General features: G+C 50.6%; 1 protein-coding gene across 1 annotated transcript; it reads right to left on the bottom strand.

Moving 5' to 3' along the window:
• Positions 1-2,352: 2,352 nt before the first annotated feature.
• ccdc115 (coiled-coil domain containing 115) lies at positions 2,353-21,358 on the bottom strand. Its single transcript, XM_038782231.1, has 5 exons — positions 21,183-21,358; positions 15,219-15,322; positions 6,641-6,762; positions 5,979-6,197; positions 2,353-3,313 (listed from the first exon to the last, which is right to left on the bottom strand). Exons 1-5 carry the CDS (start codon positions 21,303-21,305, stop codon positions 3,102-3,104), a joined length of 780 nt encoding a protein of 259 aa, XP_038638159.1. The 5' UTR covers positions 21,306-21,358; the 3' UTR covers positions 2,353-3,101.
• Between the last annotated feature and the right edge of the window lie 50,731 nt (positions 21,359-72,089).

Below are 72,089 nucleotides of genomic sequence, written 5' to 3' on the forward strand. Positions count from 1 at the left end.
AATCTGAACATTTAGAAGATACAAAGGAGAAAAAGCAAAGATCACCTCTTCCACTCTGCACCGAATTTCCACTGTTTCAAATTCTTCAAGTTTAAAACTCACTGTGCCCCGGAGTGGTTGTGGCCTCTCCCACTGCTCATGCTCAAAGCCCAATGCTTCACTGTAACACTGATATATCCCACGCCACTAACTGTAACACTGACATATCCACACCCCTGACTGTAACATTGATACATCCCACCCTTCTCAATCAAATACCTCACACCTCTCAATAACATTCTGATCCACCCCAGACCCCTCAATATAACACTGACATATCTCACACACCTCACTGTAACACTCTGATATACTCATACCACGCACTGTAACATTGAATATCCCATACCCCTGTAATGCTGATCTACCACACACCCCTCACTGCAACACTACGATATATCCCACATTGTAACACTCTGATATACCCCATATCCCTCACTGATACGGCGGCACGGTAGCACAGTGGTTAGCACTGTTGTTTCACAGAACCAGGGTTCCAAGTTCGATTCCCGGCTTGGGTCACAGTCTGTGCGGAGTCTGCACGTTCTCCCGGTGTCTGGATGGGTTTCCTCCGGGTGCTCAGGTTTCCTCCTACAAGTCCTGAAAGACGTGCTGTTAGGTAATTTAGACATTCTGAATTCTCCCTCGTGTACCCAAACAGGTGACGGAATGTGGCAACTAGGGGCTTTTCACAGTAACTTAATTGCAGTGTTAATGTAAACCTACTTGTGAGAATAAAGATTATATGATGTATCGCAGATCTATCACTGAAACACAAAGCCTATAATAGAGACTTCAAGTCTGTGTGTCATGAGTGTTCCCCTTTCTGTGCTGGGGCTATGATGACCCTCAGCCTGGGAAGCTGCCAATTAACATCAGTACTCTGCGCCCCAAATTACCTAGCTTTGTAATTGGATTGTAACCTCCGACAGGACTACAGGAATGGACCTAGGTAGGGCACTCTTTCAGAGGGTCAATGGAGACTCGATGGACTGAATGGCCTCCTTCTGCATTGTAATGATTCTGTGGATGGCAAGAATATAGCATGCTTAATTAGATACAGGATATAGCAAGTAAGCAGAGTACTGTAGATGTTGGCAAAATGAAACAACCGTGCTGCAAATATTCAGGAGGTCTGCGGCATTCGTGAAAGGAAAACAACTTTCATCTTTGAAACCAATGATTTCCGTACTCAGAAGATCAGCAATCTGAAACTTTTCCATCATTTGCCTCTCCAGAAAGACTGGCTGATAGAAAACCCCCGCATCCATTGATGCACACACATTTCACCTGAAGAGTGTACTCAGCCATAACTCCCCATGCTCAGGAAGGGAAAAAACACACAGTGATAGAATGGGGTGACAGCTCCTGTATTATTAGAAATAATCCCACACAATTTGAAATTCCCTCAGCTCATCTCAATCTCCACACACGCCCCACCCCTCGCACTCTACCTCACTCACCAAGGCTATCTAGGTTGGGTTACACAGTAGCACTGTTTCTTCACAGCTGCAGGGTCCCAGGTTCAATTTCCAGCTTGGGTCACTGTGCGGAGTCTGCATGTTGTCCCCGTGTCCGAAAGACATGCTGTTAGGTAATTTGGATATTCTGAATTCTCCCGCCATTTTCCCAAACAGGCACCGGAATGTGGCAACTAGGGGATTTTCACAGTAACTTCACTGCAGTGTTAATGTAAGCCTACTTATGATAATAAAGATTATTATTATGTGTGAGGGGTGGCATTCAGTACATTTGTTACCCTCTCCATGGATCTTACTCATGGATCAATGCTTCACCTGTGGGTTTAGGTTACTAAATCTCAGCTGTTAAGTGGGAAGACTGCAGCCGAGCCCAATCCTCTGGAGATCGCAGAACACATATTAATACTGTGGCTACCAGGGCAGATCAAAGGCTAGGATTACTATGGCAGGAAACTCACCTCCTGATGCCCCCCCCCCTCCCCCCTGCCCCCCCCCCTCCCCCCTCCCCCCCTTCCCTTCCCCCCCCCCTCCCCCCCTTCCCTTCCCCCCCCCCCTCCCCCCCTTCCCTTCCCCCCCCCCCCCTCCCCCCCTTCCCTTCCCCCCCCCCCTCCCCCCCTTCCCTTCCCCCCCCCCCCTCCCCCCCTTCCCTTCCCCCCCCCCCTCCCCCCCTTCCCTTCCCCCCCCCCCTCCCCCCCCCTCCCCCCCCCCTCCCCCTTCCCCCCCCCCCCCCCCCAAAAGCCTGTCCACCATCTACAAGGCACAAATCAGAAGCAGCGAAACAACCAGGGCCATTCCTGGTCTATGATGAGGAGAAATCACACTGTGTCACACAAAACCAATCCAAACAATCAAGATTTATTTCCTCAAACAAGAATTAGAAACATCCCACACACAGAATGAAAACGGAAATAATTAAATCAAACAGTGTGGAGGGAGCTTTACTCTATATCTAACCCTGTGCTGTACATGCCCTGGGCGTGATTGATTGGACAGTGTAGAGGGAGCTTTACTCTGTATCTAACCCCGTGCTGTACCTGTCCTAGGTGTGTCTGATGGGGACAGTGTAGAGGGAGCTTTACACTACCTAACCTTGTGTTGTACCTGTCCTGGGAGTGTTTGATGGGGATAATTTAGAGAGGGCTTTATTCTGTATCTCCCTCTGCACAACCCTATGCTGAACCTGTCCTCTGCATCTCACCCATGCTGTATCTGTCGTGGGAGTGTTTGATTGGAACAGTGTAGAGGGGCTCTGGAGTGATGTTGTCAATAGCAGGAACTTGTGATCCCACACAACTAGAATTGATCGAATAGAATTACAAATCAGAACCCAAGAGCAGGCAGGAAGCACTTTCATCACGGCAATGAAGTATGCACTGAAACCCACCATCCAGAGAGAAAAGGATTGCATGCAAACCTGTGACACCAAGGTAGCAAAGAATGCTACCCATGTCCTTCATTCAAAAACACATGTCCTTAAATACCAAACTTGATTTCGATAGAATGCTTAAGAAAATTGAGATTTTCATATAATCTAAAACGTAAGTCCATGGGAGAGACATCTACCATAATGGCTGGAAGGGGGACCTATTCAACCGACCCCAGGAGTTGGGATGAAGGGGGGGACTCCCTGTGTGATGCTGACCTCTGACTATTCTGGAGTTGGAAGCAGGAAAATCCTCTGGTCACGTGCTCTTGCTCCATAACTTGACGCTTTTGTCGCAGTAGAGTCTGGTATTCTTGTTTGGTGCTCACAAGGCTGCTCTGGAGAGTAGCTACCTCAGCTGCGACCTCCATAACTAGGGAAAAATAATAAACCTAAAGTGACTACAGACACATCATGGATAGCCACAGCAGTAAAACACATGTGCGTCATACAGAGACATAATAAGCATTGTTGTGGGCCAGAGTTTTAAAAACTCCAAAATATATTATGGGGTTCACCTGACCGATAACGTTTTGTTGAATTTGGCTAGGATGAGCAGCAGAGCCCGTCTTTCAGGTGTTATTCAACAGAATTCTTAGGCGCTTTTAATAAGCAAAAAACAAGCTTTATTCTAAAATCTTAGTTATCATTTGTATAAACACACACAGCAATAATTTTTATCAATTACAAACATAATAACCCCACACAGCTACAGTAATCTATGTATAATCCTTAATGAATTCCCCCTTGACTGTTCCAATTCAATAACAAAATTCCACGTAAAACCAGAAACCCCTTTTCGAAGGGGTAGCCCAGCACACTGCATTCCCACTGGTATAGAACATAGAACAGTACAGCACAGAACAGGCCCTTCGGCCCTCGATGTTGTGCCGAGCAATGATCACCCTACTCAAACCCACGTATCCACCCTATACCCGTAACCCAACAACCCCCCCCTTTAACCTTACTTTTTAGGACACTATGGGGAATTTAGCATGGCCAATCCACCTAACCCGCACATCTTTGGACTGTGGGAGGAAACCGGAGCACCCGGAGGAAACCCACGCACACACGGGGAGGACTTGCAGACTCCGCACAGACAGTGACCCAGCCGGGAATCGAACCTGGGACCCTGGAGCTGTGAAGCATTTATGCTAACCACCATGCTACCGTACTGCCCCGTATAAGACTGTTGTTTATTGATACTGTTGTTATTGATATTCTTGTTCCCTTTTCAACAACAGATTTGAATACCTTCCAGAAAGCAATTACCTCTTTTAAGCTACCAAGTAATGTGAAACAGCTATTAAAACGAAGAGAGAGAAAAACGCTTATTTCAACCTGTGCAGTTCAACCTGTCCAAACCCAAAACAAAAGAAAAAATTCAGAGCCTCAGCCCAGCTCCATGCACGCAATGACATCACTGAAGCCATGTGATAAGACAAAACCTTTCTTAAAGGAACACTTCTATGACAGCATGAAAAAGGAGCGGTCCAGACAGAATGATGGAAATTAAATCTCTTACGATATAAAGCCCAGTCTCCTGGTAATGCGAGACACGAGAACAACAAATTTCAAAAGCAAGGGGGAAACAAACATTTAAGAAGCAGGTACAGTGCTGAGAGCAAAATCCTGAAACATTTTACAACTTGGATTTTCACTCTCCTCTCACAGTCTCTCTCCACTCGTCCCCTCTCTCACACAGCCTCTCTCTGCACATTCTCCTTGCTCTCAGTCTCTCTTCGCCCTATCAACTCTCACACAGTCTCTCTCCACTCCGTCTCCTCCCTCTCAGTTTCCTTCCGCTCCGTCGCCTCTGTCTCGATCCACTCCATCTCTTCTTCCTCACAGTCACTCTGCTTCATTGCCTCTCTCCAGTCTCTCTGTGATCCATCTCTTCTATAATACAATGTCTCAATTTACACCGTTTCCTCTCTCACACAAAGCTGCACTCCACTCCTTCTCTCTCAACACGCACACTTACTGCTCAGTCCACTCTCCCACACAGTATCTCACTGCTCCACCACCTCTCAAGCAGTCTCTCTCCGCTCCGTCCCACACACACTTGTGCCGCTCCGTCTCCTCTCTCTGACATAATATCTCAATTTACGCCGTTTTCCCTCTCAGTCTCCCTCATCTCCATCTCCTCACTCTGACACACTCTTGCCGCAACGTCACCTCTCTCACACGCAATCTCTCTCCGCTCGTCTCCTATTTCTCTCAGCCCAGTCTCCTCCCACACACAGCCCCTCTCTGCTCTCCATGTCCGTGGGAGGGGCGCGGACACACGGACAGGGAGGGGGGGCGCGGACACACGGACGGGGCGGACGCGCGGACAGGGGGGGGTGCGGACGCGCAGACGTGGGGGGGCCGGGGGGGCGGGGGAGGGAGAGCTGGTCAAGAACATCGTGTGAGTGGGAGAGGGTCGAGGGCATGCATGTTTGAGGGGGAGAGGGTCGAGCGCGTCTGTGTGTCCGCGCCACGCCCCTGCCCGCGCCCCGCCACCCAAATGTTCGCGCGCCCCCCCTTGTCCGCGCGCCCGCTGTCCGCACCCCACCCTGTCCGCGGTGGGGGTGCGGACAGGGGGGGGGCGGACAGGGGGACGCGGGCAGGGGCACGGCGCGGACACACGGACAGAGGCGCGGACACACGGACAGGGGCGCGGACACACGGACAGGGGCGCGGACACACGGACAGGGGCGCGGACACACACATGCGCTCGACCCTCTCCCCCTCAAACATGCATGCCCTCGACCCTCTCCCACTATGTTCTCGACCCGCTCTCCCTCTCACACACGTATGCCCTTGAGAATCTCCCCCTCTCACAGACATGCCCTCGAGACTCTCCCCCTCCGAGACACATTCGCCCTCGACACACCTTCTCATGGCTCGACCTGTACTCTCTACCGAACACATGTTTGTCCTGCCTCGATACACACACACGGTTGCCCTTGACCCTCTCTCACATGCTCACCCCCCAACTCACTCTCCCTCTCACACCGAAGCGCTTGTACCCGACTTTCTCTCGCTCTCTGTACCTTCTTTGAATGAAGCCTGAGCCATCTTCAAACTCTGGGGCACCAGAATTCCAAACCACCTGATGGGGTCCTGACTGAGCCGACATCCATATCTCTGCTCCAGAGGCTTGTCCTCCTCAGCAGTGCTTTCATTCAAAGCCTGTGACCTGCCGGCCATTGCATCTTCAGGGGCCAGCTTCTGCTCCTCGTCCCTTCTCAATCTGGCTTTTCTCCTCCTCACTGCAGAGAACAAGAGGCCACAATTCAAATTCACAGAGCAAAACCACATTACACCCTTTCCTCCACATTCTGTGAAATGTTTGGTAGACGAGGAGATAAACCCCTGGCCTCCTTTACTGCTGCCTCCATCTGAAGATGTTAAATCTAATGCGTTTCCACTGTTCGAGTGCAGGTGGTCTCCGAGTTTCAACAGGATAATAAACCACTCAGGGCATCATATCCTATCCTCACACCTCCTCATCCTCGGTTACATACGATCCAGGACTCACTGCATAGTCATCAAGGATAACATCTCCTGACCACTGTCACTAACACAGAAGTGAAGACATCAAGATCTTGTGCACCACTCTGCCTCCCATTGTGTTGCAAGAGGGATGGATTTCTTAAAATAACTTACAGCATATTTACTGATGGATTGGTGTCTCACTCAGCAAAATACTCACCCTGCTCTTGGACTCCAATCTCCATTACCTCCTTGTGTTCTTCTTGAACAGCTCCTGTCCCTCTGATTTCACCAGAGTCCACTCTCTCTACCTGGAAGTAACAGCGACCAGCTTCCTTCAGACTGTAACAAATAAATCAGCCACATTACAACCTCACATAGTACCACATACTTACCACAACCCACCTCTTCCACAATAGTCCTCAACACCGGGGCCCCGCAAGGATGTGTGCTCAGTCCTCTACTGTACTCCCTATACACGCACGACTGTGTGGCAAGATTTAATTCCAACTTAATCTATAAATTTGCGGATGATATGACTGTGATGGGTCGTATCTTAAACAACGACGAATCAGACTGCAAAAGGGAGATAAATCCCTTTTAAAGGTTGCATAGTGTACCGAAAACAACCTCTCTCTAAATGTTGGAAAGACCAAGGAACTGATCACCGCTTCAGGAAGCGTAGCACAACAAACCATCCACTCATTGTTAATCAAGGAAAGTATTACGGCGGTAGAAAGGACGCTTGAGGACTCGTCTACTGAGGCAGTATGGGCCGAGGTTAGGAACAGTAGAGGAGAGGTCACCCTGTTGGGAGTTGTCTATAGACCTCCGAATAGTTCCAGAGATGTAGAGGAAAGGATTGCAAAGATGATTCTTGACAGGAGCGAGAGTAACAGGGTAGTTGTTATGGGGGACTTTAACTTTCCAAATATTGACTGGAAATACTATAGTTCGAGTACTATAGATGGGTCAGTTTTTGTGCAGTGTGTGCAGGAGGGTTTTCTGACACAGTATGTAGACAGGCCAACAAGGGGCGAGGCCACATTGGATTTGGTACTGGGTAATGAATCCGGCCAGGTGTTAGATTTAGATGTAGGTGAGCACTTTGGTGATAGTGATCACAACTCGGTTATGTTTACTTTAGCAATAGGCAGGGATAGGTATTTAGAACAGTACAGCACAGAACAGGCCCTTCGGCCCTCGATGTTGTGCCGAGCAATGATCACCCTACTCAAACTCACGTATCCACCCTATACCCGTAACCCAACAACTCCCCCTTAACCTTACTTTTTGGGACACTATGGGCAATTTAGCATGGCCAATCCACCTAACCCGCACATCTTTGGACTGTGGGAGGAAACCGGAGCACCCGGAGGAAACCCACGCACACACGGGGAGGACGTGCAGACTCCACACAGACAGTGACCCAGCCGGGAATCGAACCTGGGACCCTGGAGCTGTGAAGCATTGATGCTAACCACTATGCTACCATGCTGCCCCAAGGTATATACCGCAAGGCAAGAATTATAGCTGGGGGAAAGGCAATTATGATGCTATTCGGCAAGATTTAGGATGTATAGGATGGGGAAGGAAACTGCAGGGGATGGGTACAATCGAAATGTGGAGCTTTTTCAAGGAACAGCTACTGCGTGTCCTTGATAAGTATGTACCTGTCAGGCAGGGAGGAAGTTGTCGAGCAAGGGAACCGTGGTTTACTAAGGAAGTTGAAGCACTTGTCAAGAGGAAGAAGAAGGCTAATGTTAGGATGAGACATGAAGGCTCAGTTAGGGCACTTGAGAGTTACAAGTTAGCCAGGAAGGACCTAAAGGGAGAGTTAAGAAGAGCGAGGAGAGGACACGAAAAGTCGTTGGCGGATAGGATCAAGGAAAACCCTAAGGCTTTCTATAGGTATATCAGGAACAAAAGAATGACTAGAGTAAGATTAGGGCCAATCAAGGATAGTAGTGGAAAGTTGTGTGTGGAATCAGAGGAGATAGGGGAAGCATTAAATGGATATTTTTCGTCAGTGTTTACACTGGAGAAAGACAATGTTGTCGAGGAGAACACTCAGGTTCAGTCGACCAGGCTAGATGGAATTGAGGTTCAAAAGGAGGAGGTGTTAGCAATTTTAGAAAATGTCAAAATAGATAAGTCCCCTGGGCCAGATGGGATTTATCCTAGGATTCTCTGGGAAGCCAGGGAGGAGATTGCAGAGCCTTTGTCCTTGATCTTTATGCCGTCTTTGCCGGAAGACTGGAGGATAGCAAATGTTGTCCCCTTGTTCAAGAAGGGGAGTAGAGACAACCCTGGTAATTATAGACCTGTGAGCCTTACTTCGGTTGTGTGTAAAATGTTGGAAAAGGTTATAAGAGATAGGGTTTATAATCATCTTGAAAAGAACAAGTTGATTAGCGATAGTCAACACGGTTTTGTGAAGGGTAGGTCATGCCTCACAAACCTTATTGAGTTTTTTGAGAAGGTGACCAAACAGGTGGATCAGGGTAAAGCTGTTGATGTGGTGTATATGGATTTCAGTAAGGCGTTTGATAAGGTTCCCCACGGTAGGCTATTGCAGAAAATAAGGAAGTATGGAATTGAAGGTGATTTAGCGGTTTGGATCAGTAATTGGCTAGCTGAAAGAAGACAGAGGGTGGTGGTTGATGGCAAATGTTCATCCTGGAGTTCAGTTACTAGTGGTGTACCGCTAGTTTTGGGGCCACTGCTGTTTGTCATTTTTATAAATGACCTGGAAGAGGGTGTAGAAGGATGGGTTAGTAAATTTGCAGATGACACGAAGGTCGGTGGAGTTGTGGATAGTGCTGAAGGATGTTATAGGATACAGAGGGACATAGATAAGCTGCAGAGCTGGGCTGAGAGGTGGCAGATGGAGTTTAATGCGGAAAGTGTGAGGTGGTTCATTTTGGAAGGAGTAACAGGAATGCAGAGTACTGGGCTAATGGCAATATTCTTGGTAGTGTAGATGAACAGAGAGATCTCGGCATCCAGGTACATAAATCCCTGAAAGTTGCCACCCAGGTTAATAGGGCTGTTAAGAAGGCATATGGTGTGCTAGCCTTTATAAGCAGGGGGATTGAGTTTCGGAACCACAAGGTCATGCTGCAGCTGTACATAACTCTGGTGCGGCCGCACCTGGAGTACTGCGTGCAGTTCTGGTCACCACATTATAGGAAGGATGTGGAAGCTTTGGAAAGGGTTCAGAGGAGATTTACTAGGATGTTGCCTGGTATGGAGGGAAGGTCTTATGAGGAAAGGCTCAGGGAATTGAGGTTGTTTTCGTTAGAGAGGAGAAGGCTGAGAGGTGACTTAATAGAGACATATAAGATAGTCAGAGGGTTAGATAGGGTGGACAGTGAGAGTCTTTTTCCTCGGATGGTGATGACCAACACGAGGGGACATAGCTTTAAATTGAGGGGTGATAGATATAGGACAGATGTCAGAGGCAGTTTCTTTAGAGTAGTAGGGGTGTGGAATGCCCTGCCTGCAATAGTAGTAGACTCGCCAACTTTAAGGGCATTTAAGTGGTCACTGGATAGACATATGGATGAAAATGGAATAGTGTAGGTCAGATAGGCTTCAGATAGTTTCACAGGTCGGCGCAACATCGATGGCCGAAGGGCCCGTACTGCGCTGTAGTGTTCTATGTTCTATGTTCTACTCCGCCCCCCCTCCCCCCTCCCCCCCCCCCATCCAACCGATCTGCATCATTGGCTCGATAGCTTTAAATTCCTGGGGGTCACCATCATCAACAGTTTGTCCTGGTCCTTGATGCAACAGTCAAGAAAGCCCAAAACGACTCGACATCCGACGGAAGCTAAAGAAATTCGGCATGTCTGCATCGACTCTCACAAACCTCTACAGATATGCCAGACAGCATCCTTTCCGGCTGCATCAGTCTGGTATGGCAACTGCTCGGCCCAAGATTGCAAGAAACTGCAGTGTGGTGAACTCGCACTCAGCCCAAAGCATCACACAAGCTTGCCACTTGGTCTACACCTCCTGCTGCCTCAGGAAGGCAGACAGCATTATCAGAGACCCCTGCATGCAGGCTTTTCCTTCTTCCAGACCCTTCCATCAGGCAGAAGATACAGAAGTCTGAAGACCCGCATATCCAGACACAGGAACATCTTCTTCCCCACAGCTACTAGACTCCTCAACGACTTTCCCCCGTACTGATCTGTTCCCTGCAAAAAAAACTATTCACGGCGTCCTATGCTGCTCTTGCTCATGTATTTGCTTTGTTTGGGCCCTTGTTCCGCACTATAACCAATCACTGTTTGTCGATGTGCCATTTGTCAACGTACTCTGTCGATTATTCTTTTTTTTGTCTCCTATATACGTACTGTATATGTTCCCTTGGCCGCAGAAAAATACTTTTCAAATCACAGCCCACATCCCCACGCCGTCCGACAACAATCAAACTTGTTGCGGACAGAGGCAAAGACTCCACAAGAGGCCAGGCTGACAGGGTACAACTAATTTCATTCCACACTGGTCACAATAATCACTCCTCTCCACTCCCCACAGGGTGTCCTTCCACGAACTGTTTCCAGGTTGTTTTTTATATTCTGTGGGGAGCGCCTCCAATTAGGAGGAGGCTCCGCCCCCAGTCACCCGAGTAGCTCACACTGTGAGGTGTAGGAGGGAAAGCGGGCAAGCTCTGTCCCTGTAGAGGGTCATAACAAAACTGGTGTGCATCCCAGCCCTTTGCTTTAACCCACAACATTAACAGTTTTGAGGGACACGAAGAATCCAGCACGAATTTGTAGAGTCAAAAGAAATAACTTTATTTACAATTACATACATAGAGCAGCAGTCGCAGCACGTCCCTGCTGCGTCACTCCTCAAACTAGTACCACACTGGTCAGCTCTATTTATGCAGGCGAAACTGTTGATGATTCCCCCCACCTACCTCATTGGGGGAGTTTATACTCGGGATACCCAATTGCCCCCCGCCAATAGTATTCAGACAGGTCATAACACACACCATCCAGTCACATTGAATTAACCTGCAACATCCCCTGAACTAATCGTAGCATTGTCTCTTTGAAATTAAAACTTAATAAATGACACGCAGCACAGATTTCCTGAACAAGCTGTGTCTCACTCAAATCCATTTTTCAATGAAGCAACAGAGGGGCTTAATGAGAGTGTTGAGTTTGTTGTTGTATGGACTTCCAAAAGGCATTTGATAAAGTACCACATAAGTACGTAAAATTGAAGTCCATTAAAGGGAAAGTGGCAGTGTGGATGCAACATGGACAGAGACTGAAAGCAGAGAGGACCAAAGAACAGTGACTTTTCAGACGGGCTGAAAGTGTATAATGTCTCAGCTTCAATATTTATTAATCATCAATTTCAAAGTTTGCAGATCTCACAAAAACCAGATACACATTAAACAGGAAGGTCTGCAGCAGTCTATCGGAGGACCGAGACTGGTGAATTGGACACACATAACTAGTCGCCAGTGACGGGCCAAGCACAGCTAACAAGGTTTAACAGACAGAAGTGTGAAGTGATGCATTTTAATAGGAAGAATGAAGAAAGGCCAATATAAATTGAATGAGTGTTATTCTGAGCATTTAACCTGTGGTTTAGTACTGTGATGCAATTATTCTTCAAAAGGCATTCGATAATGTCACACAAGTGGCTGTAATGCTAGATTAGCGTTCACATGATTGGGGTGATATACTGGGGATTAACAGACAGAAAACAAGACAGTAGAAACCCAAGGTCCCACATGGGAGACTGACCAAGAAGGTAAGAGCCCACGGCATCCAAGAAAATTTGGCAAGCTGGATCTAAAATTGACTTGCAGAAGGCAGAGGGTGATGGTTTTTGTGACTGGAAGCCTGTGTCCAGTGGTGTTCAGCAAGGATCAGTGCTGGGTCCGTTGTTGCTTGTAGTATACATGAATGATCTGAATATGAGGGGTATGATCAGTAAGTTTGCAGATGACACAAAAACTGGAGGTGATGGTTAATAGTGAGGCGCAAAGCCTCCATGATAATCCTCAAATCCAGCGTTCCGCAAGGCTGCTTTCTTGGCCCCACTATGCGACTGTGTGGCAAACTTTGGCTCTAACTCCATCTACAGGTTTGCTGATGATACAACCATAGTGGGTCAGATCTCAACAACGAGTCAGAGTACAGGAGGGAGAAAGAGAACCTTGTGACGTGGTACGATGACAACAATCTATCCCTCAATATCAGCAAAACTAAGGATCTGATCATCGACTTCAGGAAGTGAAGTGTCGTACACATCCCTGTCTGCATCAATGATTCGAGGTGGAGATGGTTGACAACTTCAAATTTCTAGGGTAACACATCACCAATCTGTCCTAGTCCACTCACATTGATGCTACAAATAAGAAAGCACAACAGCTTCTGTACTTCCTCTGAACACCAAGGAAAATCGGCATGTGTACATTGACTCTCACCAATTTTCACAGATGCACCTCAGAAAGCATCCGATCTGGCTGCATCACAGCCCGATAGGGTAACTGCTCGGCCCAAGACCGTAAGAAGTTACAGTCATGCACACAGCCCAGTACATCAAACGAACCCATCCTCCAATCCATTGACTCTGTCTACACCTCTTGGTGCCCTGGGAAAGCGGGAAGCATAATCAAAGACCCCTCCCCAATCGGGTTATTTTCTCTTCCATCGGGCAAAAGATTCAAAAATATGAGAATACTCACCAACAGTCCAAAGATGTGCAGGTTAGGTGGATTGGCCATGCTAAATTGCCCTTAGTGTCCAAAATTGCCCTTAGTGTTGGGTGGGGTTGCTGGGTTATGGGGATTGGGTGGAGGTGTTGACCTTGGGTAGGATGCTCTTTACAAGAGCCGGTGCAGACTCGATGGGCCAAATGGCTTCCTTCTGCACTGTAAATTCTATGTAAATTCTATGTAAACAGATTCAAAGCCAGCTTCTTCCCCGCTGTTACCAGACTGCAGAATGACCCTCTTATGAACTGAACTGATCTCTACTCATCTTCTTTACTGTATTAGCACTACACTCCGTATGCCTCACACGATGTCTATTTCTATCTACTTACATTGTGTATTTATGATATGTCCTATGTTTTTTTTCATGCATGGACCGATCTGCCTGCACTGTACGCAGAACAATACTTTTCACCGTAACTCGGTACATGCGACAACCAATCTAATTTAAACTTAGATTACAGGACAACATAGACGTGCTGGTCAGATGGACAGAATATTGGCAAATGGAATTTAACACTGAAACGTGTGAGGTGATGCATTTTGGAAGGACTAACAAGGCAAGGGAATACACAATGAATGGTAGGATGTTAGAAAGTACGAAGCACCAGAGAGACCTTGGAATGGATGTCCGCAGATCCCTGAAGACAACAGGACAGGGAGATAAAGGTGGCATGAGGGGTATTTGTATTCTATGCATCTGGTATTAAAAACAAGACCAGGGAGGTTATTATGGAGCTGTATAAAACGCTGGTTAGGCCACAGCGAACAGACGCCCAGGCCGGACTCCCCAGCCGGGGCCCGCCGGAGAGAGCGGACTCCCCAGCCGGGGCCCGCCCGAGAGAGCGGACTCCCCAGCCAGGGCCCGCCCGAGAGAGCGGACTCCCCAGCCGGGGCCCGCCCGAGAGAGCGGACTCCCCAGCCGGGGCCGCCCGAGAGAGCGGACTCCCCAGCCGGGGCCCGCCCGAGAGAGCGGACTCCCCAGCCGGGGCCCGCCCGAGAGAGCGGACTCCCCAGCCGGGGCCCGCCCGAGAGAGCGGACTCCCCAGCCGGGGCCCGCCCGAGAGAGCGGACTCCCCAGCCGGGGCCCGCCCGAGAGAGCGGACATCCCAGCCGGGGCCCGCCCGAGAGAGCGGACTCCCCAGCCGGGGCCCGTCCTAGAGAGCGGACTCCCCAGCCGGGGCCCGCCCGAGAGAGCGGACCCCCCAGCCGGGGCCCGCCCGAGAGAGCGGACTCCCCAGCCGGGGCCCGCCCGAGAGAGCGGACTCCCCAGCCGGGGCCCGCCCGAGAGAGCGGAATCCCCAGCCGGGGCCCGCCCGAGAGAGCGGAATCCCCAGCCGGGGCCCGACCGAGAGAGCGGACTCCCCAGCCGGGGCCTGCCGGAGAGAGCGGGGTCCCCAGCCGGGGCCCGCCGGAGAGAGCGGAATCCCCAGCCGGGGCCCGCCGGAGAGAGCGGAATCCCCAGCCGGGGCCTGCCCGAGAGCGCGGACTCCACAGCCGGGGCCCGCCGGAGAGAGCGGGCTCCCCAGCCGGCGCCCACCGGAGAGAGCGGGCTCCCCTGCCGGGGCCCACCGGAGAGAGCGGGCTCCCCTGCCGGGGCCCACCGGAGAGAGCGGGCTCCCCTGCCGGGGCCCACCGGAGAGAGCGGGCTCCCCTGCCGGGGCCCACCGGAGAGAGCGGGCTCCCCTGCCGGGGCCCACCGGAGAGAGCGGGCTCCCCTGCCGGGGCCCACCGGAGAGAGCAGACCCCCCAGCCGGGGCCCGCCCGAGAGAGCGGAATCCCCAGCCAGGGCCTGCCCGAGAGAGCGGAATCCCCAGCCGGGGCCCACCCGAGAGAGCGGACTCCCCAGCCGGGGCCTGCCGGAGAGAGCGGAATCCCCAGCCGGGGCCCACCGGAGAGAGCGGGCTCCCCAGCCGGGGCCCACCGGAGAGAGCGGAATCCCCAGCCGGGGCCCGTCGGAGAGAGCGGACCCCCCAGCCGGGGCCCACTGGAGAGAGAGAGAACACTCCATCTGGCGCCCCAAATCTTCCTCCTGTACCCTGGTACCTACCTCACATCAACTTGAGCCAAAGGGACCATCTCCGGTCCATACTGGAGTGATGAAACCCACTTATTTCCCATGGAGTAGCGAGACTTGGAGAGTGAGAACCAGCCCTAGAGTAGAGGGACACTGGGTTAGAACAGCACAGAATGGTAACCAAGAATCAGCTCATTCACTCCTCCTCACCCCAACCGCCGCCACCGCAAAGATTTAGGAACTGGGTGTGAGAAGCAACGGAAAGTGGTAAACAAGACACCCAACCAACAATCTAAACTCTTGAGTACAAACCCAATTACTTAATGGGTGAAGGTAGCAGCCAGTGTGGTGCTCAGCCACATAGACTGGGCTCTGTTGAGGGTGACTTCAAGCAGAGCAGGAACCACTTCAATGCCGTAGTGCTTCGGAGGATGGAGTTAACGAAACAACTGCAGCCTCCATCCAACTGCAGTGAGGTGAGCAATGAGTTCACCCCAGCTCTACCTAAGCACTTCAATCCCCTTTACTCACCCTCAAACCAGCAGATTACAGCATAAGAGACCAACTACTCCTTAATACTTTCGCCTGAAATCCCATTTCCAAGTCTCCCTCCACGCCACTTCACAGCCCCTCACTCCTCAACTCGAACCCCTTCTCCCACCCCCTCGACTCGCACAACCCCCAGCCCCCTTCCCCCACCGACTCACACAACCCCCAGCCCCCTTCCCACCCCCCCTCGACACGCAACCCAACCGACCTCTCGACACACACCCCTCCCCCCACCGGACCCTTCCCCCCACCCAACCCCTTGACACGCACCCATGCCCCCCAGCCCCTTGTCTCGCAGCATCTCCCTCCACCGGGGGGGACAGGCGGGGGGAGCCGCGTCGGGGACGGGGGGGGGGGGTGCCGCGACGGGGACGGGGGGGGGGGGTGCCGCGACGGGGACGGGGGGGGACGGGGGGGGGACGGGGGGGGACGAGGGGGGACGAGGGGGGACGAGGGGAGGAGGGGAGAGGAGGGGAGGAGGGGAGGAGGGGAGGAGGGGAGGAGGGGAGGAGGGGAGGAGGGGAGGAGGGGAGGAGGGGAGGAGGGGAGGAGGGGAGGAGGGGAGGAGGGGAGGAGGGGACGAGGGGAGGAGGGGAGGAGGGGAGGAGGGGAGGAGGGGAGGAGGGGAGGAGGGGACGAGGGGACGAGGGGACGAGGGGACGAGGGGAGGAGGGGAGGAGGGAAGGAGGGGAGGAGGGGAGGAGGGGAGGAGGGGAGGAGGGGACGAGGGGACGAGGGGACGAGGGGACGAGGGGACGAGGGGACGAGGGGACGAGCCGCAGAGGGGACGAGGGGACGAGCGGCAAAGGGGACGAGGGGACGAGCGGCAAAGGGGACGAGGGGACGAGCGGCAAAGGGGACGAGGGGACGAGCGGCAAAGGGACGAGCGGCAAAGGGGACGAGGGGACGAGCGGCAAAGGGGACGAGGGGACGAGCGGCAAAGGGGACGAGGGGACGAGCGGCAAAGGGGACGAGGGGACGAGCGGCAAAGGGGACGAGGGGACGAGCGGCAAAGGGAAGGGACGAGCGGCAAAGGGGACGAGGGGACGAGGGGACGAGCGGCAAAGGGGACGAGGGGACGAGCGGCAAAGGGGACGAGGGGACGAGCGGCAAAGGGGACGAGGGGACGAGCGGCAAAGGGGACGAGGGGACGAGCGGCAAAGGGGACGAGGGGACGAGCGGCAAAGGGGACGAGGGGACGAGCGGCAAAGGGACGAGGGGACGAGCGGCAAAGGGGACGAGGGGACGAGCGGCAAAGGGGACGAGGGGACGAGCGGCAAAGGGGACGAGGGGCACGGGGGGACGAGGGGCACGGGGGGACGAGGGGCACGGGGGGACGAGGGGCACGGGGGGACGAGGGGCACGGGGGGACGAGGGGCACGAGGGGACGAGCGGCACGAGGGGACGAGGGGACGAGCGGCACGAGGGGACGAGCGGCACGAGGGGACGAGCGGCACGAGGGGACGAGCGGCACGAGGGGACGAGCGGCACGAGGGGACGAGCGGCACGAGGGGACGAGCGGCACGAGGGGACGAGCGGCACGAGGGGACGAGCGGCACGAGGGGACGAGCGGCACGAGGGGACGAGCGGCACGAGGGGACGAGCGGCACGAGGGACGAGCGGCACGAGGGGACGAGCGGCACGAGGGGGGACGAGCGGCACGAGGGGACGAGGGGGACGAGGGGACGAGCGGCAAAGGGGACGAGGGGACGAGCGGCAAAGGGGACGAGGGGACGAGCGGCAAAGGGGACGAGGGGACGAGCGGCAAAGGGGACCGAGGGGACGAGCGGCAAAGGGGACGAGGGGGACGAGCGGCAAAGGGGACGAGGGGACGAGCGGCAAAGGGGACGAGGGGGAACGAGCGGCAAAGGGGACGACGGGGACGAGCGGGCAAAGGGGACGAGGGGACGAGCGGCAAAGGGGACGAGGGACGAGCGGCAAAAGGGACGAGGGGACGAGCGGCAAAGGGACGAGGGGGACGAGCGGCAAAGGGGACGCGAGGGACGAGCGGCAAAGGGGACGAGGGGACGAGCCGCAAAGGGGACGAGCCGCAAAGGGGACGAGGGGACGAGCCGCAAAGGGGACGAGGGGACGAGCGGCAAAGGGGACGAGGGGACGAGCCGCAAAGGGGACGAGGGGACGAGCCGCAAAGGGGACGAGGGGACGAGCCGCAAAGGGGACGAGCCGCAAAGGGGACGAGCCGCAAAGGGGACGAGCCGCAAAGGGGACGAGCCGCAAAAGGGGACGAGCCGCAAAGGGGACGAGGGGACGAGCCGCAAAGGGGACGAGGGGACGAGCCGCAAAGGGGACGAGGGGACGAGCCGCAAAGGGGACGAGGGGACGAGCCGCAAAGGGGACGAGGGGTACGAGCCGCAAAGGGGACGAGGGGACGAGCCGCAAAGGGGACGAGGGGACGAGCCGCAAAGGGGACGAGGGGACGAGCCGCAAAGGGGACGAGGGGACGAGCGGCAAAGGGGACGAGGGGACGAGCCGCAAAGGGGACGAGGGGACGAGCCGCAAAGGGGACGAGGGGACGAGCCGCAAAGGGGACGAGGGGACGAGCCGCAAAGGGGACGAGGGGACGAGCCGCAAAGGGGACGAGGGGACGAGCCGCAAAGGGGACGAGGGGACGAGCCGCAAAGGGGACGAGGGGACGAGCCGCAAAGGGGGACGAGGGGACGAGCCGCAAAGGGGACGAGGGGACGAGCCGCAAAGGGGACGAGGGGACGAGCCGCAAAGGGGACGAGGGGACGAGCCGCAAAGGGGACGAGGGGACGAGCCGCAAAGGGGACGAGGGGACGAGCCGCAAAAGGGGACGAGGGGACGAGCCGCAAAGGGGACGAGGGGACGAGCCGCAAAGGGGACGAGGGGACGAGCCGCAAAGGGGACGAGGGGACGAGCCGCAAAGGGGACGAGGGGACGAGCCGCAAAGGGGACGAGGGGACGAGCCGCAAAGGGGACGAGGGGACGAGCCGCAAAGGGGACGAGGGGACGAGCCGCAAAGGGGACGAGGGGACGAGCCGCAAAGGGGACGAGGGGACGAGCCGCAAAGGGGACGAGGGGACGAGCCGCAAAGGGGACGAGGGGACGAGCCGCAAAGGGGACGAGGGGACGAGCCGCAAAGGGGACGAGGGGACGAGCCGCAAAGGGGACGAGGGGACGAGCCGCAAAGGGGACGAGGGGACGAGCCGCAAAGGGGACGAGGGGACGAGCCGCAAAGGGGACGAGGGGACGAGCCGCAAAGGGGACGAGGGGACGAGCCGCAAAGGGGACGAGGGGACGAGCCGCAAAGGGGACGAGGGGACGAGCCGCAAAGGGGACGAGGGGACGAGCCGCAAAGGGGACGAGGGGACGAGCCGCAAGGGGACGAGGGGACGAGCCGCAAAGGGGACGAGGGGACGAGCCGCAAAGGGGACGAGGGGACGAGCCGCAAAGGGGACGAGGGGGCGAGCCGCAAAGGGGACGAGGGGACGAGCCGCAAAGGGGACGAGGGGACGAGCCGCAAAGGGGACGAGGGGACGAGCCGCAAAGGGGACGAGGGGACGAGCCGCAAAGGGGACGAGGGGACGAGCCGCAAAGGGGACGAGGGGACGAGCCGCAAAGGGGACGAGGGGACGAGCCGCAAAGGGGACGAGGGGACGAGCCGCAAAGGGGACGAGGGGACGAGCCGCAAAGGGGACGAGGGGACGAGCCGCAAAGGGGACGAGGGGGACGAGCCGCAAAGGGGACGAGGGGGGGAGCCGCAAAGGGGACGAGGGGGGGAGCCGCAAAGGGGACGAGGGGGGGAGCCGCAAAGGGGACGAGGGGGGGAGCCGCAAAGGGGACGAGGGGGGGAGCCGCAAAGGGGACGAGGGGGGGAGCCGCAAAGGGGACGAGGGGGGGAGCCGCAAAGGGGACGAGGGGGGGAGCCGCAAAGGGGACGAGGGGGGGAGCCGCAAAGGGGACGAGGGGGGGAGCCGCAAAGGGGACGAGGGGGGGAGCCGCAAAGGGGACGAGGGGGGAGCCGCAAAGGGGACGAGGGGGGGAGCCGCAAAGGGGACGAGGGGGGGAGCCGCAAAGGGGACGAGGGGGGGAGCCGCAAAGGGGACGAGGGGGGGAGCCGCAAAGGGGACGAGGGGGGGAGCCGCAAAGGGGACGAGGGGGGGTGCCGCAAAGGGGACGAGGGGGGGAGCCGCAAAGGGGACGAGGGGGGGAGCCGGAAAGGGGACGAGGGGGGGAGCCGCAAAGGGGAGGAGGGGGGGAGCCGCAAAGGGGACGAGGGGGGGAGCCGCAAAGGGGACGAGGGGGGGAGCCGCAAAGGGGACGAGGGGGGGAGCCGCAAAGGGGACGAGGGGGGGAGCCGCAAAGGGGACGAGGGGGGGAGCCGCAAAGGGGACGAGGGGGGGAGCCGCAAAGGGGACGAGGGGGGAGCCGCAAAGGGGACGAGGGGGGGAGCCGCAAAGGGGACGAGGGGGGGAGCCGCAAAGGGGACGAGGGGGGGAGCCGCAAAGGGGACGAGGGGACGAGCCGCAAAGGGGACGAGGGGGGGAGCCGCAAAGGGGACGAGGGGGGGAGCCGCAAAGGGGACGAGGGGGGGAGCCGCAAAGGGGACGAGGGGGGGAGCCGCAAAGGGGACGAGGGGGGGAGCCGCAAAGGGGACGAGGGGGGGAGCCGCAAAGGGGACGAGGGGGGGAGCCGCAAAGGGGACGAGGGGGGGAGCCGCAAAGGGGACGAGGGGGGGTGCCGCAAAGGGGACGAGGGGGGGGGGGGGAGCGAGAAGCCGCATAGGTTACGGGGCGGGGGGGGTATTGTCCAGAGTGGTCAGAAAGATACTGAACAATAATCGGTGAGGAGCAGCAGCAGCTTGTGCTGCTGCACTGTTTCCAAAACATTTCTCTGTTCATTGGGGAGGGTGAAGGGTAGGTTTACCAGGATGTTGCCTGGTCTGGAGGACGTTGGCTATGTGGAGAGGCTTAATGGACTCCGCCTCTCTTCATTAAAAAGATGGAGTTTGAAGGGCAACCTAATAGAGGTCTACAAGATTATGAGGGGAGTGGATGGGCAGGCACTCTTTCCCAGGGCCAGTCACCAGGAGAGTGAGAACCAGCCCTAGGGTAGAGGGACACTGGGTTAGAACAGCACAGAATGGAAACCAAGAATCAACTCGTTTAAGGTTCATGGGGCAAAGTTTAAGAGATGTGTGAGGCAGATTTTTTTCCCCAGAGGGTGGAGAGTGTCTGGAACACGTTGTCAGGGGAGATGGTGGAAGCAGATACATTAACGGAGTTCAAAAGACATCTGGACAGACTCGGATAGGATGGGTGTAGAGGTACAAGGCGCACAGTGCAGAGGGTTTGGGCTGAGGTTGGTATCATGACCTGGAGAGGTTTGGAGAGCCGATGGGCCTGTTCCTGCGCTGTATTGTTCTTTACTCCCCTCCCTCAGACTGGAGCCCAGCATCCGCCTCACCTGCTCCATCAGCACCTCCAGCCGCCGCCGCTTCTCCCTCAGACCCTCCATCTCCCGGAGGTAACGGAGCAGCTGCCGCTCCAGCCTCTCGCACAGCGGCTCCAGCTGACTCTCCGTCGCCATGGCGTTTCCTCTCCTCCTCTAGAGTGACAGCCCGATTAGCCAATGCCAGCCCAATCATCACCCAGCTCCGCCCAACCCCCACTGGCTGCCGATCAACCAATCGCTGCACCATGCGTCACTCAGCTCCCCGTAACCTTTCTGAGTGACAGCCTGATTGGCCAATCACAGAGAGGAACGTCACCAACCCCACTGTCTGACAGCTGGATTAACCATCTCGAGCATGGCTCCTCACAGCTCTGACTCTCTTGGAATGCCTCCTCCCCCTTCCCCCACCCACCCAGACTAATGGCCTCAACCAATCCGGTCACCTCGTCCTTTGATTGGCAGGTGTGGTCACCCGGAAATAACGGCGTTTTTGTGGTTGGGCCGCGAGCGCTCTCTCTGGCTGACAGTTTGACCGTGCCAGCCAATCCGGCCGCTAATTGTGTGTGTGATTGACAGGCAGTTGCTCTCCCTCCGCTGCGCGCGCTCCTCCCGCTGATCCAATCGTCGCTCGGCTCCGGCTGATTGACATTGACGGCTGTTTGTGTTCAAACTAACCCTGATTCCAGTCCCACCCTGCACCCAGCATTTCAGACACTGATCCAGGGACCTTTCAAAATGAGTTCAGCCTTCCCACCCCCAGCCTTTTCAGATTAAATTCCAGACTTTTCAAATCCCCTCTAAACTTCCTGCCCCTTACCTTAAATCAATGTCCCTGGTCATTGATCCCTCCACCAAGGGGTAAAGTTTATTTCTGTCTACCCTGTACCCCTCATCATTTTATCATAGAATTTACAGTGCAGAAAGAGGCCATTCGGCCCATCGAGTCTGCACCGGCTCTTGGAAAGAGCACCCTACCCAAGGTCAACACCTCCACCCTATCCCCATAACCCAGTAACCCCACCCAACACTAAGGGCAATTTTGGACACTAAGGGCAATTTATCATGGCCAATCCACCTAACCTGCACATCTTTGGACTGTGGGAGGAATCCGGAGCACCCGGAGGAAACCCACGCACACACGGGGAGGATGTGCAGACTCCACACAGACAGTGACCCAAGTAGGAATCGAACCTGGGACCCTGGAGCTGTGAAGCAATTGTGCTATCCACAAGGCTACTGTGCTGCCCATCTCATTATACATCTCAATCATAGAATTTATAGTGCAGAAGGAGGCCATTCGGCCAATCGAGTCTGCACCAGCCCTTGGAATAGCACCCCACATAAGCCCACACCCAGTAGCCCCACCTAACCTTTTTTTGGACACTAAGGGCAATTTAGCATGGCAATCCACCTAACCGGCACAATTTGGACTGTGGGCAGAAACCGGAGCATCCGGAGGAAACCCACGCAGACACGGGGAGAACATGCAGACTCCGCACAGACAGTGACCCAAGCCGGGGATCGAACCTGGGACCCTGGAGCTGTGAAGCAACTGTGCTAACTACTCTGCTGCCCCATGTCCCCCTGCAATTTCCTCTGCTCCAAGGACATCAATCCAAATCGATCCAATCTCCCTTCATAATTCCAGTCCAGGCAGCTGTTGCCTTTCTTTTCCTGTCTTTTTCTGTGGCTCTGTTCCAATATGGCAGTGAGTTTACCCTCCTTTTGATATCTATGTTCTAAAGCTCAGAGTCGCCAGGTATCAAATGATACCACCACAAGGTTCAACCGGCTATCGATCAAAGAGCCAAACACCAGTTTGTTAGTTCAAGGTCAAGGTTACTTTATTTACACCCAATTAGTCATGCAACATAAACACTACTAGTTAACTACACCTATCGACTAAGACATCCTGTACTTAACTTCAGGCACCTAGCTTAGGTCAGAGGAACAGTGGCCGCTGTCTGATTCTGGATCTATTGAGTCTGGAGAAGTAATTGCTGCTCAGCTGGTCTCATCCGTCTGGTAGCGAGCGTTGAACTTGGACTTGCTTTTGGTGGTGCTACGATTGGAGATGGACGTTGCCGGGGCGCCAGGACCAAAAGAGGACGAACATATGGCGAACTCTCTTCTTATACTTGGGGGTTTTCTCGCTCTTTCGGACGGTCCTTCAGTTTGGACCCCACTAATTGGGCGATCCCTGATCACTCTGTTTGATTCCTAACCAATAAGTGGGCAGGGATCTGGATGGCTGGGCTTGTCTCAAGCGGTCACTGACCCCGTTGTTTGCGCTTCCCCTGAACAGGGAGTGGAGCCGAGATGTCTGGGACTGTACCGGTCGCTCGAGCACCAGTCCTTTGTTTTGGTGAAGATGGGCCATCAAATGCTTATCGGCCCATCAAAATGCCAATTGGTCAGAGTTTCGATACCGTCTGGACTTCTTGCTTGCAAATGTTCATTTCAGGCTCTGAGTCTGCCTGAGTCTTGCCTTGCCCATTTTACTCCCTAGGCTTTGCAAGTTTCTCTGTCCCTAGTTGTGAGTGGCCATCCCAGATGGCTACATAAAATCCTGGTAAATCTGCTCTGCACCCTTTCCAACGCAACTACATCCCTCCTACAATGTGGATTCCAGAACTGCACACCATACTTTAGCTGTGGCTTAAACAACCGTTTACACAGTTCTAGCATAACTTCCCTCTTAAACTCTAATAATAATAATAATCTTCATCAGTGTCACAACTTTGCCTTATGTGTCCTGCCCAAGTGCATCATCTCATGCTTATCCGGATTTGCAATAACCCCTGTTGTAAATCATGTAAGGTTCTAATGACATAACCACATGGCATAAAAGAACACTTTAAATGATGAATTCAGAAAGTTTATTCACCATTCAGGTCAAGTCAGATCAAAAGCAAATTATCTATGAACAGCAATAGAAGTAATTAACAGTAGAGGAGAAAGCTTAACTTTGAAAATTAAATAGAGTTCTCACCACCCTTCTCAGACCAAGTCGTGAAGTAATGACTCCCTAAGAACATCAAGCAGCTCTCCGTAATTCTCCATAAATCCCTCTCTTTCCACCTCTCTTCTTCTCTGCCTCTCGTAAACATCTTCTCTCCCCTTCACTACCCACATCTTTCTCTTTACATCTCTACTCACACCTTTCTCTGCCTGTACTTACCCAAAATGTCTTCTTGACACCCCCTTTCTTATACCTTACAAATTGAAAGCCAATCTTAGCTAATTGTTGGAAAAATAGCCAATTGGTCTCAAACTTGACAAGAATTAAATAACAATTGGCCCATTGGTTTTTAGCTGAATGCGCACAGTTTTAAGACAATGGGCGGGACTCAGTGGCCTTGTTGCGCTCGAGCGAGAGCACACGAGGCCGGTGAATAGCGGGAGAGGCCAAAAACAAGTACTGGCCCGCTTCCGTTGGTGAAATCAGGATTCTGCCTTAGTGTGGCAGAAACCAATAATCACCACATAAACCCTATTTCCATACAATTAACGGGAATCACCCGATATCCAACGGCCTTCCATTATCTAGCTATCTACCTCGCTAGGTAACAACTCCCACATGCTAAATGGCATGCCTCGTAAGTGGTCTTGTTAACAGCGATTATCCAGGGGTGCCCCTGGATCATGTGTACCAATTCCTGGGGCAACCCTGGTTCCTGCCTATCTGCCCCACAGACCACCCATAACCCCCACTGACTGCGATGGTCTCTCTTTGGCCATGCAGCTGAAGGCTATTGCGATTAGGGTAATGGCAATCGTAGTTAAGTGAGCACTTCACGTATTCCCAAGTGGATTCCCGTGGATGGGGCGTGCCATTTAGCATGTGGGAGTTACTGCCTAGCATCCCAATGAGATAGTGATGCCTCGACACTTTTCCTGAACACTGCAGGAGGCAACAACACGGACGCAGCAGCCAACATCCGAACACCAAGCGGATGGGCCCCTATCCCAGGGACATGTCCAAACTGGAGGGTGGGTGAGTGCAATATAGAAGGGACCAGTGCCGGGTCCAGGTAACTACATGTGTGGGTGTTAGGGGGACAGGGTCTGGTGGCCAGTAGCTGGCACATCCCACATCAAGTCAGACAGTCTACTGAGGCCATGGACATCACCGACTGCACAATGCATTTGACACCTCCACTTGTGCACCAGGCACTCCACTGCGGTCGCCACCCTAATGGTGTTGGCCTCAGTGGCACGCATTCCCTGCGCCATCTCCTGCGCCCATAGCCTCTGATACTCCTCCAATCGTAGCCATGATGTGGAGATGCCGGCGTTGGACTGGGGTGAGCACAGTAAGAAGTCTTACATCACCAGGTTAAAGTCCAACAGGTTTGTTTCAAACACGAGCTTTCGGAGCACTGCTCCTACCTCTCCATTCACCCGAGGAAGGAGCAGTGCTCCGAAAGCTCAGTTTGAAACAAACCTTTTGGACTTTAACCTGGTGATGTAAGACTTCTTACTGTGCTCCTCCAATCGGCTATGGACGTGCTGAAGGGTCGGGACGTCCCCCTCTGAACGTCACAGGTGCACCCTAACAACTACATCAGCTCCGGGTGAACATGCTCCAGAGTCTCAGAATCTGACTGGGACCCAGCTGCGTCCTGGTTCCAGCAGACCCCTGACTGCTGTCTCGCCTGGGCGTAACTGTAACCAGGGGTCTGTCGGGAAGGTAAGTTTTCCGGTTTTTAAAACTTACCTTACAGGAGAAGCGCCCTTCAGTTGTTCAGCGGTAGCAGCGAGAGCAGTAACCAGGGATCTGTTGGGGAGATACGTTTCCCACATTAAAAACTTACCTGACAGGAGACTCGGCCTTTGTTTTTTTTGTTTCAGAGCAGCAGGAAACCGGAAGTCGGCCGTGGGGTTTCTGGGAGGGTGTGTAGTACCTGTATATAAGTTGGGTGGTTGCTAAACCCGAGACACTACACTTGTAGTGTCCCCCACCCTTCCATCTCCTCTAACCTAAGGGGTTGCGTGAGTATCAGATAAGCTCTTCCTTTCTTTTTCTTGTTTTATCTCGAGGGGATGGCAGGGAAGGCAGTACAATGTTCCTCCTGCCGAATATTTGAGGTGAGGGACACCGTCAGTGTCCCTGCAGATTTCACCTGTGGGAAGTGCACCCATCTCCAGCTCCTCAGAAACCGTGTCAGGGAACTGGAGCTGGAGTTGGATGAACTTCGGATCATTCGGGAGGCAGAGGTGTTCATAGATAGAACAAAGAACAAAGAACAAAAAAAATTACAGCACAGGAACAGGCCCTTCGGCCCTCCCAGCCTGCGCCGATCCAGATCCTTTATCAAAACCTGTTGCCTATTTACCAAGGTCTACTTCTTTCTGTTCCCCACCCGTTCGTATATCTGTCCCGATGCATCTTAAATGATGCTATCGTACCCACCTCGACCACCTCCGCTGGCAAAGCATTCCAGGCACCCACCACCCTCTGCGTAAAAAACTTTCCACGCACATCTCCCTTAAACCTTCCCCCTCTCACCTTGAAATTGTGACCCCTTGTATTTGACACCCCCACTCTTGGAAAAAGCTTGTTGCTATCCGCCCTGTCCATCCCTCTCATAATTTTGTAGACCTCAAACAGGTCTCCCCTCAACCTCCGTCTTCCCAACGAAAACAATCCTAATCTACTCAACCTTTCTTCATAGCTAGCACCCTGCATACCAGGTAACATCCTGGTGAACCTACTCTGCACCCTCTCTAAAGCATCCACATCCTTCTGGTAATGTGGCGACCAGGACTGTACGCAGTATTCCAAATGTGGCCTAACCAAAGTCCGATACAACTGTAACATGACCTGCCGACTCTTGTACTCAATACCCCGTCCGATGAAGGCAAGCATGCTGTATGCCTTCTTGACCACTCTATCAACCTGCGTTGCCACCTTCAGGGTACAATGGACCTGTACTCCCAGATCTCTCTGTACATCAATTTTCCCTAGGACTCTTCCATTGACTATATAGTCTGCTCTTGAGTTAGATCTTCCAAAATGCATCACTACAGGGATGTAGTTACTCCTAAGAATGCAGATAGATGGGTGACGGTGAGAGGGGCTGGGAGGAAGCAGTCAGTACAGGAATCCCCTGTGGTCATTCCCCTTAATAACAAGTGTACCGCTTTGGATACTAGTGGGGGGGCGGTGGGCGGGGGGCGGGGGGTGCTTACCAGGAGTAAGCCATGGGGTACAGGTCTCTGGCACAGAGCCTGTTCCTGGTGCTCAGAAGGAAAGGGGTTGATGTGTTGCCTCCCAGGTGCCAGGGTCCGTGATGTCTCGGATCGTGTTTTTGGGATCCTTAAGGGGGAGGGGGAGCAGCCCCAAGTCGTGGTCCACATAGGCACCAACGACATAGGTAGGAAAAGGGATAGGGATGTAAGGCAGGAATTCAGTGAGCTAGGGTGGAAACTTAGAGCAAGAGCAAACAGAGTTATTATCTCTGGGTTGTTACCCACGCCACGTGCTAGCGAGACGAGGAATAGGGAGAGAGAGCAGTTGAACACATTGCTACAGGGATGGTGCAGGAGGGAGGGTTTCAGATACCTGGATAATTGGGGCTCATTCTGGGGTAGGTGGGACCTCTACAAACAGGATGGTCTACAGTTGAACCAGAGGGGTGCCAATATCCTGGGGGGGGGGGGGGGGGCGGATTTGCTAATGCTCTTCGGGAGGGTTTAAACTAATTCAGCAGGGGGTTGGGAACCTGAATTGTAGCTCCAGTATACAGGAGGTTGAGAGTAGTGAGGTCATGAGTAAGGTTTCAAGGTTGCAGGAGTGTACCGGCAGGCAGAAAGGTGGTTTAAAGTGTGTCTACTTCAATGCCAGGAGAATCCGGAATAAGGTGGGTGAACTTGCAGCATGGGTTGGTACCTGGGACTTCGATGTTGTGGCCATTTCGGAGCATGGCTAGAGCAGGGACAGGAATGGTTGCTGCAGGTTCCGGGGTTTAGATACTTCAGTAAGCTCAGGGAAGGTGGTAAAATAGGGGGAGGGGTGGCATTGTTCGTCAAGGACAGTATTACGGTGGCAGAAAGGACGTTTGATGAGGACTCGTCTACTGAGGTAGTATGGGCTGAGGTTTATAACAGGAAAGGAGAGGTCACCCTGTTGGGAGTTTTCTGTAGGCCTCTGAAAAGTTCCAGAGATGTAGAGGAAAGGATTGCAAAGATGATTCTGGATAGGAGCGAAAGTAACAGGGTAGTTGTTATGGGGGAATTTAACTTTCCAATATTGACTTGAAACGCTATAGTTCGAGTACTTTAGATGGATCCATTTTTGTCCAATGTGTGCAGGAGGGTTTCCTGACACAGCATGTAGATAGGCCAACAAGAGGCGAGGTCACATTGGATTTGGTACTGGGTAATGAACCAGGACAAGTGCTAGATTTGGAGGTAGGTGAGCACTTTGGTGATAGTGACCACAATTGAGTTACGTTTACTTTAGCGATGGAAAGGGACAGGTATATACCGCAGAGCAAGAGTTATAGTTGGGGGAAAGGCAATTATGATGCGATGAGGCAAGACTTAGGATGCATAGGATGGGGAAGGAAACTGCAGGGGATGGGCACAATTGAAATGTGGAGCTCGTTCAAGGAACAGCTGTTGCGTGTCCTTGATAAGTATGTACCTGTCAGGCAGGTAGGAAGTGGTCGTGCGAGGGAACCGTGGTTTACTAAAGTAGTTGAATCACTTGTCAAGAGGAAGAAGGAGGCTTATGTAAAGATTAGACGTGAAGGTTCAGTTAGGGCACTCGAGAGTTCCCGTACCAGCCTTCCCAAACAGGCACCGGAATGTGGCGACTAGGGGCTTTTCACAGTAACTTCATTTGAAGCCTACTTGTGACAAAAAGCGATTTTCATTTCATTTCATTTCAGTTAGCTAGGAAAGACCTAAAGAGAGAGCTAAGAAGAGCCAGGAGGGGACATGAGAAGTATTTGGCAGGTAGGATCAAGGGTAACCCTAAAGCTTTCTATAGATATGTCAGGAATAAAAGAATAACCGGGGCAGCAGGGTAGCATGGTGGTTAGCATAAATGCTTCACAGCTCCAGGGTCCCAGGTTCGATTCCCGGCTGGGTCACTGTCTGTGTGGAGTCTGCACGTCCTCCCACTGTGTGCATGGGTTTCCTCCGGGTGCTCCGGTTTCCTCCCACAGTCCAAAGATGTGCGGGTTAGGTGGATTGGCCATGCTAAATTGCCCGTAGTGTCCTAATTAAAGTAAGGTTAAGGAGGGGGTTGTTGGGTTACGGGTATAGGGTGGATACGTGGGTTTGAGTAGGGTGATCATGGCTCGGCACAACATTGAGGGCCGAAGGGCCTGTTCTGTGCTGTACTGTTCTATGTTCTAATAACCAGGGTAAGAGTAGACCAGTCGAGGACAGTAGTGGGAAGTTGTGCATGGAGTCCGAGGAGATAGGAGAGGTGCTAAATGAATATTTTTCGTCAGTATTCAAGCAGGAAAAAGACAATGTTGTTGAGGAGAATACTGAGGCTATTAGACTAGAAGGGCTAGTAATGGGGTGTTATCAATTCTGGGAAGTGTGAAAATAGATAAGTCCCCTGGGCCAGTTGAGATTTATCCTAGGATTCTCTGGGAAGGGAGGAGATTGCTGAGCCTTTGGCTTTGATCTTTATGTCATCATTGTCAACAGGATTAGTGCAAGAAGACTGGAGGATAGCAAATGTTGTTCTCTTGTTCAAGAAGGGGAGTAGTGACAACCCCGGTAACTATAGACCAGTGAGCATTACTTCTGTTGTGGGCAAAGTCTTGGAAAGGTTTATAAGAGATAATCATCTAGAAAGGAATAATTTGATTAGGGATAGTCAACACGGTTTTGTGAAGGGTAGGTCGTGCCTCACAAACCTTATTGAGTTCTTTGAGAAGGTGACCAAACAGGTGGACGAGGGTAAAGCAGTTGATGTGGTGTATATGGATTTCAGTAAAGCGTTTGATAAGGTTCCCCACGGGAGGCTATTGCAGAAAGTACAGAGGCATGGGATTCAGGGTGATTTCGCAGTTAGGATTAGAAATTGGCTCGCTGTAAGAAAACAGAGGGTGGTGGTTGATGGGAAATGTTCAGACTTGTGTCCAGTTACTAGTGGTGTACCACAAGGATCTGTTTTGGGGCCACTGCTGTTTTTCATTTTTATAAATGACCTGGAGTAGGAAGTTGAAGGGTGGGTGAGTAAATTTGCAGATGACACTAACGTCGGTGGAGTGGTGGACAGTGCAGAAGGATGTTGCAGGTTAGAGGGACATAGATAAGCTGCAGAGCTGGGCTGAGAGATGGCAAATGGAGTTTAATGCAGAAAAGTGTGAGGTGATTCATTTTGGAAGGAGTAACAGGAAGACAGAGTACTGGGCTAATAGTAAGATTCTTGGTAGTGTGGATGAGTGAGAGATCTCGGTGTCCATGTACATAGATCCCTGAAAGTTGCCACCCAGGTTGATAGGGTTGTTAAGAAGACATACGGTGTGTTAGCTTTTATTGGTAGAGGGATTGAGTTTCTGAGCCATGAGGTCATGTTGCAGATGTACAAAACTCTGGTGCGGCTGAGTTTGGAGTATTGCGTGCAGTTAGGTCGCCACATTATAGGAACAAAGAACAAAGAACAAAGAAAATTACAGCACAGGAACAGGCCCTTCGGCCCTCCCAGCCTGCGCCAATCCAGATCCTTTATCTAAACCTGTCTCTTATTTTCCAAGGTCTACTTCCCTCTGTTCCCGCCCATTCATATACCTGTCTAGATGCTTCTTAAATGATGCTATCATGCCCGCCTCTACCACCTCTGCTGGTAAAGCGTTCCAGGCACGCACCACCCTCTGCGTAAAAAACTTTCCACGCACATCTCCCTTAAACTTTCCCCCTCTGATTTTGAAATCATGACCCCTTGTAACTGACACCCCCAATCTTGGGAAAAGCTTGTTGCTGTCCACCCTGTCCATACCTCTCATAATTTTGTAGACTTCAATCAGGTCCCCCCTCAACCTCCGTCTTTCCAACGAAAACAATCCTAATCTACTCAACCTTTCTTCACAGCTAGCACCCTCCATACCAGGCAACATCCTGGTGAACCTCCTCTGCACCCTCTCCAAGGCATCCACATCCTTCTGGTAATGTGGCGACCAGAACTGCACGCACTATTCCAAATGTGGCCGAACCAAAGTCTTATACAACTGTAACATAACCTGCCAACTCTTGTACTCAATACCCCGTCCGATGAAGGCAAGCATGCTGTATGCCTTCTTGACCACTCTATCAACCTGCGTTGCCACCTTCAGGGTACAATGGACCTGTACTCCCAGATCTCTCTGCACATCAATTTTCCCCAAGACCCTTCCATTGACCATATAGTCCGCTCTTGAATTTGATCTTCCAAAATGCATCACCTCGCACTTGCCTGGATTGAACTCCATCTGCCATTTCTCTGCCCAACTCTCCAATCTATCTATATTTTGTAGTATTCTCTGACAGTCCTCCTCGTTATCTGCAACTCCACCAATCTTAGTATCATCTGCAAACTTGCTAATCAGACCACCTATACCTTCCTCCAGGTCATTTATGTAGATCACAAACAACAGTGGACCGAGCACGGATCCCTGTGGAACACCACGAGCCACCCTTCTCCATTTTGAGACACTCCCTTCCACCACTACTCTCTGTCTCCTGTTGCCCAGCCAGTTCTTTATCCATCTAGCTAGTACACCCTGAACCCCATAGGACTTCACTTTTTCCATCAACCTGCCATGGGAAACCTTATCAAACGCCTTACTAAAGTCCATGAATACGGCATCTACAGCCTTTCCCTCATCAATTAACTTTGTCACTTCCTCAAAGAATTCTATTAGGTTTGTAAGACACGACCTTCCCTGCACAAAACCATGCTGCCTATCACTGATAAGTCTATTTTCTTCCAGTTGTGAATAGATCCTATCCCTCAGTATCTTCTCCAACAGTTTGCCTACCACTGACGTCAAGCTCACAGGTCTATATTTCCCTGGATTATCCCTGCTACCCTTCTTAAACAAAGGGACAACATTAGCAATTCTCCAGTCCTCCGGGACCTCACCCGTGCTCAAGGATGCTGCAAAGATATCTGTTAAGGCCCCAGCTATTTCGACCCTGGCTTCCCTCAGTAACCTGGGATAGATCCCATCCGGTCCTGGGGACTTGTCCACCTTAATGTCTTTTAGAATACCCAAAACTTCCCCCTTCCGTATGACAACTTGACCGAGAGTATTTAAACATCCATCCCTAGCCTCAACATCCGTCTTGTCCCTCTCCTTTGTGAATACCGATGCAAAGTACTCATTAAGAATCTCACCCATTTCCTCTGAGTCCACGCATAAATTCCCTCTTTTGTCTTTAAGTGGGCCAATCCTTTCTCTAGTTACCCTCTTGCTCCTTACATATGAATAGAATGCTTTGGGATTTTCCTTAACCCTGTTAGCCAAAGATATTTCATGACCCCTTTTAGCCCTCTTTATTGCGCGTTTGAGATTCGTCCTACTTTCCCGATATTCCTCCAAAGCTTCATCAGTTTTCAGTTGCCTCGATCTTATGAATGCTTCCTTTTTCATTTTAGCTAGTCTCACAATTTCACCCGTCATCCATGGTTCCCTAATCTTGCCATTTCTATCTCTCATTTTCACAGGAACATGTCTGTCCTGCACTCTAATCAACCTTTCCTTAAAAGACTTCTACTTTTCAAATGTGGATTTACCCTTAAACAGCTGCTCCCAATCCACATTCCCTAGCTCCTGCCAAATTTTGTTATACTCTGCCTTTCCCCAATTTAGTACTCTTCCTTTTGGACCCTTCTTGTCCTTGTCCATGAGTATTCTAAAACTTACGGAATTGTGATCGCTATTCCCAAAGTAATCACCGATTGAAACATCAACCACCTGGCCGGGATCATTCCCCAATACCAGGTCCAGTATGGCCCCTTCCCGAGTTGGACTATTTACATACTGCTCTAAAAAACTCTCCTGGATGTTCCTTACAAACTCTGCACCATCTACGCCTCCAACACTACACGAATCCCATTCAATGTTGGGGAAGTTAAAATCTCCCATCACAACCACCCTATTGCTCCTACATTTTTCTATAATCTGTCTGCATATTTGTACCTCTACTTCATGCTCGCTTTTGGGAGGCCTGTAGTAAAGTTCCAACAATGTTACTGCACCCTTCCTATTTCTCAGCTTCACCCATATTGCCTCAGTGCTCGAATCCTCCATCATGCCCTCCTTAATCACAGCTGTGATATCATCTCTGATGAGTAATGCAACTCCTCCACCCCTTTTACCTCCCTCTCTATCCCTCCTGAAGCATCTATACCCTGGGATATTCAGTTGCCAGTCCTGCCCTTCCCTCAACCAAGTCTCAGTAATACCAATAGCATCATATTCCCAGGTACTGATCCAAGCCCTAAGTTCATCTGCCTTACCTGCTACACTTCTCGCATTAAAACAAATGCACCTCAGACTACCTTTGCGTTCATCATCTCTTCCCTGTCTACTCTTCCCCTTAGTCACATTGAGTTTATTGTCTCCTACCTTACTGGCTTTAGTTGCTGCTTCTTTACTGACCTCTAACTTCCTAATCTGGTTCCCATCCCCCTGCCACATTAGTTTAAAACCTCCCCAACAGTGTTAGCAAAAGCACCCCCTAGGACATTGGTTCCAGCCCTGCCCAGGTGTAGACCATCCGGTTTGTAATGGTCCCACTGCCCCCAGAACCGGTTCCAATGTCCCAAAAATCTGAACCCCTTCCCTCCTGCACCATCTCTCAAGCCACGTATTCATTCTGACTATTCTTGAATTTCTACTCTGACTGTCCCGTGGCACTGGTAGCAATCCTGAGATTACTACCTTTGAGGTCCTACTTTTTAACTTATCTCCTAACTCCCTAAATTTTGATTGTAGGACCTCATCCCTTTTTTTACCTATATCGTTGGTGCCTATATGCACCATGACAACTGGATGTTCACCCTCCCCCTTCAGTATGTCCTGCAGCCGATCGGAGACATCCCTGACCCGAGCACCCGGGAGGCAACCTACCATTCGGGAGTCTCGTTTTCGACCACAGAAACGCCTGTCTACTCCCCTTCCAATTGAATCCCCTATGACGATTGCCCTGCCAGTCTTTTTCCCGCCCTTCTGTGCAGCAGAGCCAGCCACGGTGCCATGAGCCTGGCTACTACTGCCTTCCCCTGGTGAGTCATCTCCCCCATCAGTATCCAAAACGGTATACCTGTTTTGGAGGGAGATGACCGCAGGGGACACCTGCACTGCCTTCCTGCTCTTTCTCTGCCTTTTGGTCACCCATTCCCTGTCTCCGTCACCAATCCTAATCTGCGGTGTGACCAACTCACTGAACGTGCTATCCACGACCTCCTCAGCATCGCGGATGCTCCAAAGTGAGTCCATCCGCAGCTCCAGAGCTGTCATGCGGTCTAACAGGAGCTGCAGCTGTACACACTTCCCGCACATGAAGAAGTCAGCGGTATCGGCCGCGTCCCTGAACTTCCACATTGCGCACGAGGAGCATAACACGGGTCTGGGATCTCCTGCCATTTTTACCCTTTACCTTAACTGATTACAAATATAGTATCAAATAATTAATAAGTGATAGGAATAAAGATTTTACTTACCGATCACAGTACTCACCAACACACGAAGAGTTAAATTTCTCCCAGCAACTGCTAATTGGAGCACTTTCCTTACCAGCCAATCAGGTCACTGCTTTGCTGTGATGTCACCCTTCAAGGTAAGTTTTTTTTTTCAAAAAATATACTTTATTCATAAAATTTATCATAAACTTTACAGAACATTTCAGATTATCTTGGCTGTACATTTCCATCTGAGTTACATTGATTTGTCTTTCTTCAATTCAATTGGGATAACGTTACACACGTATCCTACTATAAGTTACAGTTCTTTCTTAAATATTTACATTGCTTTGTTTCTTTCATACATTGTGGTACTGAAGACTCGGACCGAGGGGTTTTACACTGTTACCAACCCCTCGGTGTACATTTGCTGGTAAGACCTTACACAGTGGTCTTTCCCCATTGCGCCTTGGCGGCAGCTGCCCCAAGCTTGAGTGCATCCCTCAGCACATAGTCCTGGACCTTGGAATGTGCCAGTCTGCAACACTCGGTCGAGGACAATTCTTTGCACTGGTAGATCAGCAAGTTTTGGGCAGACCAAAGAGCGTCTTTCACCGAGTTGATGACCTTCCAGCAGCAGTTGATATTTGTCTCGGTGTGTGTCCCTGGAAACAGTCCGTAGAGCACAGAGTCCTGTGTTACTGAGCTGCTCGGGATGAACCTTGACAGATACCACTGCATCTTTCTCCAGACCTTCTTTGCAAAGGCACATTCCACAAGGAGGTGTGTGACTGTCTCATTTCCCCCACAGCCACTCCGAGGGCAGCGTGCAACGGTGCTGAGCCTTCGGGTGTACATTAAGAATCTGATGGGGAGGGCCCTTCTCACCACCAGCCAAGCTAGGTCTTGGTGCTTGTTTGAAAGTTCTGGTGATGAGGCGTTCTGCCAGATGACTCTGACAGTCTGCTCAGGGAACCATCCAATGTCCTCCACAGTCTCCTTTTCCCTGAGGGCCTCGAGGACATTACGTGCTGACCACTGCTTCATTGCTTTGTGGTCAAAGGTGTTTTTCTTCAAAAACTTTTCCATGAAGGACAGGTGGTACGGCACGGTCCAACTGCTTGGAGCGTTCCGCGGCAATGAGGCCAGGCCCATCCTTCGCAACACCGGGGACAGGTAGAACCTCAGTATGTAGTGACACTTGGTGTTTGCATACCCAGGGTCTACGCACAGCTTGATGCAGCTGCACACAAAGGTGGCCATCAGGATGAGGGCGGCGTTGGGTACATTCCTCCCTCCTTTATCTAGAGGCTTGTACATTATGTCTCTTCGGACCCGGTCCATCTTGGATCTCCAAATGAATTTGAAGATGGCCCGGGTGACTGCTGCGGCGTAGGTCCGAGTGATGGGCCAGACCTGCGCCACGTACAGTAACACCGAGAGTACCTCACACCTGATGACTAGGGTTTTGCCCGCAATGGAGAGGGAGCGTTGCTCCCACCAGCCCAGTTTCTGTTTTACTTTAGCAATGCACTCCTCCCAGTTTTTGGTGCACGCCCCAGCCGCTCCGAACCATATCCCCAGCACTTTCAGGTAATCTGACCTGACCGTGAAGGGGACAAAGGACCGGTCGGCCCAGTTCCCAAAGAACATGGCCTCACTCTTGCCGCGGTTTACTTTGGCTCCTGAGGCCAGTTCAAACTGGTCGCAGGTGTCCAAGAGCCTGCGTACACACGCGGGATCCGAGCAGAAGACGGCGACGTCGTCCATGTACAGGGAGGCTTTGACTTGCACGCCTCCGCTGCCTGGGATCGTCACTCCTCTCATACCCGGATCCTTCCTGATGTACTCGGCAAAAGGTTCTATGCAGCACACAAACAGGGCCGAGGAGAGAGGGCAGCCCTGCCTGACTCCAGATTTGATCTGAAACTTTTCTGATTCCCACCCATTGATTGAGACTGCGCTATAGATGTTTGTGTAGAGCAGTTTGATCCAATTGCAAATTCCCTCCCCAAACCCCATTTTGGCGAGCACATCCATCATGTAGGTGTGCGATATTCTGTCAAAGGCCTTCTCCTGGTCAAGGCTGATGAGGCAGGTGTCCACCCTCCTGTCCTGTACGTAGGCGATCGTATCCCTGAGCAGCGCGAGGCTGTCAGAGATCTTCTTGCCGGGTACAGCACAGGTCTGGTCGGGGTGGATCACCGACTCCAGAGCAGACTTGACCCGATTGCCGATGACTTTGGCTAAGATTTTGTAATCCACATTTAACAGTGAAATGGGTCGCCAATTTCGAATTTCTTCCCTTTCCCCCTTCTGCTTGTAGATGAGGGTGATGATGCCTTTTCTCATGGATTCTGACATACTGCCTTCCAGAAGCATACTCTCGTACACTTCCAGCAGGTCTGGGCCCATCCAGTCCCACAGAGCCAAATACAACTCAGCCGGTAAGCCGTCGCTTCCGGGAGTTTTAATCATCTCAAAGGACTTGACGGCCTTTGTCAGGTCGTCCAGAGTTAATGGTTTGTCCAGGTTTTCCCCCTCATTGTCGTCCAAGACCTCCGTGATAGACGACAGGAAGGTCTGGGTAACAGTACTGTCTGTTGGCTTCAGATCATACAGTCTGGCATAAAATGATTGGCTGATCCTCAGGATGTCAGACTGCGATGTCTTTACAGAGCCATCTTCTTCCTTCAGGCTGCTGATCACAGAGGTCTCTCTGTGTACCTTCTGGAAGAAGAAGCGTGAGCACTTTTCATCCTGCTCCACGGAGCGGACTCTGGACCGGAAGATAACTTTGGAGGCCTCCGAGGTGTGGAGCGAGGCCCTTCACCTCTTGGAGATCCTCCTTGACATCAACCCCCATCGACTGCAGCTGGAGTAAATTTTGCATGCTTTTCTGGAGCCTGGACATGACCCCTCGCCTCTCTCTCACCTTTTGTCCGCCTTTGAGGATGAAGAACCTTTTGATGTTCCCCTTGATTGCTTCCCACCAGAGTTGTGGAGACTCAAAGAGGGGTTTCACGGTTCACCAACCTTTGTAATCCCTTTGAGTTCCTGGAGGTTCTCTGGGATCAACAGTTTTACATTTAGCTTCCATGTCCCCCTGCCCACCCCCTGGTTTTCCTGCAGGTGGCAGTCAGCCAGTAGGAGGCAGTGGTCAGAGAAGAACACCGGCTTAACGTCGGTGGGCCTGACCGTGAAAGCACGGGACACAAAAAAGAAGTCTATTCTGGAACGTACGAACCCATCTGGCCGTGACCATGTGTATCTACGCTGTGCTCCGTCTGCAGGGTTGCTGAAGACGTCGAGCAGCTTGGCGTCTTTTACCGTTTCCATACCGTTACCGAGTCTGGACGTATTGTCTAGTTTTCTGTCAGTTCTGCCGGATCGTCCAGCCGCATCGATGATGCAGTTGAAGTCACCGCCCAGGATGACCGGCTTGGAGGTGGCCAACAGCAGTGGTAGTTGCTGAAGGACAGCCAGCCGCTCAGTTTTTACGGCCGGGGCATACACGTTAATAAGTCTGAGAGGAGCGTTTTTGTATTTGACGTCTGCTACGAGGAGGCGTCCACCCACCACCTCCTTAACGTCGGAGATGGTGAAATTGCCTCCCCGTAGCAGAATACCCAGGCCGGAGGAACGACAGTCGTTTTCCTCCTGACCAGATGGATGGCCCGTGGGACCACCAGCTCGACCAGCGCCTGTAGTTGCTGAGGTGTGGAATCCCACACTCCTGCAGGAACAGTAGGTCGGCTCTCACATTTTCTAAGTAGCCGAGTGTGGCTACACACCGCAAAGTGTCTTTAATACTTCGCACATTAATAGATGCAATTTTAAAACCCATTTTAAAAAGAGTAGATTTACCAATCTCAGATTCCAGAGTCTATGGCAGTTGGTTTTTCCAGCTGTTCATAGTTTCCCAGCATGCCGGTGGTGTTCTCAAAATGTTTTACAGTTGCAGGGTTAAGGAAGCTGCCATTGTCCTCAGTGTGGCCTTGAGCAGGTTGGTTCCCATCGTCCAGAGGTTGGTGCTCTGGGCGGATTTTGTTTTCGTTCCTGTCTGTGGTCTGGGGGTTCTGTGCATCCCTTTCCACATTGGTGCTTTGCCTCTTTAATTGAGGCCTATTCTTAGATTGCTCGCCTTCATCGCAGGAGTTGTCGGCGCTATTGAGTTGCCGCTTTTTACTATTCACCATCAGGGGTTTCTTTGTTTCATTTTTCAGTTTCCTCTTTCCTTTTTTTGTGCTCGCCATTTCCCAGCGCTCTTCAATCTTTGTTCCATCCTCGACTGTCGCGTGTTCCTCGCTAGATGGGAGTGGGGTTGTTTTGTCAGGCTGTGCTGGGGTCTCCACATTCTGTTGAGGGCCTTTCTGTAGAATTTCAGCATTCTGTGGTGTGGTGTCTTTGTCGATGGAGGGTGCCTGAACCTCCTCTGTGGTTGCCTTTTTGACTCCACCGCTGATTATTTGCGCATAGGTTGCCCCACGGTTTGGGCAGGCCCTGTAAAGATGGCCGGCCTACCCACACAGGTTGCAGTACTTGTCTTCTTTACAGTCCTTTGTCATGAGATAAACTTACCTTCCCGACAACCATGGTTGTTTCGGGTTAAATTGTCACTTGACAACAGCCGCTTCACAAACCACCTTCAAATTAGGCTGACCGCACTGCACGTATGCAAATCTCCCCGGAACAACCAATCAGTAGCTCCGCTCTGCTGCCCTCTGCTGGATGCTTGCTTGCACTCAAACTCCTCGGGTCTCTATCGCAGGTACACCTCCAAATTAGGCTGACCGCACTGCACATATGCAAATCTCCCCGGAACAACCAATCAGTAGCGCCGCTCTGCTGCCCTCTGCTGGATGTGGAAGCATTGGAAAAGGTGCAGAGGAGATTTACAAGGATGTTGCCTGGTATGGAGGTAAGATCTTATGAGGAAAGGCTGAGGGGCGTAAGGCTGTTTTCGTTAGAGAGAAGAAGGTTAAGAGGTGACTTAATTGAGGCATACAAGATGACCAGATAGGGTGGACAGTGAGAGCCGTTTTCCTCGGATGGTGATGGCTAGCATGAGGGGACACAGCTTTAAATTGAAGGGAGATAGATATAGGAGAGGTAGGTTCTTTACTCAGAGAGTAGTAAGGACGTGAAATGCCCTGCCTGCAACAGTAGTGGACTCGCCAACACTAAACACATTCAAATGGTCATTGGATAGGCATATGGACATAGAACATAGAACAGTACAGCACAGAACAGGCCCTTCGGCCCTCAATGTTGTGCCGAGCCATGATCACCCTACTCAAACCCACGTATCCACCCTATACCCGTAACCTAACAACCCCCCCCCCCTTAACCTTACTTTTATTAGGACACTACGGGCAATTTAGCATGGCCAATCCACCTAACCCGCACATCTTTGGACTGTGGGAGGAAACCGGAGCACCCGGAGGAAACCCACGCACACAGGGGGAGGACGTGCAGACTCCACACAGACAGTGACCCAGCCGGGAATCGAACCTGGGACCCTGGAGCTGTGAAGCATTTATGCTAACCACCATGCTACCCTGCTGCCTGTGGACGATAAGAGAATAGTGTAGATGGGCTTTAGAGGGGTTTCACAGGTCGGTGCAACATCGAGGGCCGAAGGGCCTGTACTGCGCAGTAATGTTCTATGTTCTATGTTCAAATTGCCTCCACCTGATGTGCATCTACAACTGTGTGGTGTTCACCAGAATGTGCCCCATGAAGCCTGACATTAACATTGCCCACCGAGGTGCGTCTCTCTGCACTGGTGGAGGGTGGGGATGACAGCTGTCACGCATCTATGGTGGAATCCTCATAGTGCTCCTCCAAGGTGTTCTCCTGGAAGGCGAACGGGTGTGGGGTGCAACTCCGGATGGGCCGGCGCTGTCGGCTGGAGGTCCTCCAGGAGGCTGTATATGTCAGTGGGAGGGATGGGCAGTATGGTAATAACTCACGTGTGACTGTCCATCTGGTGGATCCTCACCTCTGCGACATGCGTCGACTTTCATGTTGGTGATTGCTCTGTGCTTGGCCACACCCATAACCTCCAGTACCCCTTCTTCGAAGGTGATAAACATTCTGATGCCTGGCACCCTACCGCCAGTCTGGGCCCTCTCCCGACGGTTCTGGGACAACTGCTCCTGTGGGCACACAGTGAGGGCGTTGTTCGGTGTTAGCTGCACGTGTGGTTCAGTGTGGGGGTGGGAATGTGAGGGGGGGTGGATAGTGTATACAGGAGGTGGAGGGGAGTGGCTTTGGTCAAGGATTTGGAGTAAGGGTTTGCCAGTTTCGAGGAGCTAAGGGAGGAGGTAGAGCTGCCGAGGGGTAGTGAGTTCAGGTCCCTGCAGATCAGGGACTTTGCACGAAAGATCTGAATGGAGTTCCTGAGGTTTCCGGGATACACCCTGCCGAAGTGGCTACTGCTTCTGGATGAAAGGGGAGGGAATAATTGGGGGTATATATAGATGGCTGGGAGAGCAGGGAGGCGAGCGGGTGGTGAAGATCAAGGAAAAATGGGAAGGGGAGTTGGGACGGGAGATCAATTGGGGAGTATGGAGTGAGGCAGTGCGTAGGGTAAACGGGACCTCCTCTTGTGCAAGGATGAGCCTGATACAGTTTAAGGTTGTGCACAGGGTGTATATGCCTCGGGCGAGAATGAGTGAGTTTTGTCCGGGGGTGGCAGATGAGTGTGAGAGATATGGGCGAGGGCCAGCGAATCATGTGCACATGTTCTGGGGTTGTGGAAAATTGGAGAAATCTGGGCAGGAGTGTTTGCAGTCCGAGCAAGGATAGTGGGAGAGGAGGTGGATCTGGACCCTTCGGTGGCGATATTTGGGGTTTCGGAGAAGCCGGAGCTCATGGAGAGGAGGAAGGCCGATGTCGGGGCCTTCGTCTCTCTGATTGCCCGTCGACAAATTTTATTGGAGTGGCGGTCGACATCACCACTGGGGGTAGCAACCTGTATGACTTCCTGTGGTTGGAAAAGATCAAGTATGAGTTAAGGGGCTCAGCAAAGGAGTTTGAGAAAAGGTGGGGGACGTTCGTGACCATGTTTGAGGAGTTGTTCGTCGTGGGGGAGTGAAAAAGGGGAAAGAGTTGTACAAACTGAATAGGTGATTGTTGGGAAGTATTTTTCTGGGGTATTTATGTAACCCTTTTTGATACATGTTTGTAATAAAATACATTAAAAAATACCATAGATGGACTTCCGGTGGCGGCCATGGAGTGAGTGGTCGCTTATTTGGTAGCTCTCGCTCGTGGCAGATCTTTGAGACCTTTTTCCCCGATTAACGATGGATTTGATTGACAAAACAGGAGATTGGTGAGGTATTGGAGTAGGATTCCCCACCACTGTATGGGTTCGTGGACCAGAAGTGGTCTGAAAAGGAGAGATCGTTGGTCGGAGACAGGAGTCTGAAGAACAGGAGAATATGGCAGAGGATGAGGGACTGAAACTGTCGGCCCAGTGGTCAACGGAACAGCTGGTGATCATTCTCCAGGCGAGCATTGCTCAGCAAAAAAAGGAATACCTGGATCCAATTAAGACGGGGATCGTTTGATCGCTTGGAGCAGAGATTGGAAACCAAGGGCCATGCAATCCAGAAAGTGGGAGAGGCCATTGCTGAGCATGGTGACCAGCTAACCACGATGGTGGTGGAGATAGGGCTGATACAGATCCATCTGAAGAGAAAGTGGAGGATTGGAGAACAGGTCACGCAGGCAGAACCTGAGGATTGTTGGCCTTCTGGAGGGCAGCGAGGGATTGAATGCAGGGACATAGGTAGCACGTATGTTCGAGAAGATGCGTTTGCTCAACCCTTGGAGGTGGACCGGGTGCACAGAGCTCTGATGAGGAAGCCGCTGAGGAATTAGCCACTGAGTGCGATGATGTACGAACTCTCTCCATCACACCCCTCTCCATCACACACCCTCTCCAAACACCCCTCCTCTCCCCTCCCCCAGCCCCTCCCCCTCTGCCCCACCCCAGTTCCCCCATCCCCACCCTCCCCCAGCCCCTCCCTCCGCTCCTTCCCATCCCTCCCCCTCCCCACTCCCTCAACCCCTCAGCTACTCCCCCTTCATCCTCCTTCCTCCTCCCCAGCCCCTCCCTCCCACCGCAGCCTCTCTCTCCCCTCCCAGGTCCCCCTTACCCCTCAGCCCCTCTCCCTCAGCCCCTGCCTGCCCCAAGCCCCACCCACCCACCCAGCCCCTCACCCAGGCCTCTCCCTCCCCCCAGACCCTCCCTCCCCAGCACCTCCCTCCCCCAGCCCCTCCCTAGCCCCAGGCAATCTCCCCCCAGCCCCTCCCTCCCCGTCCCACCTCCCTCCCTCCCTCCCCCTCTCCCTTCCTCCCCCCAAGCCCTCCCCCTCCTTCCCTCTGCCCCAGCCACTCCCTCCCCCCAGCTCTCCCACCCACCCCAGTCCCTCCCTCCCACCCCAGTCCCTCCCTCCCCCCAGACCCTCCATTCCGCCCAGCCCCTCCCTCCCACCCACCCCCCAGCCCCCCTGAGCTCCTCTCCCCAACCCACTGAGCCCCTCCCCCCACCCCCAGCCCCTCCGTCACCAGCCCCACAGCCCCACCACCCAGCCCCTCCCGTCCCCCAGCCCCTCCCTCCCCCGGCACACACACTCCAACGGCTCCTGCGACCCCCCCCCCTCCCCCCCCCCCTCCCCCCCCCCTCCCCCCCCCCTCCCCCCCCACCACCTGTGGTTGTGCCGTCACTTCTCCGGCGGATGCCCCACGCCGACCCCTACCTCTGCGCTGGCCGGCGTCAACCATCACGACTGGTTGATGCCGTTAAATAGGTGGTTTGATTTACGCTAGCGTGACCCATGGTCACATCGGCGGGACTTCAGCCCATCTGGCCCTGAGAATTGGGGCGGCACCGGGGCCTGTTGCTTCGCTTCGATCCTCGACATTCTCCGAGGCGCGCGGCACGATTCACGACAAAGGGATTTTTGGGGGGCCTGTGAATATCGCGGGGTGGCCGGGCAGGATTTACGCCACCCCCTGGCGATTCTCCGACCCGCTGGGTTGTCGGAGAATCCCGCTCAGAGAGTCTGAGGAGACACATAGACTTCAAGGTGGACCTTTACGTTGAAGGCAAAAGAGTCTTTCCAGAAGAAATCCTACTGCCTGTGAGAACTGAATGAATGTTTCTTTGAGAAGACCATAACCTCCACTAACCAATCAGTCAGTGCACTAGGTCAGCCTGCGGCAAAGAATCGAGATGGTAAGCAAAGACTCTTACATTTTTTTCCTGATTCTCTATTATTTGTACCCTTTTCCATCTCTCTATGTTTATTTGTTGTGTGTGTGTAGAGGGTGGGACAGTAAAAGAGGGTGTAGTAAGTTAGGTTGCCGTTATTCCATTTGAAGTACTGCATATTTCATTTTTATTTCTGTTGTAAATAAACAGTAATTGTGTTTCAACTTACAAACTGATAGAAATCTAGTATTAATATATAAGTTTAAAAGGGCGAGTTTGAGGAGCTTGGAGGAGAAATTTGGGCTGGTAAGGGGAAATGATTTTAGGCACCTACAGTTGCGGGACTTTGTTCGTAGACAGGTCCCATCTTTCCCACGCCTCCCGCCAATGGGGATCCAAGACAGAATAGTCTCTAGGGGGGAAGAAGGGGAGGGTAGAGTCTCTGATATTTATAAGGTGCTCATGAGGGAGGAAGGGTCCCAGACGGAGGAACTGAAACTTAAATGGGAGGAGGAGCTAGGTGGGGAAATGGAGGACGGGCTGTGGGCAGAGGCCCTGAGTAGGGTAAATTCGACCGTGACATGTGCCAGGCTCGGGCTGATCCAATTTAAGGTCGTTCACCGGGCCCACATGACGGTGGCTCGGATGAGCAAATTCTTTGGGATAGAGGACAAATGCGCTAGGTGCGCGGGAGGACCAGCGCACCACGTTCACATGTTTTGGGCATGCCCTAAGCTTAGGGGGTACTGGGAGGGATTTGCGGGCGTCATGTCCCGGGTGCTAAAAACAAGGGTGGCAATGGGTCCAGGGGTGGCAATTTTTGGGGTTTCGGAAGACCTGGGAGTCCAGGGGGAGAAAGAGGTCGATGTTTTGGCCTTTGCTTCCCTGATAGCCCGGCGACAAATACTATTGGCGTGGAGGGACTCAAACCCCCGAAGACTGAGTTGTGGCTTGCGGACATGTCGAGTTTCCCGGGTATGGAAAAAATTAAGTTCGCCTTGAGGGGATCTGTACAGGGGTTTACACCATTTATTGACTTCTTTGCGGGAGAGTGAGCGTCAACAGGGGATTGGGGGGGGGGGGGGGGGGGCGGTAGAGTAGAGTAGGAGGGATAAAATGGCAGGTAGTACCGGTGGGAGAGGAGCGGGCTTGTGCTGTATGTTACGATTGAAGTATTGAATGTACGTGGATATTTGCACATTTTTGCCTTTCTTGCTTTCTTTCTGTTGATGTCTGTAACTGTTTACAAAGCCAAAAACTACCTCAATAAAATTGTTTATTAAAAAAAAAATAAGTTTAAAAGGAAGTAATCGTTCAAAATCAAAATGGCTTATTGAAGTGGTTCAGGATCAAAATGGTTCACCAATGGTTCAAACAGACAAGCAGTGAAAACTGCTGATTACCCCGAGAATGATCACCGCCCCAAACACATTCGTTAGTATATGAATCTGGGCAATGGTCATGAGAACTGATAAAGTGTGGTGGGAACGAGATGTTACAGTCACCCCATACTAAAATTCAATGGACAGCCATTTCTATCGAATAAAATGAACTATAATTATGACCCCCCATGACAGACAGAAAGGGGACAGAAGTAAGGTTAGGGGGGGGTTGTTGGGTTACGGGTATAGGGTGGATACGTGGGTTTGAGTAGGGTGATCATGGCTCGGCACAACACTGAGGGCCGAAGGGCCTGTTCTGTGCTGTACTGTTCTATGTTCTATGTTCTATGTTCTATTACCAATAGCAATTACCTTAAAAATAGGTGGCGATTTTAAGCAAATTATTCCGGAATCATCTTGCTTCCTGTCGTTAACTATTTCCTGCGCTTTGCTCTGAAAGCTGCTGTTTTGTCTATTTTCAACTTCTCTGTGTTGTGTATTTTAATTTGAAGAAATCTTCAAGAACTGTAATTTGTATTGAATTTAACTCAGTCATCTGTATTTGCTTGGACAAAATAAACTTTTAAAATCTCTGTATTTGCAAGCAAACTGACTTGATCAAGAGACATCTGAAAACTGACTGAATAAAGTTTCAATTTGCTTCACGCATGAAGCTCAGTTTTAAGGTCTGTCGAGTAATATATCGTGCGGCGTCACACAAGATATATTGGCCAAAGTAGAGATCTATCACAAACCGAGTGATTGTAAATTATTGGGCTGCCAAGGGCCAAAGATTTGGGGAATTCAATACAAATTATTGGTTGATTCACTTGTATTGGGAATCCGTGGCCTGCGGAGCTGGAATCAACAGCACACTAGCCCAGGGTGTCGTAACAACCCTCACATGGGACCGCTTTTTCCGTCAACGGGATCCTCCGCTTCACCGGCAATGTACTCACACCCGCTGATTTCCCAAAAGTGTGGGAGTGCCCACAATGGAAAACCCCATTGGCCGGCTGCCAGGACAGAGGGATCCGCAGGGCCCGCTACACCAGAAAATGGGTGCGGCGGGACAGAGAAGTAATAATATGAATCAAAGAAATAGCAGAGGAACTGAATAGTTACTTTGCATCAGTCTTCATGGTGGAAGATGTGGTAGTCACCACTGATGTATATACTGTATATATATATATATTTATATATGTGTGTTTTACGGTAATGCCCCTGTACTACAGGTATGGGGGTAGATCCCTGCCTACTGGCTACACCCAGTAGGTGGAGTATAAATATGCGTGCTCCCCATACAGCAGCTATTTCGTCCGCTGCTGTTGGAGGCTACACATCTCAGTGTAATAAAGCCTTGATTACATTCTACTCTCGTCTTCTGGTAATTCATAGTGTATCAATTTATTACACTGAGATTTTTCAGAGATGGGCCTCCACATCAAGCTGGATCGCCTGCAGCTGCATCCTCAAGCAGACAACGCCAAACAGGACTTCAAACATTGGCTAGCCTGTTTTGAAGCATACATCGGGCCTGCGCCAGACACAATCCCAGAAGCACAGAAGTTCCAGATCCTGTACACGCAGCTGAGCTCCAATGTCTTTCACCTCGTCCAGTATGCACCGACCTACGCAGAGGCCATGGTGCTACTGAAGGAAAACTACGCTCAGCGGACTAACATATATACGCCAGGCTCCTCTCCACGTGGTGCACCTTCATGGTGAGACGGTGGAAGATTTCTGTCATGCCCGGCTCGTCCTAGTTAGAGACTGTGACTGCCAGGCTGTTTTGGCCACGGAACACTCTGATGAGAGACATAGAACATAGAACATAGAACAGTACAGCACAGAACAGGCCCTTCGGCCCTCGATGTTGTGCCGAGCAATGATCACCCTACTCAAACCCACATATCCACCCTATACCCGTAACCCAAGAACTCCCCCCTTAACCTTACTATTAGGACACTACGTGCAATTTAGCATGGCCAATCCACCTAACCCGCACATCTTTGGACTGTGGGAGGAAACCGGAGCACCCGGAGGAAACCCACGCACACACGGGGAGGATGTGCAGACTCTGCACAGACAGTTACCCAGCCGGGAATCGAACCTGGGATCCTGGAGCTGTGAAGCATTTATGCTAACCACCATGCTACCGTGTTGCCCCCATTTGTTACGGGCATAGGGTCTGACTACATCCGCCAGCGCCTCTTAGAAGGGGCCACGCTCGACCTCGCGGTGACCAAAAAACTAGCGCTCTCACTTACGGTCGCATCACACAACTTTCAGGCCTATGCCCCTGATCGCGCGGCCCACCCGCCCTGTGCATCGTGGACTCCGCAGACAGCCGCCCCATCGTGGACCCCATCAGCGACCGCCCTCAGCCAACCCCACGCCTGTGCCGCGCGGCAGCCAACCAACCCCGGGGGACCCAAATGCTACTTCTGTGGGAAGTCAAAACACCCCCGACAGCGCTGCCCGGCGCAGAGCGCCCTCTGCAAGACCTGTGGCAGGAAGGGGTATTTCGCTGCAGTGTGCCAGGCCCGCTCAATCACCACTATTGTCCCGGCAGCCCCCACGTGCGGCCAGTGTGTGCCGCCATCTTCACCTCCTCAGACCACGTGTGGCCAGTGGACGCCGCCATCTTGTCTCTCCCAGGACCAATGGCGACAGGTTTGCAATCCGGGGTTAGGTTTGCAAAAAGGGAAGGCGGGTCAACATTAAGGGTCGCGAGGCCGCACACGATAAGGGGTGGTAGGGGCCCGCCAAATTTCAGGATTAGGCTCTGGAGATTGCACTGCAGGGCCAGGCCAAGTAGCAAGGCAGCACAGAGGTTGGGAAGAACGTAGAGACGTACGCCATCTTGCTTGCCCCAGGACACGTGCAGCCCCAGGGCACCGCCATTTTGCCTCCCCCAGGACACGTGCGGCCCATGGGCGCCGCCATCTTACCCGACTCAGGACCCCTTCCCGTCAGGCACCACATCAGGCCGCTCATCACCTGCGACTGCCGATGAACAGCCGCGTCTCACCTCGGTCACAGTTAACCAGTCTCGACCACACAACCTCACGACCGCTTCAACAGGCACGAGATCTCCTGCCTGCTGGACTCCGGGAGCGCTGAGACATTCACCCCGATACGGTAAGGCGCTGCTACCTCACGGTACACCCCGCTAACCAGAGAATCTCCCTGGCCTCCAGCAGATCCCACTCCGTGGCGATCTGGGGTACTGCATCGCCACCCTCACCGACCAGGGCATGGAGTTCAGTGGCTTCCGCCTCTACATCCTCCCCAACCTCTGCGCTGCCTTGCTACTCGGCCTGGACTTCCAGTGCAACCTCCAGAGCCTAACCCTGAAATTTGGCGGGCCCCTATCACCCCTTACTGTGTGGGGCCTCGCGACCCTAAAGGTCGACCCTTTTTGCAAACCTAACCCTGGATTGCAAACCCGTCGCCACCAGGAGCAGACGGTACAGTGCCCAGGACAGGACCTTCATCAGGTCTGAAGTCCAGCGGCTGCTTCAGGAAGGCATCATCGAGGCCAGCAACAGCCCCTGGAGTGCCCAAGTGGTAGTGGTCAAAACTGGGGAGAAAAACAGGATGGTCATTGACTACAGTCAGACCATCAATCGGTACATGCAGCTTGTCGCGTACCCCCTCCCACGCATCTCTGATATGGTCAATCAGATTGCACAGTAGCGGATCTTCTCGACAGTGGACCTGAAATCTGCCGACCACCAGCTCGCCATCCGTAAGGCAGACCGCCCATACACTGCGTTCGAAGCAGACGGCCGCCTTTACCACTTTCTTAGGGTTCCCTTCGATGTCACCAATGGGGTCTCGGTCTTCCAATGGGAGATGGACCGAATGGTTGACCGGTACGGACTGCGGCCACTTTCCCGTACCTGGACAATGTCACCATCTGCGGCCACGATCAGCAGGACCATGATGCCAACCTTTCCAAATTTCTCCACACCGCCACTCTTTTCAACCTAACTTATAACAAGGAGAAGTGCGTGTTCAGCACGAACCGCTCTGCCATCCTCGGCTATGTGGTCCAGAACGGAGTTCTCGGGCCCGATCCCGACTGCAAGCGCCCCCTCATGGATCTCCCCTTCCCCCACTGCCCCAAGGCCCTCAAACGCTGCCTGGGGTTCTTTTTGTATTACGCCCAGTGGGTCCCAAACTATGCGGACAAGACCCGCACACTCATTCAATCCACCATTTTCCCACTGACGGCCGAGGCTCACCAAGCCTTCAACTGTATCAAGGCCGATATCTCCAAGGCCGCGATGCACGTGGTGGACAAGACGCTGCCTTTCCAAGTCGAGAGCGATGTATCAGACGTCGCTCTGGTAACCACGCTCAACCAGGCAGGCAGGCCCATGGCATTCTTTTCCCACACCCTCTATGACTCCAAAATTCGGCACTCCTCCGTCGAAAAGGAGGCCCAAGCCATCGTTGAAGCTGTGCGGCATTGGAGGCATAACCTAGTCGGCAGGAGATTCACTCTCCTCAATGACCAAATGGTCGGTTGCCTTTATATTTAACAACACACAGCGGGGCAAGATCAAAAACGATAAAATCTTGAGGTGGAGGATCAAGCTCTCCACCTACAACGACCAGATTTTGTATCGTCCCAGTAAGCTCAACAAGCCCCCACGATGCCCTATCCCGAGGTACATGTGCCAGTGCACAAGTGGACCGACTCCGGACCCTGCATACCAATCTCGGTCACCCAGAGGTCACCCGTTTTTACCATTTCATCAAGGCCTGAAATCTGCCCTACTCCATCGAGGAAGGCAGAGCGATCACCAGAGTCTGCGTGGAGTGTAAACGGCACTTCTATCGACCAGACCGGACGCACCTGGTGAAGTCCTCCCGCCCCTTTGAACACCTCATCGTGGACTTCAAAGGGCCCCTGCCCTCCACCAACCGGAACACGTCCTCAGTGTGGTCGATGAATATTCCGGAATCCCCTTTTCCGTTCCATGCCCCTACATGACGTCTGCCACCGTCATCAAAGCCCTCAACACCATCTTCGCTCTGTTCAGCTTCCCCGCCGACGTCCACAGCGACCGGGGAATCCTCATTCATGAGCGATGATCTGCGCCTGTACCTGCTCAACAGGGGCATCGCCTTGAGCAGGACGACCAGCTACAGCCCCAGGGGAAATGGGCAGGTGGAGCGGGAGAATGGGACAGTCTGGAGGGCCGTCCAGCTGGCCCTACAGTCCAGAAATCACCCGGCCTCCTGCTGGCAGGAGGTCCTCCCCAAAGCACTTCACTCCATTTGGTCGCTCCTGTGCACTGCGACTAATGAAATCCCCCATGAATGTCTCTTTGCCTTCCCTAGGAAGTCCACCGCTGAGGTTTCACTCCCAACATGGCTGGCAGCTCCACGACCCATTCTCCTTCTTAGACACGTTTGACTCCACAAGGCGGACCCGTTGGTTGAGAGGGTACGGCTACTCCATGCCAACCCGTAGTACGCTTACATCGCGTACCTCGATGGCCGCCAAGACACAGTCTCCCTCAGGGACCTGGCACCAGCTGGTTCCACAGCCCCCCCCCACCCCCGCTGCCCCGCCGCCACCCTCCATTCCCCCGGCGGACCCCCACTGCAGCCCCCTCTCAGGGACAATCCTGGAATGGAGAGTAGGTCATACGAGGAAAGGTTGAGGGTGCTCGGCCTTTTCTCATTAGAACGGAGAAGGATGAGGGGCGACTTGATAGAGGTTTATAAGATGATCAGGGGAATAGATAGAGTAGACAGTCAGAGACTTTTTCCCCGGGTGGAACACACCAGTACAAGGGGACATAAATTTAAGATAAATGGTGGAAGATATAGAGGGGATGTCAGAGGTAGGTTGTTTACCCAGAGAGTAGTGGGGGCATGGAATGCACTGCTTGCGGAAGTAGTTGAGTCGGAAACGTTAGGGACCTTCAAGCGGCTATTGGATAGATACATGGATTAGGGTAGAATAATAGAATGTAGATTAATTTCTTCTTTAGGGCAGCACGGTAGCATTGTGGATAGCACAATTACTTCACAGCTCCAGGGTCCCAAGTTCGATTTCGACTTGGGTCACTGTCTGTGTGGAGTCTGCACATCCTCCCCGTGTGTGCGTGGGTTTCCTCCGGGTGCTCCGGTTTCCTCCCACAGTTCAAAGATGTGCAGGTTGGGTGGATTGGCCATGAAAAATTGCCCTTAGTGTCCATAATTCTATGATTAACCTAGGACAAAAGTTCGGCACAACATCGTGGGCCGAAGGGCCTGTTCTGTGCTGTATTTCTCTATCTATCTATCTAATCTGTCCTCCCCTTGCTCCCACCCGGGGATGAAGAGGAGTTCTACACGCTCCCGGAGTCACCGAAGACCAAGCCACCACCTGAGTCGCCATCAGCACTGCGGCGCTCTCGATGACAGATCAAGACACCGGACCGCCTGAATTTGTAATATGATCTGTAATTTTAAACACAACTTTCTGTATACAGTTCTCCACCACCCCCACTGGACTCATTTTTAACAGGGGGTTAATGTGGTAGTCACCACTGATGTATATACTGTATATATATGTGTTTTATGGTAAGGCCCTACAGGTACAGGGGTAGATCCCTGCCTGTTGGCTCCGCCCAGTAGGCGGAGTATAAATATGTGTGCTCCCCGTACAGCACCCATTTTGGCCATTGCTGTAGGAGGCCACACATCTCAGTGTAATAATGCCTCGATTACATTCTACTCTCGTCTTCTCATAATTGATAGTGCATCAGAAGACACCTGTGGAATGCCAGAGCTCCAGGAGAATCAGGAGGCAAGAGTGTAATGTCCATCACTAAGGAGAAGGTTCTGAGGAAACTGAAAGGTCTGAAGGTGGATAAATCACCTGGACCGGATGGACTACACCCCAGGATTTTAAAAGAGACAGCTGAGAAGATTGTGAAGGCATTGGTGGTGATCTTTCAAGAATCACTGGAGGCAGGGAAGGTCCCAGAGGACTGTAAAGTGGCTAATGTAACACGGCTGTTTAAGAAGGGAGGGTTACGGGGCTATTTTGGAAGAGGAGAAGGCACCGCTGGAAGAGATCAAGGCAAAGTGGGAGGAAGAGTTGGGAGAGCGTATGGAGGAAGGATTCTGGTGTGAGGTGCTCCGTCGGTGAACGCCTCCACCTCATGCGCGAGGTTGGGGCTGATAGGTGGTATATAGAGCACCACCTCAGAAACGTGAGGATGAGCAGGCTCTTTGAGGGGGTAGAAGATGTGTGTGAATGTTGCTGGGGAGGGGGGGGACACACCGCAAACCACGTTCATATGTTTTGTGGGGGGGGGGGGGGGGCGCATACGTTCATATGTTTTGGCCCTGTCCAAAGCTGCAGGATTGCTGGAAGGGGGTTTTTGGGATAATCTCTAAAGTGATGCACATGAAACTGAACCCGGTCCCTCGGGAGGCCATACTAGGGGTGTCGGACCAGCCGGGATTGGAAAGAGTGCGGAGGCAGATGTTGTAGCCTTCGCCTCGTTGATCACCCGAAGGTGGATCCTGTTGGGATGGAGATCAACCCCTCCACCCTGTGCCCTGGCATGGCGGGGGGATCTGCTTGAATTCTTGACTCTTGAGAACGTCAAATTTGAGTTGAGCGAAAGGATAGAGGGGTGCTACAATTCATGGGCGTTATTTATTCTGCAATATTTGCGAATTGGATTACATCGAACATTGGATTGGGGGGGTACTGGGAGAGTAGGGGGGAGGGGGACTGTATGTGTTAATGGTGACTATGGCTGATTCCTGATTCCTTTTTGTTATTTGTTTATGTTAACATGCGGGCTAATGTTTGGGGGTTTGATGGTTATGGATATGGGGATTGATATTGCATTCGTTACTGATTATTGTTTATTGTTGGGTGTAAATTTAGAACAAAATGTGAAAAAGGAGGAGAATAAAAATATTTTTTATATTAGTCCATTATTAAAGATGAGATTGCAGAGTACTTAGAAGAGCGTGATAAATAGGACTAAGTCAGCAAGGCTTCGTCAAGGGGAGGTCATGTCTGACAAATCTGTTAGACGTAACAGATTTGTAAGATTTGTAAGACAAATTTGTAGAAGTAACAAGGAAGTTAGACAAAGGAGAACTAGAGGATGTGATTTATTTAGATTTCCAGAAGGCCTTTGACAAGGTGCTGCAAAGGAGACTGTTAAATAAGTTAAGAGCCCATGGTGTTAAGGGTAAGATCCTGGCATGGATAGAGGATTGGCTGACTGGCAGAAGGCAGAGAGTGGGGATAAAGGGGTCTTTTTCAGGATGGCAGCCAGAATTAGCCCAAAAACCCCCTTCCAGCAATCCTGCAGCTTTGGACAGGGCCAAAACATATGAATGCATTAGTGGTGTGCCTCAGGGATCTGTGCTGGGACCACAACTTTTCACAATTTACATTAATGATCTGGAAGAAGGAACTGAAGGCACTGTTGCTAAGTTTGCAGATGATACAAAGATCTGTAGAGGGACAGATAATATCGAGGAAACAGAAGGACTTGGATGGGTAGGAGAGTGGGCAAAGAAATGGTAGATGGAATACAATGTGGAAAAGTGTGAGGTTATGCATTTTGGAAGGAGGAATGGAGACATAGACTATTTCCTAAATGGGGAAATGCTTAGAAAATCAGAAGCTCAAAGGGACTTGGGAGACCTTAAGAACATAAGAACATAAGAACATAAGAACTAGGAGCAGGAGTAGGCCATCTGGCCCCTCGAGCCTGCTCCGCCATTCAATTAGATCATGGCTGATCTTTTGTGGACTCAGCTCCACTTTCCGGCCCGAACACCATAACCCTTAATCCCTTTATGCTTCAAAAAACTATCTATCTTTACCTTAAAAACATGTAATGAAGGAGCCTCAACTGCTTCACTGGGCAAGGAATTCCATAGATTCACAACCCTTTGGGTGAAGAAGTTCCTCCTAAACTCAGTTCTAAATCTACTTCCCCTTATTTTGAGGCTATGCCCCCTAGTTCTGCTGTCACCCATCAGTGGAAACAACCTGCCCGCATCTATCCTATCTATTCCCTTCATAATTTTAAATGTTTCTATAAGATCCCCCCTCATCCTTCTAAATTCCAACGAGTACAGTCCCAGTCTACTCAACCTCTCCTCATAATCCAACCCCTTCAGCTCTGGGATTAACCTAGTGAATCTCCTCTGCACACCCTCCAGCGCCAGTACGTCCTTTCTCAAGTAAGGAGACCAAAACTGAACACAATACTCCAGGTGTGGCCGCACTAACACCTTATACAATTGCAACATAACCTCCCTAGTCTTAAACTCCATCCCTCTAGCAATGAAGGACAAAATTCCATTTGCCTTCTTAATCACCTGTTGCACTTGTAAACCAACCTTCTGTGACTCATGCACTAGCACACCCAAGTCTCTCTGAACAGCGGCATGCTTTAATATTTTATCGTTTAAATAATAATCCCGTTTGCTGTTATTCCTACCAAAATGGATAACCTCACATTTGTCAACATTGTATTCCATCTGCCAGACCCGAGCCCATTCACTTAACCTATCCAAATCCCTCTGCAGACTTCCAGTATCCTCTGCACTTTTCGCTTTACCACTCATCTTAGTGTCATCTGCAAACTTGGACACATTGCCCTTGGTCCCCAACTCCAAATCATCAATGTAAATTGTGAACAATTGTGGGCCCAACACGGATCCCTGAGGGACACCACTAGCCACTGACTGCCAACCAGAGAAACACCCATTTATCCCAACTCTTTGCTTTCTATTAATTAACCAATCCTCTATCCATGCTACTACTTTACCCTTAATGCCATGCATCTTTATCTTATGCAGCAACCTTTTGTGTGGCACCTTGTCAAAGGCTTTCTGGAAATCCAGATATACCACATCCATCGGCTCCCCGTTATCTACTGCACTGGTAATGTCCTCAAAAAATTCCACTAAATTAGTTAGGCATGACCTGCCTTTTACGAACCCATGCTGCGTCTGCCCAATGGGACAATTTCTATCCAGATGCCTCGCAATTTCTTCCTTGATGATAGATTCCAGCATCTTCCCTATTACCGAAGTTAAACTCACTGGCCTATAATTTCCTGCTTTCTGCCTACCTCCTTTTTTAAACAGTGGCGTCACGTTTGCTAATTTCCAATCCACCGGGACCACTCCAGAGTCTAGTGAATTTCGGTAAATTATCACTAGTGCATCTGCAATTTCCCTAGCCATCTCTTTTAGCACTCTGGGATGCATTCCATCAGGGCCAGGAGACTTGTCTACCTTTAGCCCCATTAGCTTGCCCATCACTCCCTCCTTAGTGATAACAATCCTCTCAAGGTCCTCACCTGTCATAGCCTCATTTCTATCAGTCGCTGGCATGTTATTTGTGTCTTCCACTGTGAAGACCGACCCAAAAAACCTGTTCAGTTCCTCAGCCATTTCCTCATTTCCCATTAGTAAAACTCCCTTCTCATCCTCTAAAGGACCAATATTTACCTTAGCCACTCTTTTTTGTCTAATATATTTGTAAAAACTTTTACTGTCTGTTTTTATATTCTGAGCAAGTTTACTCTCATACTCTATCTTACTCTTCTTTATAGCTTTTTTAGTAGCTTTCTGTTGCCCCCTAAAGATTTCCCAGTCCTCTAATCTCCCAGCACTCTTTGCCACTTTATATGCTTTTTCCTTCAATTTGATACTCTCCCTTATTTCCTTAGATATCCACGGTCGATTTTCCCTCTTTCTTCCGTCCTTCCTTTTTGTTGGTATAAACCTTTGCTGAGCACTGTGAAAAATCGCTTGGAAGGTTCTCCACTGTTCCTCAACTGTTCCACCATAAAGTCTTAGCTCCCAGTCTACCTTAGCTAGTTCTTCTCTCATCCCCTTGTAATCTCCTTTGTTTAAACACAAAACACTAGTATTTGATTTTACTTTCTCACCCTCCATCTGTATTTTAAATTCCACCATATTGTGATCGCTCCTTCCGAGAGGATCCCTAACTATGAGATCATGAATCAATCCTGTCTCATTACACAGGACAAGATCTAGGACCGCTTGTTCCCTCGTAGGTTCCATTACAAACTGTTCTAGGAAACTATCGCGGATACATTCTATAAACTCCTCCTCACGGTTGCCTTGACCGACCTGGTTAAACCAATCGACATGTAGATTAAAATCCCCCATGATAACTGCTGTACCATTTCTACATGCATCAGTTATTTCTTTGTTTATTGCCTGCCCCACCATATCGTTACTATTTGGTGGCCGATAGACTACTCCTATCAGTGACTTTTTCGCCTTACTATTCCTGATTTCCACCCAAATGGATTCAACCTTATCCTCCATAGCACCGATGTCATCCCTTACTATTGCCCGGATGGCATCCTTAAATAACAGAGCAACACCACCTCCCTTACCATCCACTCTGTCCTTCCGAATAGTTTGATACCCTCGGATATTTAACTCCCAGTCGTGACCATCCTTTAACCATGTTTCAGTAATGGCCACTAAATCATAGTCATTTACGATGATTTGTGCCACCAACTCATTTACTTTATTCCGAATACTACGAGCATTCAGGTAAAGTACACTTATGTTGGTTTTTTTACCTCTGTTTTGAATCTTAACATCTCCAGTTTTATTCCTTTTGTTATTACTGGGCCTATTCACTGTGCTCCCCTCAGTCACTGTACCTTGTACTGTCGCCCTTATGGATTTCTGACTATGTCTTCTCTGCCTTGCACTTTTCCCCTTACTTCCTTTTGTTTCTGTCCCTGTTTTACTAACTTCCAACTTCCAGCATTGGTTCCCATCCCCCTGCCACATTAGTTTAAACCCTCCCCAACAGCTCTAGCAAACACCCCCCCTAGGACATCGGTTCCAGTCCTGCCCAAGTGCAGACCGTCCGGTTTGTACTGGTCCCACCTCCCCCAGAACCGGTCCCAATGCCCCAGGAATTTGAATCCCTCCCTCTTGCACCATCTCTCGAGCCACGCATTCATCCTATCTATCCTGACATTCCTACTCTGACTAGCTCGTGGCACTGGTAGCAATCCTGAGATTACTACCTTTGAGGTCCTACTTTTTAGTTTAACTCCTAACTCCCTGAATTCCGCTTGTAGGACCTCATCCCGTTTTTTACCTATATCGTTGGTGCCTATGTGCACCACGACAGCTGGCTGTTCACCCTCCCCCCCCAGAATGTCCTGCAGCCGCTCCGAGACATCCTTGACCCTTGCACCAGGGAGGCAACATACCATCCTGGAGTCTCGATTGCGTCCACAGAACCGCCTGTCTATTCCCCTTACGATCGAGTCCCCTATCACTATAGCCCTGCCATTTTTCTTCCTGCCCTGCTGTGCAGCAGAGCCAGCCACGGTGCCATGAACCTGGCTGCTGCTGCCTTCCCCTGGTAAGCCATCTCCCTCAACAGTATCCAAAGCGGTATATCTGTTTTGCAGGGAGATGACCGCAGGGGACACCTGCACTGCCTTCCTACTCTTGCTCTTTCTTTTGGTCACCCATTTTCTATCTCCCTCAGTGACCTTCACCTGCGGTGTGACCAACTCGCTAAACGTGCTATCCACGACCTCCTCAGCATCGCGGATGCTCCAAAGTGAGTCCATCCGCAGCTCCAGAGCCGTCAAGCGGTCTAACAAGAGCTGCAACTGAACACACTTCTTGCACGTGAAGGAGCCAGGGACAGTGGACGTGTCCCTGAGCTCCCACATCGCACACGAGGAGCATGACACGGGTCTGGGATCTCCTGCCATGTCTTAAACCCTTGGTAAACTTAAACAACTAGAATTTCAAAATAAAAATAAATAAATTAGACAATGAAAAGAAAAAGAGAGACTACTTACCAGTCACTTACCAGGGTTAAAAAGCACCTCCTCACACTCTGCACCGAATTACCTCACTGCACCAAATTACCAAGTTTAAATCTCTCACTCTGTATGAGTCTCACTCCGGATGTGTCTCCTGGAAAAGTGCTCGCTTACTGTGTGCGCTCTCTGTCTGTCTTTTATACAGACCTCAGCTAACCGATGACTCAAAAAAAAACCTTACCTTCAAAGAGAATAATACAATGTGCCCCTAAACAGGCCTCAACAGGCCTCAGGTGATTGACAGATAACTGCCTCTCAGCAATTAGGGTGTGGGCAGCTTCAACCAATCAGACACTAAGCTCCACACTGCACTTTTAACTGAAAAACAGCAGAATTAGATTTTCCACTTACCTTTGCTGATTTACCTCACTGCACCAAATTACCAAGTTTAAATCTCTCACTCTGTATGAGTCTCACTCCGGATGTGTCTCCTGGAAAAGTGCTCGCTTACTGTGTGCGCTCTCTGTCTGTCTTTTATACAGACCTCAGCTAACCGATGACTCAAAAAAAAACCTTACCTTCAAAGAGAATAATCCAATGTGCCTCTAAACAGGCCTCAACAGGCCTCAGGTGATTGACAGATAACTGCCTCTCAGCAATTAGGGTGGGGGCAGCTTCAACCAATCAGACACTAAGCTCCACACTGCACTTTTAACTGAAAAACAGCAGAATTAGATTTTCCACTTACCTTTGCTGATTTACCTCACTGCACCAAATTACCAAGTTTAAATCTCTCACTCTGTATGAGTCTCACTCCGGATGTGTCTCCTGGAAAAGTGCTCGCTTACTGTGTGCGCTCTCTGTCTGTCTTTTATACAGACCTCAGCTAACCGATGACTCAAAAAAAAACCTTACCTTCAAAGAGAATAATCCAATGTGCCCCTAAACAGGCCTCAACAGGCCTCAGGTGATTGACAGATAACTGCCTCTCAGCAATTAGGGTGGGGGCAGCTTCAACCAATCAGACACTAAGCTCCACACTGCACTTTTAACTGAAAAACAGCAGAATTAGATTTTCCACTTACCTTTGCTGATTTACCTCACTGCACCAAATTACCAAGTTTAAATCTCTCACTCTGTATGAGTCTCACTCCGGATGTGTCTCCTGGAAAAGTGCTCGCTTACTGTGTGCGCTCTCTGTCTGTCTTTTATACAGACCTCAGCTAACCGATGACTCAAAAAAAAAACCTTACCTTCAAAGAGAATAATCCAATGTGCCCCTAAACAGGCCTCAACAGGCCTCAGGTGATTGACAGATAACTGCCTCTCAGCAATTAGGGTGGGGGCAGCTTCAACCAATCAGACACTAAGCTCCACACTGCACTTTTAACTGAAAAACAGCAGAATTAGATTTTCCACTTACCTTTGCTGATTTACCTCACTGCACCAAATTACCAAGTTTAAATCTCTCACTCTGTATGAGTCTCACTCCGGATGTGTCTCCTGGAAAAGTGCTCGCTTACTGTGTGCGCTCTCTGTCTGTCTTTTATGCAGACCTCAGCTAACCGATGACTCAAAAAAAAACCTTACCTTCAAAGAGAATAATACAATGTGCCCCTAAACAGGCCTCAACAGGCCTCAGGTGATTGACAGATAACTGCCTCTCAGCAATTAGGGTGGGGGCAGCTTCAACCAATCAGACACTAAGCTCCACACTGCACTTTTAACTGAAAAACAGCAGAATTAGATTTTCCACTTACCTTTGCTGATTTACCTCACTGCACCAAATTACCAAGTTTAAATCTCTCACTCTGTATGAGTCTCACTCCGGATGTGTCTCCTGGAAAAGTGCTCGCTTACTGTGTGCGCTCTCTGTCTGTCTTTTATACAGACCTCAGCTAACCGATGACTCAAAAAAAAACCTTACCTTCAAAGAGAATAATCCAATGTGCCCCTAAACAGGCCTCAACAGGCCTCAGGTGATTGACAGATAACTGCCTCTCAGCAATTAGGGTGGGGGCAGCTTCAACCAATCAGACACTAAGCTCCACACTGCACTTTTAACTGAAAAACAGCAGAATTAGATTTTCCACTTACCTTTGCTGATTTACCTCACTGCACCAAATTACCAAGTTTAAATCTCTCACTCTGTATGAGTCTCACTCCGGATGTGTCTCCTGGAAAAGTGCTCGCTTACTGTGTGCGCTCTCTGTCTGTCTTTTATACAGACCTCAGCTAACCGATGACTCAAAAAAAAACCTTACCTTCAAAGAGAATAATCCAATGTGCCCCTAAACAGGCCTCAACAGGCCTCAGGTGATTGACAGATAACTGCCTCTCAGCAATTAGGGTGGGGGCAGCTTCAACCAATCAGACACTAAGCTCCACACTGCACTTTTAACTGAAAAACAGCAGAATTAGATTTTCCACTTACCTTTGCTGATTTACCTCACTGCACCAAATTACCAAGTTTAAATCTCTCACTCTGTATGAGTCTCACTCCGGATGTGTCTCCTGGAAAAGTGCTCGCTTACTGTGTGCGCTCTCTGTCTGTCTTTTATGCAGACCTCAGCTAACCGATGACTCAAAAAAAAACCTTACCTTCAAAGAGAATAATACAATGTGCCCCTAAACAGGCCTCAACAGGCCTCAGGTGATTGACAGATAACTGCCTCTCAGCAATTAGGGTGGGGGCAGCTTCAACCAATCAGACACTAAGCTCCACACTGCAGTTTTAACTGAAAAACAGCAGAATTAGATTTTCCACTTACCTTTGCTGATTTACCTCACTGCACCAAATTACCAAGTTTAAATCTCTCACTCTGTATGAGTCTCACTCCGGATGTGTCTCCTGGAAAAGTGCTCGCTTGTTCAAGATTCTCTTCAGGTTAAATACAGGTTCAGTCGGCAGTTAGGAAGGCAAATGCAATGTTCGCATTCATGTCAAGAGGGCTAGAATACAAGATCAGGGATGTCCTTCTGAGGCTGTATAAGGCTCTGGTCAGACCCCATTCTGAGTATTGTGAGCAGTTTTAGGCCCTGTGCCTAAGGAAGGATGCGCTGGCCTTTGTAAGGGTCCAGAGGAGGTTCAAAAGAATGTTCCCTGGAATGAAGAGCTTATCGTATGAGGAACAGTTGAGGACTCTGGGTCTGTACTCGAGTTTAGAAGGATGAAGGAAGATATTATTGAAACGTACAGGGTGCATTTGAAGCCTAGATAGAGTGGACGTGGGGAGGATGTTTCCACTTGTAGGAAAAACTAGAAGCAGAGGACACAATCTCAGACTAAAGGGACAAGTCTTTAAAACAGAGATGAGGAGGAATTTCTTCAGCCAGAGGCTGGTGAATCACATGTGGTAGTCACAGGGTAGTTGTCATGAGTGACTTTAACTTTCAAAATATTGATTGGAACTATGATAATTTGACTAGTTTGGATGTGGCTGTTTTTATCCAGTGTGTGCAGGTGGGTTTCCTCACACTTCCAGCCGAACTCACAAAACTCGTTTATTTCATCCTCACCCCTTTTCATACCTACGTCGTTGGTACCAATGTGCACCACGACTTCTGGCTACTCACCCTCCCCCTTAAGGATCCTGAAGACACGATCAGACACGTCATGGACCCTGGCACCCAAGAGGCAACAAACCATCTGTGAGTCTCGCCCGTGCCCACAGAACCCCCTGTCTGTACCTGTAACTATTGAGTCCCCTATAACTAGTGTTCTCCTAATCTCCCCCCTTCCCTTCTGAGCCCCAGAGCCAGACCTCGTGCCAGAGACCCGGTTACTGCAGCCTATCCATGCTACGTAATCCCCCCAACAGTATCTAAAGCGGAATACTTATTGTTGAGAGGAAAAACCACAGGGGATCCCTGCACTGACTGCATCCTCCTCTTCCCACCTATAACTGGTACCCAGCTACCTTTGTTCTCAGGTGTAACTATGTCCCTGTAGCTTCTATCTATCACCCCTCCGCTTCCCGAATGATCCTCAGTTCATCCAGCTCCAGCTCCAGTTCCCTAACATGGTCTGTGAGGAGCTGGAGATGGCTGCTCTTGCCGCAGATGAAGTCAGCAAGGATACCGGTGGTCTCCCTTACCTCGAACATTATGCAGGAGGAACATTCCACTGCCCTCGCTGCCATCACCTCTACTTCGTCTCCCAGAAAAAAAAGTAAATAGCTTGCCCGATCATAGCACAGAGTCATTTTTTTAGGTTAGAGGAGGAGGGAGGGTGGGAGACACTACACGTGTAATGTCTCGGGTTTCCTCACCGTTCAAATTTATTGGGTAATACAAACCTTCCCAGGTCTCCCCACGGCCGACTTCCGGTTTCCTGCTCTGAAAAAGTAGGTCAAAACTCAAATACTCAGCTTACCTTCCAGCTCTCTCCTCCACAGATCGCTCCCCTCTCTTCTGGATGCGCTGAAAGAATGAGCTTTGTCCTTCATTGCTAGAGGGCTGGAGTTTAAGACTAAGGAGTTTATGCTTCAATTGTCTACGGTGTTAGTGAGGCCACATCTGGAGTATTGTGTTCAATTTTGGTCTCCTTACCTTAGAAAGGACGTACTGGCACTGGAGGGTGTGCAGAGGAGATTCACTAGGTTAATCCCAGAGCTGAGGGGGTTTGATTACGAGGAGACGTTGAGTAGACTGGGACTGTATTTGTTGAAATTTAGAAGGATGAGGGGGGATCATATAGAAACATATAAAATTATGAAGGGAATAGATAGGATAGATGCGGGCAGGTTGTTTCCACTGGCAGGTGAAAGCCAGTGAGGGGCATCGCCTCAAAATAAGAGGAAGTAGATTTAGGACTGAGTTTAGGAGAAACTTCTTCACCCAAAGGGTTGTGAATCTATGGAATTTCTTGCCCAGTGAAGCAGTTGAGGTTCCTTCATTAAATGTTTTTAAGATAAATATAGATAGTTTTTTGAAGAATAAAGGGATTAATGGTTATGGTGCTCGGGCTGGAAAGTGGAGCTGAGTCCAAAAAGATCAGCCATGATCTCATTGAATGGCGGAGCAGGCTCGAGGGGCCAGATGTCCTACTCCTGCTCCTAGTTCTTATGTTCTTATCTTCCAATTCCAGGTCCAGTACTGCCCCAACCCTAGTTGGTATATTTACATATTATTTGAAGAAGCCGTCCTGGATTCTCCTTACAAACTCTGCCCCATCCCAGCCACTAGTACTAAGTGAGTCCCAGTCGATATCGGGGAAGTTAAAATCACCCATCACAACAATCCTATTGCTTTTACACCTTTCTAAAATCTGCCGACGTTTGCTCCATTATCTCCCCCTGGCTGTTGGGAGGCCTGAAGTAAACCCCAACACTGTAACTGCACCCTTCCTATTCCTGAGCTCGACCCATATTGCCTTGTTGCATGAGCCCTCTGAGGTGGCCTCCGGCAGCACAGCTGTGATATTCTTCTTTTTTAAAAAAAATGTAAACACAATTAATTTTATTAATAACAATAACTATGATTAAATATGCAGCAAATACAACAGGTTAACTATGATTTAACTCTTAAGCCCCCCGCCCACTTAAAATTGCCCTAATCCTCTATACACACACAAACAAGATGGGCAAACAAACACTGAGGGGAAAGGAGGGGTTCAAAAACAATAAGTAAAAGGATAAGAGTTTTTGTTTCAGATTGCTGTTTCTAGCACACCTTTTGAAGAAAGGCTTTCAGTTTGAGATTTCTATTTCCAGTCTGTAATAGTTTTCACTGTAGATTCATTCAGCTCTCCGCAGTTTCAGACATACTACACCTAAACAACCATTCTAGAGGAAAACAAGAGGGAAGGAGAGAGCAGGTCCTTTTCCTCTGAGTGTCCACCACTCCAGCTGTCTCCCCTGATTCTCTGAAAACCATCCCACTCAGGTAGGATCCAATCATCATCTGTTACCGGGCAGAGTATGGCTTTTTGGCCAATCATTGGCCAATAGCCAACCAATTGACCTGAATCCCACCACTCCCGCCGCAACCGGCCCACAGCAGATGCCATTTCCCTGGCCCTTCACTCATCCCTAGAGCATCTCAACAACAAAGACTTCTACATCAGACTCCTATTTATTTTAGTTTTTTAACAAACAATTTTATTGAGGTATTTTAGGCATATAGAAAAAGTGACATTGTACAGTACAAAAAGCTGTGATATTCTCCTTAACCAGTAGTGCAACTCCCCCACCCCTTTTACATCTCTCTGTATCTCACCTTAAACATCTAAATCCTGGAACATTTAGCTGCCAATCCTGTCCCTCCCTCTAACAAGTCTCTGTAAGTGCAACATCATTGTAGTTTGTCAGTGCATGTCTGCGCCCGATACCCGGGCAGTGTCTTCATCCTGGCACACTCGATGATTCACAGCTGGGGGTTTGGCTCATGGGCAACAGGGGTTATCCGCTGCAGTCATGACTTATGATGCCTATCTGAAGGCCACAGACTGATGCGGACATCCGCTATAAAGACTCCCATGCAGCGACCAGAGGCGTGTTCGAGCGGTGCTTCAGCATCCTGAAGTTGCAGATCAGGTGCCTGGTAGTCATCGTTACTAATACAGTTATACTTTGAACTTGTCTGATAGCCTAATTTATAATTTTATTCGTCCCTCAGTTTTACACACTGGATTAAGGATAGAGTTATTGAACACTCACTGGTCAGATTAAGGCTCAAAATTTGCTTTCGAGTCAGGTTACTGGTTACTGTTCTTTTCCATTGTTTAGTTTTGGGTTGTTTACTTGGTTAGGAACAGGTTCTGATATATTAATATAGCCCCTTTTTTGTGACTAAGCTCCCAATGGCTATTCACAAGAACTTTCTACGGTAGAATCACAGAATCACACAATGAAAAAGAGGCACTTTGCTCATCGGGTCTGCATCGACACATGAAAAACATCTGACCTACCTACCTAATCCCATTGCCATTACTTGGCCCTCAGATTTGACTGTGAGGAAGTGTCAAGTGCTCATTCAGGTACTTTTTAAAGGATGTGATGTAACCCGCCATCACCACTCTTTCAGGCAGTGCACTATAGACTGTCATCACCCTCTGGGTTAAAAGGTTATTCCTCATATTCCCCCTAACTTTAAACTTCTGTCCGTCGTGACTGACCCTTTAACTATGGGGAACAGTTGCTCCCTATCCGCCCTTTATAATCTGATATACCTCGATCAGGTCGCACCTCAGTCTTCTATGGTCCAATGAAAACAACCTAAGCCTATCCAACCTCTCTTCATAACTTAAATGTTCCATCCCAGCAACATCCTGCTGAACCTCCTCTGCACCCCCTCCAGTGCCATCACATCCTTCCCCTATGGCGACCAGAACTGTACACTGAAGGTCTGTAGAACTCCAACATGCCCCGCATGCGTTAAGGCATTTGATAAGGTTCCCCACGGTAGGCTATTGCAGAAAATAAGGAAGTATGGAATTGAAGGTGATTTAGCGGTTTGGATCAGAAATTGGCTAGCTGAAAGAAGACAGAGGGTGGTGGTTGATGGCAAATGTTCATCCTGGAGTTCAGTTACTAGTGGTGTACCGCAAGGATCTGTTTTGGGGCCACTGCTGTTTGTCATTTTTATAAATGACCTGGAAGAGGGTGTAGAAGGATGGGTTAGTAAATTTGCAGATGACACGAAGGTCGGTGGAGTTGTGGATAGTGCTGAAGGATGTTATAGGATACAGAGGGACATAGATAAGCTGCAGAGCTGGGCCGGGAGGTGGCAGATGGAGTTTAATGCGGAAAAGTGTGAGGTGGTTCACTTTGGAAGGAGTAACAGGAATGCAGAGTACTGGGCTAATGGCAAGATTCTTGGTAGTATAGATGAACAGAGAGATCTCGGCATCCAGGTACATAAATCCCTGAAAGTTGCCACCCAGGTTAATAGGGCTGTTAAGAAGACATATGGTGTGCTAGCCTTTATAAGCAGGGGGATTGAGTTTCAGAACCACAAGGTCATGCTGCAGCTGTACATAACTCTGTTGCGGCCGCACCTGGAGTACTGCGTGCAGTTCTGGTCACCACATTATAGGAAGGATGTGGAAGCTTTGGAAAGGGTTCAGAGGAGATTTACTAGGATGTTGCCTGGTATGGAGGGAAGGTCTTACGAGGAAAGGCTCAGGGAATTGAGGTTGTTTTCGTTAGAGAGGAGAAGGCTGAGAGGTGACTTAATAGAGACATATAAGATAGTCAGAGGGTTAGATAGGGTGGACAGTGAGAGTCTTTTTCCTCGGATGGTGATGACCAACACGAGGGGACATAGCTTTAAATTGAGGGGTGATAGGACAGATGTCAGAGGCAGTTTCTTTACTCAGAGAGTAGTAGGGGTGTGGAACGCCCTGCCTGCAACAGTAGTAGACTCGCCAACTTTAAGGGCATTTAAGTGGTCACTGGATAGACATATGGATGAAAATGGAATAGTGTCGGTCAGATAGGCTTCAGATGGTTTCACGGGTCGGCGCAACATCGAGGGCCGAAGGGCCCGTACTGCGCTGTAGTGTTCTATGTTCTATGTTCTATGCTTTTGTAATATATGCCCCGATTGACAAAGGCCTATATGCCTTTTTGACCACCCTATTAACCTGTCCTTCCATCTTCAGAGATCTATAAACAAACACATCAATGCCCCTTTGTTCCTCAGAACTTTAGATTTAGATTTATTGTCATGTGTACTGAGGTACAATGAAAAGTATTGTTCTGCGTACAGTCCAGGAAGAATGTTCCATACATGAATAACATAGGACATGCACAATGTATAGACATAGACATCAGGTGAAGTAGACAGAGTATAGTGCTCCAACAGTAGAAACGATGCGTAGAGATGGCCTGTCATGCTCAGCCCATGACAGGCCATTCAGGAGTCTGGTAACAGTGGGGAATCCGTTAGTGTTTGGATTTGTTTATCGTCACGTGTACCGTGTACAGTCCAGACAGATCATTCCGTAGAACATTAGAACATACAGTGCAGAAGGAGGCCATTCAGCCCATCGAGTCTGCACCGACCCATTTAAGCCCTTACTTCCACCCTATCCCCGTAACCCAATAACCCCATCTAACATTTTTTGGTCACTATGGGCAATTTATCATGGCCAATCCACCGAACCTGTGGATGGACTGTGGGAGGAAACCGGAGCAGCCAATGGAAACCCATGCAGGGGAGAACGTGCAGACTCCGCACACACAGTAACCCAGCAGGTAATCGAACCTGAGACCCTTATGCTGTGAAGCCACAGTGCTAATCACTTGTGCTACTGTGCTGCCCTACTGTTTGCCATTGTCTATCCACTGTAATCCCTTTAAGCAACTCTCCTCAATCTATCAAGGCCAACTCACGCCTCATATCTTCATAGATCTCTTTATTAAGATTCTGCACCCTCGTCTCCGAACCAACTACCTCACGCTCCATCTTGATAAAAAAATTCTATCATGTTATGGTCGCTCATCCCCAAGGGGTCTCGTACAGCCAGATTGGCAATGACAACCTTCTCATTACACAGTACTCAGTCTAAGATGTCCTGCTCCCTAGGTGGTTCCTCCACATATTGGTCAAGAAAACCATCCCGTTATACACTCCACAAATTCCTCCTCTACATTGTGGCTAATTTGATTTGCACAATCTATGTGAAGATTAAAATCACGCATGATCACCGATATTCCCTTGTTACATGCATCTCTAATTTCTTGTTTCCCAACCTCACCACTGCAGTTTGGGGGTCGATATATGACACCCACTAATGTTTTTGCCCCTTGGTATTTCTCAACTCGACCCAGACAGATTCCACATTGTCAGAGCTAATATCCTTTCTCACTACTGTGTTAATTTTCTCTTCAACCAGCAGTGCCACGCCACCACGTCGGTAGCTCTTTGAAGGCTAAACGACAACTGAAGAGAAAATTCTAAAGCAAGTAAAGCAATTCAAACAGCTCAAGCCTCAGCCATGTGGCAGGGTGGTTTGAGGTTGAGCTGTACCATTAGCACAACACTGGTGATGAGGAGTCACAAATAGTTCTTCCCTTCCCCATAGCTTGCTGGTGCAGACATCTCATCTACCAATCCATTGTGTTGAATTGGCTGGAACATTAATACCATGCAAGGAGTTATTAAAGTCCATTGGTTTGAAGTGTTATCCTTCGTCTATTTTTAAACTGCCCAGAAACTTCCAGAACTACAATCATGTGGTCAGAATCGGCCACTTTATCTATCCAACCATCTGTCCATTCAAAACGATATGAAATACCCAAGCTGTCAAAGAGATGCCCATTTTTATTCCCATCTTCTGGATGGCACCTTTAGAGGCCTGAAGTCCTCTGGCACCAATCCCATTTCTGTGGAGTATTAATGACCTTGGCCAGTGTTTCAAATATCTTCACCTATTCTTAACTCTTGAACCCCTCACACATCCCACCCAGGCCAGGCAACTCTTCTATTTTATTGTGATATAAAAAGTGTTGGATTGAAATGGATAAAGCAAACTTGTTTGTTCAGTGTCTGTAATTAATGGATGTCTCCATGGATCCTAATTGTGTCACTGGAGGGTTTTGCCCTTCTATTAATATGGGATTCCTTTCAATGTGTTATCCATAGTGTCAGCAGGAGCATCAACTCCATCAGCGACAAAGATCAAAAGCTCCAATGAAAGGGAGAAGAGAGATCAGAATCTGAGGACAATAGATTGGAGCATTACAACAATGAACAGAGATCTGTCCTATTTGCTTTATGTTATATCTTTGAATTCTCAATGGAGTACATTGGGAAATCGAATCTATTATGGATTGAAGATTATTCAGCACTTTTACTATCCTATGCTGGCTATGTTTGGTGTTCCTGGTAAGTCTCTATATCCAGCTGTTAATTCAATACTCTTCCTGTCACTGATTCCTCCATCCTTGCTGCTGTTATTAATTGTGCGAATCCTTTTAAATGGTCATTAGGACTCAAAACGTTAACTCTGTTTCTCTCTCCAGAGATGTGGCCAGGACTGCTGAGTTTATCCTCAATTTTCTGTTTTCATTGTACAAGCGGGAATATTGTGTACGGTTCTACCCACCACCATAGGAATGATGTGAACACATTGGAGAGAATGCAGAAGAGATATACAAGAATGGTTCCAGTGATGAGAAACTTCAGTTGAGGATAGTTTGGAGAGTTTGGCACTGTTCTCCTTGGAGAGAAGAAGGCTAAAAAAAAAGCTGATGCAATAGAATGTTGGGGACATGGTGTTTCTGGATTCACTGGGGTTGCACTGTGGTGTGGTCTTGGGAAACACTTTCACTGCAGTCTCCAATCTGCTCCAATCAGCCATGGCATGAATGGGCAGCACGGTAGCACAGTAGTTAGTACTATGGCTTCACAGCGCCAGGGTGCCAGGTTCGATTTCTGCTTGCGTCACAGTCTGTGCGGAGTCTGCACGTTTTCCCCATGTGTTCGTGGGTTCCCTCCAGGTGAATCCGATTTCTTCCCACAGTCCAAAGATGTGCAGGTTAGGTGGATTGGCCTTGCCAAATTTCCCTTAGGTTGGATAGGGTTACAGGGTAACAGGGCTACTGGGATAGGGTGGGGTTAAGTAGAGTGCTCTTTCCAAGAGCCGGTGCAGCCTCCTTCTGCACTGTAAATTCTATGATTCTATGTTTTCCAGGACAGTAAGTTTGCTTTAAACCCCTGTCCTTCGAGCGAACTGTTACTTTACTCCTTTGGCTGGAAATTATGGCCCATGTCTTACCACCTTTTCTGTTTTTCTGTTCCCAGCAGTTCCAGTTGTTTCCACCAACCCAAGTGTGAAAATATTACTAAGACTCTGGTACTCCCAATAACACTACCTCCCCATCCCTGACAGCTTCTCTCCACTCTTACACCGTCATTTCCCCCTATTTTCTCACCACCGACAGCTGCTCTCTACTCTATTGCCCACCACGTTGGCACCTCTCCCAGCCAACATGTTCGGCTCCTTTCCTCGCCGGCATTATTTCATTTACCTGGCATTCCTTCCACAACGTCTCTGCCCCTCCAGAACTCCTGACTCCTCACTGAGCACACGCAAGTTCCGGTGGAATTCCCAGATCACTTCCACAGAATCCCACCTGTAGCAAACTTGAACGACTTCCTCATTCAACTCCAACGTCTGATGTTCTGGCCATGTCGATAAGGGTCCAGTAATATGGAAGTGATGACTGAAGAGACAAGTGGGAAATTCATGTGGTAGCCAGGAGAGAGCCGGGGGTATCTGCAGTGAGAGAGGCAAAAGGGTGTGTAGCAGATGGGGTGTCCTCTAGTGTGGGGTTAGAGTTGGGGTGAGCGGTGGAGTGTAGGGACTGTAATTAAAACTGCATCAAATAATTTATTTCAAAGAAATAAAAACATTATTTCTGTCATTAAGATAATACACAGCTCGGGTGTTAGGCCTTCCACCCTTGACATTCAAAAGGAGCAGAACTTTCCTAAGAACTTGAAATTAGGACTCACACTGCAGCTGGGAAGGCAATTCCTGTTTTAGCGAACAGAAAAGGTAGGGTTAAACATTGGCACATTACTTGAACCATCCTCAGAACTGAGAGTATGTAGAGAGGTTTTATAAAGGCCAGGGAGTAGGGATGGGTTCTGATCAACATTTCCTTCAACATTTTCAGTCACATCCCACACATCATTAAACTCTCCTGTCTTCCACCATAATCACAGTTCCTACAATTTGTTCTTTCAGGATCAGGCATTCGAATATATCATTGGACAGGGTAACACACTTGAAAATCTCAATAAATGCTGAATGAAATTGGTCCCTTTGCTCCAAACCTGATGTGTAATTTTCCTCGTCTTACAGTTAATATAGTGACCATTGTGATTCTCACCCACGGAAAATGTGGTCTCTCCAAATGTGTCACTTTCTACCTGGTGGCCATGGCAGCAGCGGATCTACTGGTCGTGATCGTTGACCTGATATTCAGACATATTCCAATTACTTTTGATGACATGTTTTATTTCCGTGGGTCATTCCCCATCTGTAATATCCACGCTGTCCTGCTTTATGCAGTGACTGACTGTTCTGTCTGGTTTACTGTCACATTCACCTTTGATCGACTTGTGGCCATTTGTTGCGAGAAGCTGAAAAGTAAATACTGCACTAAGAAAATGGCAGCTGTTGTTCTGGGAACAGTGACTGTGGTAAGCTGTGCGAACAATACTTTCTGGTATTTTATGTTCATGCCTCAGTACAGGTGGAGGAACAGCCTCTGGTTTTGTGAGGTATCATTCCACGTACAGTTATCTCGGATCTGGGGACCAATTGAGTTCCTCCATTACATTATAAACCCAGCGATCCCATTTGTCCTCATTCTGCTGCTCAATGTTTTCACTGTCAGACACATTGTAGTGAGCAGTGGAGCACGCAGGAGACTCCGGGCTCACAGCAGTGGGGAGAGTCCCAGAGACCCAGAGATGGAGAGCCGAAGGAAATCCATCATTGCACTGTTTGTTATCTCAGGAAATTTCATCATCTTATGGGCACTGTTAATGTTTTATTTTATATGGTACCGAATGTACTTGTTGGGGTTTCGGTCCATAATTCTCCATGATTCTTTGCTTCAATTGGGGTTCATGCTGCAGCTCCTGAGTTGTTGCACCAACACTTTTATTTATGCCGTGACCCAAACTAAATTCAGACAAAATTTGAAGAGTGTGATCAAATATCCCTTTACTCCAATTCTTAAATTAATTCGCTAAGTTGAACAACCAAGGCCGGTATTCTCCCGGAATTGGCGGGGCGGCCCGTACCGGCGCCAAAGAGCGCCGTGAACCACTCCGGCGTTGTGCCGCCTGGAAGGTGCGGACGCCTCT

The sequence above is a fragment of the Scyliorhinus canicula genome, chromosome 21, assembly GCF_902713615.1.
Source record: "Scyliorhinus canicula chromosome 21, sScyCan1.1, whole genome shotgun sequence".
NCBI lineage: Eukaryota > Metazoa > Chordata > Chondrichthyes > Carcharhiniformes > Scyliorhinidae > Scyliorhinus > Scyliorhinus canicula.

Bases quoted from the DNA above. Each gene is read 5' to 3' on its own strand.
- ccdc115 (XM_038782231.1), bottom strand. From the start codon at position 21,305: ATGGCGACGGAGAGTCAGCTGGAGCCGCTGTGCGAGAGGCTGGAGCGG. The intron at 6,198-6,640 runs GTGAGTATTTTG...TGTTCTCTGCAG, and splicing joins GATTGGAGTCCAAGAGCAGG to TGAGGAGGAGAAAAGCCAGA. The intron at 3,314-5,978 runs GTACAGAGAGCG...ATTTTTCCCTAG, and splicing joins TCAGGCTTCATTCAAAGAAG to TTATGGAGGTCGCAGCTGAG.